A 71,386-nucleotide genomic window follows, 5' to 3' on the forward strand; every position below is an offset into this window, starting at 1 on the left:
GGGTTGGCAGGGCAAGGTAAGTGGGAGATGCGAGATCAGGGGTGTCGCTCCTTTCATACAGTAGGCCAAAAAGCATTCTTGGCACCTGCTGAGAGCCAAAAGTGACATCATTAAGCAGGAAGTTGTGCTTGAGCAGATGATGGTCAGAAATAAACACTTTATTGCCACATAGGAACTCATTAGTTGCAAATGATTGAAGAAAAAACATGCAAATCTTGATTATATATTCAAGATGTGGGAGAGCCCAATGATCACTTGGGCTACCCTTTCAGCTGCGCCACATCTGCAGAGGCATCACTTTGCAGCTCAGGTGCTCTGCAAAGTGATGCCTCGGCAGAAGTGGTGCTCCTGAAATGGTGACCCGTGTGACAATTGGGCTCACCCACCACCTCAGTAGCATCTCTCTCACCCCCTTAGTCTGCCCTTTCCCCTGTTGTATTCCTTGCCTTCTGGGGCCTCCTGCCATCCCTCCTGCAAGAACACCACTGAGGGTCAAGAAAGAGAGGCACATCTCTGCACCTGCTGCTTATTAGAAATATTGATAATCTCGTCTGATCTTGGAAGCTAAGCAGGGTCAGGCCTGGTTAGTACTTGGATGGGAGACCGCCTGGGAATACCGGGTGCTGTAGGCTTATACCATAGTCTTTCGAGACTGAAGGTTGCCAACCAACCAGTAGTATTATTGGATAGGATCCAAGCCCTCTCTTGCACAGACTTTGAAAGGTGGCCACGACACCCCAAACTAGGCTTTGCAACTCCATTGGGGTCACGACCCACAAGCTGAAGAACACTGCTCTTATTTCCTCTAGTTTGGTGCTAACTCTTTGATGTCGACTTCCCTCAGCACTGAAACTGGTTGAGGGAGAAGGAGAGCCAGCTGACGGGAAAGCTCCACATCTGCTGTGTGCACACATAACATTTGGGGCCTGGTCATCCATGAGGCCAACTGAAGCAGTTGCCTTAGGCAACAGATTGGGGGGGGGGGCAATGCCAATCTTTGTCTACCTGCCTCTGTTGCAACTCCTTCGCCTTCCACTCCCTGGACTGGAAAATGAAGAGGGGGGACAGATCAAAAGAGCAAATGACGGGAGGGAAGTGCAACAAAATAGCGAATGAAGGTCAATGTAAATAAGTGTAAAAATGAGGCACATTGGGGCATCACTTCTTAACCTCACACATACTGATGAAGTCTGTTGTGTCTGTGATGAACCAAGAAAGAGACCTTGGGATCATGACTGACAACTCAACTCAGAGCACAATCCTGCACCCACATTCTCAGAAGCAAATCCCACTGTAGTCAATGGGGCTTACTCCCAGGTTCATGTGGATAGGATTGCAACCTTAGTGTATGGCAGCTGTGAGGAAGAAAGGGACAAATTCCATGCTAGGGATTATTAGGAAAGGGGCTGAAAATAAAACTGCCAGCCTACATATAAATCTAGTGTGTGGCCATACTTGGAATACTGTCTGCTGCTCTGGTCACCACACAAAAAATGGTATTAGAGAGATGGAAAAGATACCAAAAAGATAACTAAAGTTGATCAAAGCTTGGAGCAAAAAAAAGAGAGGCTAAGATGTTTGGAGCATTTGAGCCTAGGAAGGAAGGGAAATGCTAGAAGACTATAAAATGACATGTGTGCAGAAAGTGGCTAGAGACATGCTTTTCCCTTGTTCACAAGATGAGGAATTTTAATAAAATTGACTGGTTGTGGTAGATTCAGAACAAGGCACCCAATTCTCCCCAGATTGGAAGTGATGGGTGAAAGCTATTGCTTCCTATGTCCCACAGCTGCCTCTGGTTGGTTTGTAAAGTAATTCAGAAGCTGTTCGCTAGGACAAAGTAGGATAAATGTAGTGCAGTGACTTCTAAACATTTTAGGGCCCAATTCAATCCAACTTTCCAGCACCGATGCAGCTGTAATGCAGCCCCAAGGTAACAAAAGTTTCCCTATCTCGAAAAGGCCTCCATGAGTGCTGCCCCACCAGAGGATGTAGTGCATGGCTCATTGGCACAGCTGCACCAGCACTGAAAAGTTGAATAGGATTGGGCTGTTAGAGGCTCTAGAGACTGCTGACTGATTTATAAATGCCAAGGGATGCAACTATAATGATGATTGGACAGCAGTGTTTTTCACCACCACCCCCTCCCAGTAGCTGGTTTAACCCTTGATGCACATAACCTCAGCTGCATTGTCAATTTTGCAACACAACAACAGTTGAGTCAGGACCCTGCGGGGTCCCAGTCCCATGGTCTGGGAACTGCTGATGTCACATGTGCATGCTATACAAGCAGCAATCTCCTCTTTCAAACTGTCTCCAGCAATACTTTGTGGTAAGCCCACCAAATTCACTTTGGAGTAGATTTAAATAAACTCAAGCTACTAACGTACAGTACTTGAGTTCTTTGGATAATTTCTCTCCTCTCCATTAACTATTGAACCCAATGGTGGAGATGGGCTTCACCTGAAGCGCTGTGCTTGGTCATCCTCTTTTCCCTTTTCCTCTACCGTCACTTTAATTCTCAACACAGGACCAGCTGATGTTTCTCACCTGGAATAAACTTCTCACTTAAGAACCCATTTCCTTCCCTCTCTTTGTTTTCCTTCCCCTTCGATGTTAGCTGAAGTTAGCCTTGCTTAGAATGGTAGAAACTTTCCAAGCCTAGGTAAGGTGGTAGTGGAGTTGTTGTGGCTATAGTAGTAGAGGGCAGCATATTTGAAAACTTATTTAAGATTGTCTGTTGCTATGAAAACTTTAGACCCTGACAGTATGGTTATGAGATATTATTTGTTCTCATTTTTTTAAACTTGTATTTTCTCTTCTGGTTTGCTGGGGAAGATGGGTGGGAGAGTGTTCTTATGTTTATTTTCTGTCTTTAATTAGGAAGTAGTTCCATCTGAGAATGAGGGGATGAAACTCTGGTATCAAAGAATTATGGATTCTAGGCAAATCTGAGCTCTAGTGCCTTTCTGTTTTGGAAGCTAGACATCTGCACAAAAGGAACTAAAGCAGAGTAGTATGTGCTGGGTGACTGGGAAAAGAATAAAGGTAAAAGAGGAGGTATAGCAGCATAGCCTTCCTTGTCAGGGACTAGGAACTTGAAATGATTCTAAGAATGATAGTGCAGGGGCTTAAAGAGGCTTAATTTCTATAGGTGCATCTATACTACAAAGGAACTGGTTTGAAATGGAATCAAATCAGTTTCTTCCCCTAAATCCCCCTGGAAAAAGTTGTGTTGTGAGAATGTGGGTAACAGCTTCTTGATACTGTTATGGTTACTTGGTGAGAGCTATGGTAGTTGAACTGGCTAGTAACCAGTTCAAGTCATAGTGTATACCTGGGCCTTATAAGTAGAGGTGTTTGTTTCTGGTAAGATAGGCTTACAGACTAAGACTTGCTGAACATAATCAGCTTACTCCAGAGTAAGGTAAATAACACCATTTTCAGACACCTCTACTTATAAGAGCCACTTGATCTCGTTTAGCTTGTTTCTCCCTAAAACTTTCTGTACCTTAATCCCTTTTGCCCATGTTTTAGGACTTTTGAACTGGTGCTGTGCTTGTGTAATCTTTTTCTTCTTGCTCACCACAGATGAAGCACTATGTCCTTGTGTAATCCTGCAATGGCTTTGGGCTTTGACTCCCAGCTGAAATGCAGCAGTCCTGTTCCAGTCCAGGGTGGCCCTTTTTCAGTGTTCAGTTTCCTTCCTCGCACAAGCCGGTCTTTTCCTCTGCTGAACCAAGAGGAGTTGGTGGATAGCTTGGATGGGTAAGTGGTACTGCAGAACTGTTCTTTGGAGCCCTTTGTGCTGCATAAAAGGCTGCGCATAGCTGGGTGTTGGTGTTGGTTGTCCTTAAGAAAAGAGGTACTGGAACTTAAGTCCACCTGCTCTGAAACACTACTGTATCACAAAATGTGAGACTGGGCTTTGGTTATTCAGTGGTGAAGCACTCTGCATGTGACCAGAAGGGCACTCTCAGCTGGGAGAGGAATGCAACTCTTTCAGCAGGATACTGCAAATGGATTATAAGGAAGGATCTTGGCTGAACTTCTTTCTTTCCTTTGCCACTACCCCCCCAAAAGTGCTCAAAAATCATGGGTAGGCTGCAATCCTACCCATGTTTACCCAGGAGTAAGTCCCATTTACTATCTTTGTTAAAAGCATATTCACAGTAGCTTGTTAAAAGTATAGATGTGTAACATTTCCCTAAATGCAGTCGCATACCATGGTAGCATCAAGCCTAATCTATTAAAAATAAAATATTGAAATGAATGGGGACCCACCTGAAACTGACTCCTGACCCACCTAGTAGGCCCTGACTCACAGTTTTAGAAACTCTGCCTTAGTGCATTGGTAATCCATAATATGAAGGGATGGAAGGAATATGGCAGGCTGTGTCTAATTTAATCTGTGCCTGGGTTGTCTGTAGGCAAGGGGTGACCTATGACAGCCTGGCCCTTTCAAGAATGTTTCAGACCCTTTAATTTCTAGGGGGAGAAGAAAAGATCTAGTTTCTTTAGTTCTTCTATTTGAAAAGGAAAGCAAAAATGTCCAAGCATGTTACTGTTATGAAAAATGCTTTGAACTTTTTTGTTGGAAAGCATAGCTAATAAACAAAATGATTACCTGTCCAAGAGAGCTCACAATCTCTAAAAATTCTGACCACTGAGTGCAAAGGTACAGTGAACCTTCAGTTTAATGGACTAATGGGGGAGGAGTGTCCATTAACGCCCAAAGTCCTTTAAATCCAAATGCATTTACAGTGTAACCATGGACATGCTTGCTTCGTTAAATGCTGGTCACAAATGTTCTGTGCATGCATGTATGCATTATTTCCAAAGTGTTGCATTGAGGGTTCACTGCACAGAGCTGATGTGCTCTGCTTTGCATTAAAACACAATCCTAATGTCGTGCTAGGCCAGTGCAGGCTTCCTGTTCTGGCACAGGAATGTCACAAACTTTCTGCTGCCTTTAAAGCTGACTGGGCCACTGCAGAGGTCTGCACTGGCCCATGGACGCCAGGATCCGTGGTAAAAGGGGGTATGTTTGTGCCTGCCTGGGCAGGCTGGTGCAGAGGGTAGGAGAGGGTGGTGGAAGGGTGTTCTGGGGGTGGGCAGGGGTACTTCTGGTCTAGGAGGCAGGTTGGGCTTAGGAGGGGGTGGTATCGGTTACGGCAGTGCAGTTTGTGTTGTAATGTCTGTCCCTGGCCTAATTGGCCTTACAGGGGCTGCTCAAATTTGCACCATCAGTTTTGTTGGCGCTGATCTAAGTAGCCCCGTGGGCTGCCTGGAGTGCTGCACAGGGTAAGGGGAAAAAATATCTCCTTACCCCAAAGTGCCCTCCAGCCAGCTCCTAATGTATGCTAGATACAGTGCAAGCCACTTGGCCTGCCTGTTCAGTGCAGGTTAGAATTGGGCTGTTAAATACCTTTTTAAAAATGTTGATAGCCTCCTGCTTTCGGCTACTGACTATAACTCTGTATGTACACGAGTGGGGGCGGGGGGAAACTGTCTCTTGTTGCCCTTCTGACAGAAGCCCCTACGACTTGAATGACCTTCTCAGCCCAGGACTGTTTGAGGGTGGTGACTGCTCTGTGCCGGACCCACAGCTGGTCAAAAGGATAGTGTCACAGGTTGAGTTCTATCTCTCGGATGAGAATTTGGCCAAGGATGCTTTCCTCCTGAAGCATGTGCAGAAGAACAAGATGGGGTTTGTGAGCATCAAGCTTCTGACATCTTTCAAAAAGGTGCGTAGGGTTGTTCATGTTTGTACTTTGCTCCTTCACTGAAGAGGGGTGGATTCTGGGATCAGGACTACTTGCTTAGCGTCTGCTGGAGTTACCTCTGCCTTCTGACCATCCTGTGGAAGTGTGTGAGAGAGTAAGAAATAAGCTAACATTACATCCTGAAACCATGGCAGTTCACTCCAAAAAGTTTGGTTACAATCGGTTTTAATTACTGTAACTTGGTTCTAACTGCATCTTGAGATCAGAATCAAGAATGTAATACCGGGCTTAGAAAACTGAGGATACAAGAACTGGAATCTGTTCTCATAATCAATATTCCTACAATGTATCTCCTACTTAGTGCAATTGGGCAATGGGCCCAGTTTATGGAAATTGGAACTTATGGAAGTGAACACTACAAGATGTAGTGATGTCCCCTAGCCAAACTGCCTTCTAAAAAAGATTGGATGGGCCTATCAATTGCTGTTACTCATCATACCTAAATAGAATCCCTGAATCTACCTCTGAATACTATTTAGGGGGCAAAGGTGGAGGAAAGCTCTTGCCTTGCTTGTGAAAGCATCTAACTGCCAACCGAAGGTAGAACGTGGCACTATATGGCCTCTTGGTCTGATCTAGCAGAGCTCTCAGATATGAAGTGCTGCTTGGCTCTATCCCTTAAAATAGCAGTAATTGTTAGCTTTTGATTTCTGCTAAATGCCATATCTTGTCATAAGCTTTCTCTGGTTATGACAGTATTCAGTTTGAGAATTTAGGTAATATAGTTCTGGTTGCTACAAATTCATAAGAAATATCTGTTCTTGGATCTTTGAGGATTAAACCAGCCTGATAACTTTCTTTCTAACACCCCCCATGCCTTTTAAGGGGATCTTCCCTGTGAAATAAAGGCAAGAGTGCAGAGACTCCAGAGCAGTGCCTTCCTTCATGATTATCTTCAGCCCAAGGAGAGGGTGTTAGGGAACCACTTTGCACAACATTAATGGGCATTTACCCCTCAGTGTCTGGACAATAAGAACAGGGCTGGCTCAAGATCTCTGGCACAGGGGATATAACGCCCCCCCCCACCCCACTAGTTGTGCTTCTGCTTCAATTGCTCTGGGATTCCTAAAGAAAGGAATGGAGTAGAAGTGTGGAGGAGGGTTGGTGCTCTAACCCATTCTCCTACACACTTCCTCCTCCCCTCCATTTCCCCCCCCCCCATATCTTTCAGAATTCAGGAAGCAGAAAGAAAAGGAGCAGAGGAGACTTGATGCCGCTCGGATCTGCTGCCTGAAGTGGCTTTTTCAGGCAGCCTTATGGAAAGGCAGGCCCTGAGTAAGGAACTGCAGCTTCCTCTCAATCAGGAGATTTGCACTGTATTTGGTGCTTTTCTTCTTAGATGTAGCTGGTAAATGTAATTTGCAAAGTGGCTCTCGGTCGGAGGGCTTGGCTTCTGGGTAGACTTGAATACCAGCTTCTTTCTTCAAAACTAAGAACTTGTGTCTCTTTAAAAAAAATACTGATGCTAGAGTAGCTTCTTTGGGGTGGTTTGTCTAGAACCCCAGGTCTTCTGCTTATGCTTGCGTCAAGTTTCTAGTTCTCATTTTTAAAGCTCTCAGTTTCATCTTTTCTCCCCTTGTACACGTTCAATCAGATTGCTCTGCCCTACTTTCCAGTGCCATCCTCTCCTTGCTAAACACTGGGCAGGAGCTGTGATGAGTGAGTAGGTGGTAGAGAGAGGAAAAGAACAGGAAATTGTTGAATGTGGGTAACAGAAGAAACCCTAGTTTGCAAGACTGATAGAGAGGCTTTGTTGTTCCATCAATGCACTACTGAGATCAGAAGGTGGCAAAGCTGCCTTTATGGCTGAGAGAATAAGGGTGAACTGAATCTGTTCCCTTGGTTGAAATAAATTCTTCTTACAAGGCCACAGTCATTGTCATTTTCTGCAAACTGCTCTGAGCATAATATGTTGCAGAAAAAGTCTATCTGCGACAGTCTGAGTTGATAGCACATACCTAACCATTGGTTTATATAGTCACCTTGCATCGCAGTATAGGAATGTAGTATTTAAGTGTCAAAACTTTGACTAGGCCTGAAACAATGTCTATTCAACCACCAGGCTAGTTGGCAGTATCCAGTACCACTGCTGCCCACATTGAGCATTCATATTGAAAAGATCCAGCAATAATGTCTATTCCAAATTGAAACAAGCAACGAAGATTTACTAAACCTCCCTTAGCAATAGCCTTCTAACATGGCAGGTCAATGATTCTGAAAAAGAACATAAGAACATATTCAGAGGCTGGCCCAACAAGGTGAACCTCAGTCAGGGCTCAACTCCCAGCATCACCACTGTACAGAATCATTGACCTGCCATGTTGGGAGGTCATGTTGAATCTCCAATACTGGTGGCTGCAGAGGGGTCGGGGAAGTCAGTGAGGACAAGTGCCCCCTGGTGGCATGCTTTGGGGAGCACTGCACCAGCATCCGTTCCTCTTGTGGTGCCTCGAGGGTTGCTGCTTTTTTTCTCAAAAGAATAGAGACTGCTGGCGCTCTATCGATATTGGGCAGCAGTGCCATGGAGGATGTGTATGTGGGCAGTGCTTTTCTGAAAAAAGCAGTGGCTGGATGTGCATTGTGGGGGCGGAGGTGCCACTGTGCTGCTATTCATGCTCTCCCGTAGTGTGTACATGGCACACACTCCGAATTGGGGGGGGGGCGCGCGCAGCACTTTCATTCCTGGCTACCAGGTGGCAGGGGAGACAGGATTGCCAGTGGGTGGCCGCAGAAGCATCCAATGCACCATAGGAGACCTCAGTGCATAATTTTGGCCCAGGGCCCCCAGCAACCTGATGCCATCACTTTTGATTGCATTTCTATGTCCTCAGTGAAGTAGTTCCCTGAAAGTCCCTTTCCTCCCCACTTGGGATCCAAAAACACGATTCCCAGCGTGTACATTCACTAGGGAGTGAATGGTCTATGTTGCAGGTAATGTAATTCTTCATAGAAATTTTTCTATCTGTTTTTCAGTTGCTACAGAAAATTGTTGATAGTTTTGTTTACACTGCATAAGTACATGTTTTCAGCTTAAGTACAGACCTTCCAGACTTAATGTGAATGGCACTTACAAAGGGGACTACTTGTACAGAGCCAGGCAGGTACTAATGTAGAAGTAACTAAGGCTGTTGTAAATGCAGGATAACTTTCTGTGCACACCCCTCCTTTTCCTTCCCTTCCAGCTCTTCCTTAGTACCAATACAGTTCCTGTTTTTCAAGTGAACATGGTCATTTGGGTGGCAACCAATACTATCCTAATAGAGTTTTTTCTCCTCCTCCATCTGCATTTTGAATCTCCCCCTCGGCATAAGAACAGCCCCACTGGATCAGGCCATGGGCCCATCTAGTCCAGCTTCCTGTATCTCACAGCACCCCACCAAATGCCCCAGGGAGCACACCAGGTAACAAGAGACCTGCATCCTGGTGCCCTCCCTTGCATCTGACATAGCCCATTTCTAAAATCAGGAGGTTGCACATACACATCATGGCTTGTAACCCATAATAGATTTTTCCTCCAGAAACTTGTCCAATCGCCTTTTAAAGGCGTCCAGGCCAGAGGCCGTCACCACATCCTGTGGCATGGAGTTCCACAGACCAACCACACACTGAGTAAAGAAATATTTTCTTTTGTCTGTCCTAACTCTTCCAACACTCAATTTTAGTGGATGTCCCCTGGTCGTGGTGTTATGTGAGAGTGTAAAAAGCATCCCTCTATCCACTCTGTCCATCCCATGCATAATTTTGTATGTCTCAGTACATGTCCACCACAACAGCAGCTTTCAAACAGGAACAGCGAGTGAGGACTGTACTCCACTGTAGCCTTTACAATGTTCTGTGGTTGGCATAGACACTTGATCAGGTTCGAAAGCAGCTCATGCTGACAAGACTCCAAGTTCCCAACTCTGCTCAATTCTCAAGGTCACGGCAGTGACCATACATGCTTTCCAATAGATTGGGCTACTCCTGCTAGGTAAGGAGCAGTATTTGGGGGAGTTGCCCACAAAAGCACCTAGGTTCAGGAAGTGTGCCCACAGATCTGTTTCAGAAAGTGGAGTGGCACCTCAAACCTTATAGGGCAGTTTGCTTGGGTGGCAAAACTGTTGTCAAATGCCTAGCTTTCCTTCACTTTGAGCAGCGATTTTCAGCCAGTGGATGATCCACTGGTGTGTCACATGAATTTGTGGGAGGGACATGTATTAGTAGGGCCACTGAGAGAAGTGACTTCCCCACTGGCAGTGTAGTGTGACTTGACAATTTTAGCACCTTGTCAGTGTGCCATGAAATGAAAGGTTGAAAATTGCTGACTTAGAGGCAAGTATGTGGAAGAAGGGGGGTGACTTGCAACATTTTTTATTTTAAAAAATTTTACTTGCTACTAACATTCTCCTTTTTCCTCCCCCTTCTTAAAAAAAAAAAATAGGTGAAATATTTAACCAGAGACTGGCGGGTGACCCTCTATGCTCTGCAGTTTTCAGAGCTGTTGGAAGTTAATGAGGAAGGGACAAAGGTGAAGAGGAGGAATCCCATTCCAGATTATCTTGTGAACATCCCACCAAGCAAGATGCTCCTGGCCTGGAATGTCCTTCCACAGGAACCAACTATTCCCACCTCACTCGTGTTCCAGACTGCCTTCCTTGACAAAATAACAGAGCTGTTCAGCCCCTTTGGTGATATCATCTCCATTCGCATCCTTCGACCAGGCAAAAAGCTCCCTTCGGATGTGAAGAAATATTCATCCAGGTACCCTGAGCTCTTGACCAAGTGCTGTGCCTTAGTAGAATACGAGAGTTTGGAGAGTGCCCGGAAGGCTTTTGAGGAGCTTGGCCATAACCAAGTCTCCTCCTCCCTTGGGAAAGCCATCAAGGTGGTCAGTCTCTCTGGTAGGGGTTCCAGAAAGAAAGAGGCCACCAATCAGGAAGATGGTGAGGAGACTGAGGAGATGGAGAAGCCTCCTAGAAAATGGGCCAACATATTGCCTGAAGGCCTCCAACATGCCCTTGAAGACTCCTCCTCCTTCTACAGCTCATCAGAATCAGATAGCACCCCAGTCTCAACTCCCATTCTGACTAGGAATTTCCTCTCTGCTCCTGTCTGGCCCACTGCCAATCTCTGCAACTCTGCTGGCCTAGCCTTCAAGCCAAACTTCTTCAGCATCCCTTATGCAGGCCCTCTCCCACTGCATAAGCCTTTGGCTCTGCCATTCTGCCCCTCCCCTCTTGCTGCCCCCACGGCAGGCAATGGCAGTTCTGAATTGCAAAGGCCACCTGATTCCTGCTGGGACAGTGGGGTGAGTACTGGGATCCTATGGACACCCAAACGGAGAGGAGCAGGCTGCAATCAACCCCTCCAAGTGAAACCAGATAGCCTGAGCTCAGCGGTTGCTACCAAGAAGACGTCGGAATCGTTTGGTGTCCGGCCAGGAGTACTTCGCCTTCCTCAAGGGCCAGATGGCACCAGAGGCTTCTACAATACCATTGGGAGGGGGAAATTTGTCTTGCGACACTAGGCTCAGTTGCCTTCTGGGGGGCCCAACTTGATATAGGCTAATTGGGGCTGTGAGTGCCATTTTGGGGTGGGTTCAAAGCCAAGGAAATTGGGAGTCTGCCCAGCGTAGGGCTGTAGAGGGTCATATGGTAGAGAGCTGGCTTGCACAGTGAGAGGCTGCTTGTACCAAGTGCCACCTTGGCTTCTTTTTTAACCTCCCTCAGTCTTTTTCCTCCTCCTGACTGGTTTCCAGGCCGTTTTTCCTTTGTTAAGCTTTGCCACCCTAGTTTTTCGGGGGGATTCCAACCGGCACCTCTGCTTTCGAGATGCAGTGGTCTATCACCCAGTAATAGGGTGATGTTGGTCTTCATTGGGGGCCCTACTCTTTCTTTTCTCTCTTTAGCATGGTTTGCATTATGTGACAATATGACTACGGAGTACAAATGATTAAAAAAAAAGCACACAAAGGCAGAGTTGTGAATAAGATTAGAGTTGGACTATTTGCCTTGTATTGTTGTGAGAAATTGATAACAGGTCTACTGTTTAAAAAAAGTCAATAAAGAGTGCGGAGGTATTCCCAAGGCTTTTTTTGGTCTGGCTTGTTTTCTTGGTTTTTAAATCTGCATGTGCACCTTCCCCACCCCAAACGTGAAGGCCCTGGAGCTCTTCTGCTTCTCACTTGGAGCACAGCTAAAATCAAGCAAAGAGCCAAGCTCCATGTTATACTGGCATTCATTTAGATCCCAGATTCGGGACAAAGCACTTTGCGTTTCTTGTGGTTGGCTTTGCTTTTGGTTGGCAGGCCTTCAAACGCTTTTAAATTGCTGCAAGCTCATCAGACATTTGCAAAGTGCTCTACATTTTTGCACTGGTTTGCAAAGGACTCTACTTTGTTCTTGGGATAAACTTTGCATAATGCCTGCTGCTTGATCTCGCCAGAAGAGTTGACAAACTCTCTCTGGTTGGCAACCTTCAGTGTCGAAAGACTATGGTATAAACCTACAGCACCCGGTATTCCCAGGCGGTCTCCCATCCAAGTACTAACCAGGCCCAACCCTGCTTAGCTTCTGAGATCAGACAAGATTGGGCATGTGCAGGGTAACAGTTGCTTTGCAAAAGGCAGAGACGGTTGAGCGCAAGTTTATTTGTGTTTAATAATTTCAGTGGCTTCTCCTATGCAGTCATCGCAAAAGAATAACATTTTGGGTAAGCATAAAGCAATTTGCAGACCAACTAGATTAGAGCTGAGACAGTTTGCCAAGGCTTTTACAGGCTTGGAACTAGGAACTTTGTGACTTGAAGATGAGACCTGGTGAACTAGCAGAGACTTGACATGTGCTGCTGAATTCCACAGAAGGGAACGGGGTGTGCAATTGTAGTCAAGCAACTGGCGGCTCGGATGGAGTCTCTGTTCAGCTAGAGTTGGATTAATATGAAGTGCTTTGCTTCCTACTCTTCACCTTTATGACTGGAATTTGGATGCAACTCTGCCTATAGGACTCTGGAGGGCTGTGTAATGTCCAGACACCTGAGACCCTTTACCTGCTGTCTATGACCCTTGCAGGGACTGTGGTCCTTGATGCTGTTTCCTAGGCAAATCCAGCATGACTGCATGCATGGGGGTGAGTGCCAAGTCAAGGCACTTGACTTGAGTGTTTTACTGAGTCTTCCACGTGTGGAATTGAGTGTAAATGAGTCGGTGAAAAACACACATTTTCGTGAATCCAAGTTGAGTCTCCTCACTTGAGTTCCTATCCCTGCTATTTCCTCCCTGTCCTTTTTACACTCCCCCCCCCCCAGATCATTGAAGGGGAAGGATGCAACCGCTTGAGCTCCAACTCCACAATGGCCGATGACATCCATACAGAGACACAAAAAGAAAAGTGGTAGAAACCTTTGCCAAATTGTTTTGCAGTGTTGGCCCATCTGTGAGGCCAACTGAAGAGGTTGTCTCGGGCAGCAGATTAGTTTGGGGCATCCATCTGTTTGCCTGCCTGCCTCCACTCCTCCCCACACTTTGTGGATTGGAAAAGGAAGAGGAGCCGGAGGACATGGGGACGTGGAGGCGAGTGCTGAGCTAGGACGGCGGAGAGTGGGAGGAACATTGGGCCCGGCCTGTGTGATAAGCATTTGCTCCTCAGGTCAGTTTCTCTCTCTCTCTCTTTAAAATATTTAGCAAAGATGTGGTTGTATGTTGTCTGATCCCTTAGAGATGAGAATTGGGCCATCCTTGTATACTTCCTACCCATTCTATACCTTAGTCTTTGCCTTTCCGTGGTTGAATAGCTTTTGAGTGGCTACTTCTCCACCTGTCTTCATTGATTGTACTCTGGACCTTAAACCCAGTTTGATAATGTGTAGGGCTGGCAGTAGAGCACTGCATGAGGATGCCTGGGCCTAGTAGTGTGTTTATAGGCAGGTGCATCAGAGTTTATATGCATCCACACACACCCCAATTACTAATTTAACTTCTCTATGGGGGGCTGGTGCTTGAATAGCAATTCTAGCGCAAAACGATTTTTACATCCCTAGAACTTTTTTTTCCAAAGACAAAATGGAGGTAATGAAATGAGTGATGGAAAATAAGGGCAGTTGGTGCCTGTTGCCACATTCTTTGTCTGGGGGCACCATTCAGAATTTTGGTGATAACTTGGGCCCAAACCATAGAGAGCTTTGAACATCATCTTCTGGCCCATCTTATGTTTCATTTGAGCCAGCTGCCTATCAGGAAAGACAGCAGAGACTGTGTCTGCCACCCTTTAAGGCCGCCATTTTCAACCACTGTGCCATGGCACACTGGTGTGCGCGAATGGTCTACAGGTGTGCTGCAGGAGTTTGGGGTAGAGTCATTTATTAATAGGGGCATTGGGGGTTGCGAGCCCCCGACCAACAGCATGGTGTGCCTTGTCCACTGTCAAAAAACTAATGGTGCGCCTTGACAATTTCAGTCCCTTGTCAGTGTGCCGTGAGATGAAAAAGGTTGAAAATCACTGCTTTAAGGTGTAGTTGGTGGTAGCACAGGATAGGGCCAAGACTACTGAACTCTGTCCACCCCTCTTCCCCCAAGCTTCTTGTTTTTTGGCAGTTGTTTGCTGGACTCTTATGCCTTTCTTAGCGTACAGTATTTAGTTAAGAGTGTGTTTAATTATAAGCTGTTTTGAAAGTTTCTTGGTGGAAAGTGACCGAGAAATATTAGACACTTTATTAAATTCCCACTGATCTTCAGTTATTTGATGGTGCTCTTTCCCTCTCAGAGGTAAAGGCAAGGGATCCATCTGCCTGTATGCGACGACGGGGAGAAAATGGTTCCAAGATGACAAATTCAAGCCAAGCCTTGCTATTCTTAGAGTACGCTTGAGATGAAATTATAGCAATTAAAATAAAGCTTTCCTGTTTCCAACTAGTCTCATACGATGGCAGGTACGGTGCGTAGAAGAGAGAAAAAGAGGGACATGTACGCCCATCAACTGCTTGCGCAGATTCTATAAATTCATAGCTGGTGATCAACTGGTTCCCAAAACTGGCGATAAAAACAAGTGGAAAAAAATCCTATTTTGTTTGCATAATTTGCCTATGTGCAGTTGAACTGACTTGAAATTGCCAAAAGCTAATATGGACTACTCTGTAGCTAAAGGCTACAGCAGCAGAAGGGTTGGGAATACGGGGGTGGGGGGGTGGGAATAATGGCTGAGACCTAGGTTTGCATGCTGATGGTCCCGACTTGTCCTGCACATCAGGTGGCACTGCTGTGGCAGAGACTGGCTGCTGACAGATCCCTCAGAGTCTTGCTTCTGCTTGGGGTGGGACCATTCTGGGTTACATGGACAATTGATCAGACGCAGTGGGAGACGGCTTCATAAAAGACTGTGCTTCAGGAATGCCTCAGCTTTTTCCTCACATTCAGCACACAAACATATTATACAGTATAAGTCTATAATACAATAGAATAGATCTCATTTGCTTGCTTTATTTTTGGAGATTTACTGTGTCCCAAAACTGAAATAGATGAGCAGAACGTAGGGGGCATCATGGCCGACCTTAAGAGCTGTGGGGCCTAATAGGAAACATTGGGGGGGGGGGTAGGATCACAGCCAAAGTCTGTAGAATCTTGGAACAAAAAAGTCTATAATAAATTTTATTTTTATCTCTATGGTAGAATAGAAAGCAATCAAAATGTATGCTTTAAAAATGCATGTGAGTTAATGGACCAAATGGATCTAAACCATCCAATTTTAATATAAAATTGCATCCACTATGAGTTAGCACAGGGCCCCCTTAGGTGCTGGAAGCAATTGGTCCAACTGGCTTAAAGCCAGCCCTAAGGACAGCGGGGGATTGCTGCAGGGCTAAGCAGAGAGCACAAGATGCTTTGCCCAGGGCTCCCACAAGCCTCAGGCAGGGATTTGCTGCACAGCTTTCCTTTACCCCCTCCCTGACTCAGCTTCTAGACTGAGTTTGGGTTGAATTCTCCCTAGCTTCATTGCCTCTGACTTTTAAATGCTGCCTCCTAGCCATGACATACTTCCTGGCCCCTATGCCTCCCTCGTCTCTGTCCTATCTGGAGAGACTAGGGGTGATGTCATTGCATGGCAACTGAGCCATCGATGTTCTGCAGCCCTCTTGCTTGGTGGGTTGGGCTGTTGTCATGGCAACAAGCTTGTACCTGTCACCTGTCTTCAACTCATAATCTTCTCCCAGCATCTGCTTGGGAGCCGGGCCCCCATACATTCCCCACTGCTGTGAAGAAACCAGGTTGGTCTGCCCTTGTGCACATATCAACAGTTCGGTGTGCAGAGCTCAGTTGATGAAGGTTGTCACCACCCACATACAATCACTGCCACCTCCGTGTTAAAGTCATAATGACTGCGGTTAGCTGAAAAGCTGGCCCCTCTAGCAGAAGCCCTGTGGGACGTACTGTATTTGGTGCTTGCTGTGGAAAAGAGTGACTAGGCCAAGGTCACCCAGGAAGCTTCATGGCTGAGCGGAGATTTGAACTTGGATCTTCCAGGTCTAAGTCCGGCTCCTGAATAACTATCATTATAAAGCTTGAAATTGTTTGTATTTACCTTTAATATGAATTGTGATGCAAAAAAGGAGCTCAGCCAACACATTTCCACTAGCAGTGCTTTAGCCAAACCTGCCCTAATTTGAACTCTAAACCGTGTTTGGTTGGACACATGAGATTTCTTCCACTGTCGCTCGAGATGTTTGCCCTGGTGTTTGATTGCCCATAGCTCCTCAGCAATTCTGAGGGGTAAACCACATTCAGTTTGGTGCAGGTAGTAATAATGTCAGTGAAAAGGCTGGGCTTGAATCTTTACTTGGTGCTGCCATGGCAAGGGGCACCTGAGGTTTTCAGAAAAATGAACATGACTGGAAGTTAGGAGGTAGCCATGCAGGGTGCAAAAGTGGTATCTCCAATTCATCTCAAGTCGGTATCCAAAGGGCTACCTTAGGCACACTGAAAGCCTAGGACAGGGCTGTCAAACTCATTTTATACAGAGGGCCAAATTTAATGTTCATGATATCTGCTGAGGGCCAGAAGTGACATCATAAAGCAGAATGTGACATTAAGCAGATGATGGCCAGAAATAAGTGCTTCGTTCTCAGAAGCTCATTAGCAACAAATGACAGAAGAGAAAATGCGGGAATCCTGTTCATAGTTTTCAAGTTACGAGAGAGCCCAATTGTCAAGCTGGGAGAGCCCAATTTATAATCGGGGCCGGATAAATTGCTTCAAGGGGCTGCATTTGGCCTGCTGGCCTTATGTTTGACACCCCTGACCTAGGATGTACTCAGTGGCATTTTTGTGTGCTTCTTATACAACACACTGGTTAGTCCCATGCACCAGAAGGTTGGAGCAGGTTAATGCTGTCACTCTTTCAGGATTGGCCTGGAGTCTCCAAGGATCAGCAGCAATCTCCAGGAGGCTACTGAAAGAATGCCTGGAGTTTCAGTAGGGCTGCCTCAGGTCAATGATATAATGTTTGGAAAGAATCTCCAGGACTCGGTAGCATCACTAGGCTTTGTGTCACCAGGTGCAAGAGGCCAGCATGTCACCCCTATGATGAACCAACTCCCATGCAGTGGGCGGTAGGCATGTTGATGTATCATTACCCCACTCCGCTGGTTTGGGGCTATAAGTTTTGATAGAATAGAGATATTTCAATGTGGTTTGTTTCATTGCATCCTGCATGAAATCACGCATCGATTGATTTATAACATGATAGTGTTATTTGAAAATACCAAGATTTAAAAATTTTGTCCAATAGTGGTGTCACCCCCCTCATGCGTGTCACCCAGTGCAGCCTACAGCCCCCGCACCCCCTAGCCATGCCAATGCCAAGACTAGCTTCAGAGTGAAGTGGCACCCTGTTTGGGAGTGGGGGGGATGTGTGTTCATTTATTTATCTGGATTCTTGTTCCACCCCAACTTAGTAAACTTGTACATATAACCATTAAGTACTTTAGATTACCTGCTTCTCAATGCTACTTTTGTTTTTCCTCCTTCCTTAAAATAACCCCTGCAACTGAATTTGTTGCACAGATGCCCTTCAAATCAGCTTGCAACCTGCTCTGGTCCTGACGTGTTTGAACCAGCTTTTTTCTGCTGCGAGCCAGGTTTTTCTTTGCCCCACTTCTTCCAAAATCTGCTTGTGGCTCATACTGAGCAAGGTTGGTTGCTTTGCGAATGGCTTTTTCTTTTTGTAAATATCAGAGGTTTTGCCAATAATAGAATGCATGAGGGGGAAAATGCCTGTGCTGTTGTGACTATTGCAGAACATGTTATCTGTGGATTGGCAAAGCAGGCTGTCTGATTCACGATGATACTATCTCCAATTAAACGTACAGTGCCGCCCACCAGCCCTGCGAAGGCAGCATCTGCGCCAGTCTCCTGGTGTGTATTCATGAGGCTGTGGGAAGGAGGTGCAGATGCTCTCCCCATCCCAGATGCTCAGTGTGCAACTAAAGGGGATATTTATTTATTTATTTATAAAGCCTATTAGTTGCTTTTCCAACAAAATGCTTCACAATTCCTCATATGCTCTGCCCCTTTCTTCCTTTCTTAATCCAGGGAGTGGGAGGAGCAGAGGCTGGCATCAGTGGTGACACTAGGGTTTGCGTCACCCAGTATGGGAGGCCAACACATCACCACCATGATGGACCCACTTCCATGCAGTGAGTGGGGCAATGCCCCGGGTGGTCGGCATGGTGATGCCCCATGGCCCTGCGTGTTTTGGCTATAACTTTTAATAGCACAGAGATATTTAAACACGGTTTATTTTGTTGCATTCTGCATGAAATTACACATCAGATGATATATAACATGATGGTGTTATTTGCAAATACCAAGATTAAAAAAATTTTGGCCAGTAGTGGTCTCACCCCCCCTCCTTTTGTGTCACTTGGTGTGGCCCGCACTCCCCTAGCGACGCCGCTGCCTGGCATATCACCAAGTAAGGGAGGACAGCATTTGGCACATGGCCTCAGCAGTCAGGAGGTCTTGGGCTGGCCCTGAACAGTTCTCAGTTGATAGTGTGGTTCCAGTTTTGAGATTTGCAGGATGATAATAGAAGTAATATTTACAGAGAAGTTACTGGGTACATGGTGTGAGCCTACCTTCCTCCCAGGCTTTCCATTTCGCATGGCGGACAATTATTCTGTCAGGTCAACCCCAGTTGGTAAGACAGAAAGCTATGAGCTAGGTGTGCGTAGGCCTCAATTCCTTGGGTTCCAGCAAAAGCATTCATTTGGAAATGAATGCAGAATTCAGCTTCCTGAGAATCTCAGCATTCTGTTTTGTTTTAGGAAGCAAGTTTCTCTCCCCATATTGATAAAAAAATATAACTGAAAACAGAAGCATCAAAGATGTGGTTTAGGGACAGGATTCCAGTGACCTCTCATAATGGGCATGACCAGAATTATGCAGAATAGTAAAGTTACAGAATCCAGCAAACAAAGTAAAGCAAACTAGCATGGTATGGAGAGAGATTTCTTAATGTCTCACACTACTAGAACTAGGATATAGGGGTCATCCAGTGGAACTGATTGGCAGGAAATTAAGGATGGACAAACGGAGGTCCTGTTTCACACTGTGCATAATTAGTCTGAGTTTTTACTGCCACATGATAAGGTTATGGCCGCTAGCTTGAATGGCTTTCAAGGGGATTGGATAAAATCATAATTTTATGGTCTATCAGTGGTTACTGGTCATAATGACTATGTGCTCCATGTTCAGAGGCTGTATGCCTCTGCATACCAGTTATAGAGGAACAATGGTGGGAAAGGGGTGTGACTTTCTCTCGTACTTATGGGCTTCCTAGAAGCAAGCAGACCACTCTGTGAACCAGGATGCTAGACTAGATGGGTCTTTGGTCTGATCCAGCAGGGCTCTTCTTTTGTTCATGTCTTATGAACACTGGGGAGGATCCAAGAGAGGGCTATGAGTGCATCCCCCCCCCCCAAACTGTTGCACCACCAGGGAAGGGCACCTGCCAGGATAGGGAGTGAAGTCAGATGCCAGGGAAATGCCCACTGGGTGTGTGTTGGTGGCGAGATCACACCCAGCCAATGCGGGCCATGTAGCTGGAAGGGGCATAGCTCCTCAACCTAGCAGCCAAGCTCATAAGGAGCCAGGTCACTGAGGCTGCTTCTTTGGGAGCTCTAAGGAGGCAACCAGGAAGCCTGCTGCCCTTCCTCAGCCTGGCCTGGTAATGCTCATGCCCCCTCCCCCAACATAAACCACTGTATGTACATCAATTCAGTTTGTATAATGCAAATAGCTGTTTGTGGCACAGGAGTTGGACTGTGTGGGTGCAGAATATTTTTTTTAATCAAGTACACAGAACATAGTCCTTTTTTAGATTCAAGTATCAGTTCTTCAGCTCTTCTGTCCATGATTACTTGCCATTCTTGTCTTGTCTTCTTGCCATCCTCAATTTTATTATAATTATTATAGTTATTTAGAACATTCATATGCCACTTTTCAGCATTTTCCCAAGTGCTTTCCATGTCACGCGCACAGTCTAAAAAAGAAGACCGAAGGGAGATATTAACAACAGCCACTGGGGAGACTAGTAGGGCTGCAACCTCTGACTGAGGACCCAATCCTATCCAACTTTCCAGCACCGGTGCAGCCACAATGCAGCCTCGAGCTAGAGGAGCCCTCTGTGACTGCCTCCCCACCACAGGATGCAGTGCATGCCTCACTGGAATGGTTGCACCAGCATCCAAAAATTGGATAGGATTGGGCCTTGACTCCAATTCTGGACATTCCCCCCCCCCCCCAACATATTGTACTGCTGGAAATTACTGAAGGCCCCGTGAACATCTCCTGGATTGCTCTCAGTGGTCATTTGGAGGTCGATGCTGATTCCTGGATGCTCCAAATCAGTGATTTTCAACTGGTATGCCTCAGCATATTGGTGCGTCATGAAAGGTCTGCAGATGTACTGCAGGAATTTGGAGCACAGTGGTTGAAAATCACTGAAAAACACTTCCAGGTTCTGCAGCTCTGTTTCTGGGACGATGGAAGAAGAGGGACAGACAATTTGTTACTACAGGCAGTTGCCCTACAAACAGCCACAGAACCTGGAAAAGCCTTTCGGAAGCACAAGAGGTGAAGACCACAGAGAAGACCAGAGAGGTCAGTGTTCTGTGAGAAGAAAACTGTTGAAAATCACTGCTCCCGGCTGATTCTGGGAGTCAGTGAATATTGATAGTTGCTTTCTTTCACTAGGTATCAGTCACCACTTTAAACAGCAGCTCTTTTTCCGGTTAGCAGGAATGCCACATCTCTTAAATAGAGAAATCCCTCCGCTCCAGAGAGACGTGGTCACCTCTGCCACCTTCAGCAGTTTGCTTATCCCTTCTAAGGGAAAGGCCAGTGAACTCTAGGCTGTGGGGACCCTAAGGCAATGCTCTGTAATGAGTTTCCTGCCACCCTTGGCCCATTGCATGCTACCACTACCACTGGTGCTGAGGAGACAGCCCAGCCTGATAGGCCCTCTGATGGCATGATCCCTCAGCTCAGCTCCAATCTGACTGCCCCCCATGGAGAGGCTTCTGGGTCATGCACCATGGAGATAACAATGTTTTTCCAGACAACATGAGAGAGGGAGGAAGACTTGAGTGAAGGGATAAGCAGCTTTGACTTTGTATTCCACCTGAGATGGTTGCAAGAAGGGCTATGGCAGTGGTTCCCAAACAGTGTGCCACAGTACCAAAGGGCGCCATGGCAAACTCACGGGGTGTCGTGGGATGTCCCAGGCAGTCTTTTCTTCCTGGTTCTCCCAGGTGCCACCATCTTGAATCGAGCGAGATCCCACAATATTGTGCATGATTCAAGATGGTGGAACCCAGGAGAGCTGAGAGATGGCACCGCTGTGACAGGGCACCATGACCGCAGGGTACCATGACTGCGATAAGTTTTGGAACTGCTAGGCTGTGGGTATACACTGAGCAAAGTCATATGGTGGAAGGCTTTTTTCTTGTTGCTCCCCACCAGCCACCTCTAGTTCGCTAGAAACAAAACAGGAGCAGAGGTAGTAATGGTGTTTTTTAAATAAAACAAAAAAAAACACCCAAATTAAATTTAAAGTTAAAATTTAAAACAGGTACATTCCTGTTAGTAAACTTTGGAATAGATAATTCTAGAGCTAACCCCTTTGCATGGGTGTGTGAGAGCTCATGGCACGGTTGATCCCTTGTGGTTGGCAGAGCTCACGGAAGGCACTCCTGTGTATTTTGAGGTCAGGAGACAGAGAGAGTGAGAGGAAGGAAGGAAGGGTAGAGACACACCTCCACAGATCATAGAGAACACAAGTAAAGTCCTGAGTCACCTGCCCCCAGGGCAATACACTACTCCCCAGTGTCCTGCAGATGGCACTGTATCCATTTTCCAGCAGAGATGATTGACAGCAGGACCTCCCGGAAGAGTTGCTGAAATCAAGAGGCAAAGTTTCAGGATGAAATGCAATGTTCGGAGCGCACAGTTCCACAGTGCTGGTGTCTCTGATGATTCCACAGCCAGCCGTGCCAAGATGGCATATGCTTCCTGAGACAGTCGCCCACAGTGCAGCAGGCAGCTGAGGCAGACATCAACCATGTTTTCATTTTTTTTCCTCCCAACCATCTGTTGAGCCGGCACTGCTGCTTCCACAAATAGATCTCTCCTGGGGTGGGAATATTTTAACTCTTAGAGGGACACTGAAGTTATTTCAGGCTGCCTTCCGTTCTGCTCCTTACCATCCCATTATATAGCTCTTTGAATTTGGGAAGTGCCTTGCCATTTTGGCTGTGATGATTTCATCTGGACAGCAGCAGTCCAACGGGCAGAGGCATTGTTCCTCCCTGTTACGTAAGTCCGGCAGGCGAGGTCGAGCAAGTTGCTTAATGCAATGACCTCCAAATATGCAGAAACTAAGCCCTGCCTGGCATTGTGTCATCACTGTCCAGGATAGTTTGAGATCATCCACTATGCTAATGGAATGAACGAGTATGGCAGCGATTTTCAACCCTTTTCATCTTGCAGCACATGTGATAAGGCTCTAAAATTGTTGAGGCACACCATTTTTTTTTTTTACAATTGACAAGGCCCACCGCACAAACAGCAGGGGCCTGCATCCCCCAGTGGCCCTACTAACAAACGATCTTCCCCCAAATTCCCACAGCACACCTGCAGACCATCCATGGCGCACAAGCAGTTGAAAATGGCTGGAGTAGGGGATGGTGTCATCTCAACTTTACCGAACTAAACAAACGCATCGGTAAAGCAGCTACCACGTTTTCCAGACTCACAAAGAGAGTCTGGTCCAACAAGAGGCTGACGGAACATACCAAGATCCAGGTCTACAGAGCTTGCGTCCTGAGTACACTTCTGTACTGCAGCGAGTCATGGACTCTTTGCTCACAACAGGAGAGGAAACTGAACGCTTTCCACATGCGCTGCCTCCAACGCATTCTCGGCATCACCTGGCAGGACAAAGTTCCAAACAACACAGTCCTGGAACAAGTTGGAATCCCTAGCATGTATGCACTGCTGAAACAGAGACGCCTGCATTGGCTTGGTCATGTTGTGAGAATGGATGATGGGTGGATCCCAAAGGATCTCCTCTATGGAGAACTCGTGCAAGGAAAGCGCCCTACAGGTAGACCACAGCTGCGATACAAGGACATCTGCAAGAGGGATCTGAAGGCCTTAGGAGTGGACCTCAACAAGTGGGAAACCCTGGCCTCTGAGTGGCCCGCTTGGAGGCAGGCTGTGCAGCATGGCCTTTCCCAGTTTGAAGAGACACTTGGCCAACAGTCTGAGGCTAAGAGGCAAAGAAGGAAGGCCCATAGCCAGGGAGACAGGCCAGGGACAGACTGCACTTGCTCCCAGTGTGGAAGGAATTGTCACTCCCGAATTGGCCTTTTCAGCCACACTAGACGATGTTCCAAAACCACCTTTCAGAGCGCGATACCATAGTCTCTCGAGACTGAAGGTTGCCAACAACTCATCTCAACTGAGCCTTTTGGTTAGAGCCACAGAACTACTGTGTAGGACTGGCTCCAGAGCAGTGTGACTTCACATGTGGTCGACGCTGTGTTCCCTTATAGATGATTGTGTATGTGTGTGAAGCACTGGCCTGCGTGGCCCAGCCCCACCAATGATTCTCAACCTCACTGCCCCTGGTGTGGACACAGTTGTGCCTGGTTCTGAGAAGTGTCATCAAAATAGACTACAGAGGCTGTTTGGGGGCAACCTAAGTAACTTGGCAGTAACAACCCCATTGTTGTAGTGAAAATGCGTTGCTTTACCGCCATATCCTAATCCCTCCTCCTGGCCCAGGAGACCTGACAGGTCTCCTTGATTCTGCAGCTGCTTAGTAGTGGCCGCAGATCCAAGGAGACCCATTGGGGCCTCCTAGCCACTACAAGGGGTAAGGAAGAGTAAGCTCCCTTACCCTGAGTAGATCTGGCGCAGCTTCCCAGCCCCATGGGATACAGTGGTTGCCATTTTGGTGCCGCTGCAGCTGTGGGTGCTGGGAAGCATAGAACTGAACTATTAATCTACCCATCTAATTATTCTGGTTTAGGGATGCTACTTGCTTGCTCCTGTGCCTTTAACAGCAGCATGACACAAATTGAGCTTGTAAAGCTTGTCCTAGCATGCTGATAAAGCAATGTGGATTAAGCTTCATTGCCATCATTTCTGCATGCCAGGCTATTGATAAAAGCATAAGAACAGAGCCAGTAACAAAACTGGCAACTCTATTCATGCTTCTTTCCCACTCCTGTGTCTTATGGGGTAATGAATTTGATTACCACACAATCTCTCTCTCACCACCCATGTGCCTGGCATGATGTTTATGCAGTTGGATATAGTGTATCCAACTGAGGTGCCCCCCCCCCGGCAGGGGCAGGGCTGGCTGGAGCAGGGAATTTAGCGTGGGTGTTTGATCTTTTTCAATTATCTGGAAGAAGGAGCATGGCTAATTGAGGCCTAATTACATTCCTCCTGCTACATCAACTGTCTCCTCCCATTAGGCCTGCAATTTGGGACTTGGGGAGGTGGGAGTACAATTCAAAGAACCTATCCAAAAAGAGAGTCATTGCCATGTCAATATTGGCCAGAGTTATAAGGAACATAAGAAAGCCCTGCTGAGTCAAGCCAAAGGGGCTCATATGGTCCAGTTTCTTACAGTGGCCCATCAGCTACTTCCGGCAAGTCCACAGGCAGAAGGTGTGCCTCTCTCCCATCATAGCTTGCTTGCAACTGGTATTCAAAGGCATACCTGAACCTGGAGGTAGCACATAAATAGCAGCTATTGATAGACTGGTTCACTATCGATTAGTCAAACTCCTTTTAAAGCCATTAAAGCAATGACTGTGTAAAGCAATGAATTCCACAGAGTTAAATGTGTGAAGGAGTAACTCCTTTTGCCCACCCTAAACCTCCTGCCAAGTAGTCAGTTTAATGGAATAACTCTTGGTTCTAGTATTGTGAGAAAGGGAGCAAAACCTCTCCCTCTCTCTCTCTCCCCCACGCATAATTTTGTAAGTCTCAATCATGTCTCTCCCTAATTGCCTTTTTTCCAAGCTAAAAAACCCCAGGTCTACCCAGGTTCACTGCACCCAGAAGTGTAACACCTGAAGAGGACTTCTGTTGTGCATTCATCCCACATTAAATTCACTGACCTCAAATATGCAAATATAGTCAAATATGCGGCTTTTAAAATACTTACATAAAAGCACTTTCAAAGCATGTTTTGATATGTTTTGATATGATTTGAGCCAGGATTAAGGCTCAACTCCTAACCAACTCTCCAGCAGTGACACAGCTGTGCCAATGGGGAGTGTGTAGCATCCTGTAGTTGGGGAACAGTCACAGAGGCCTCCTCAAGGTACAGGAATGTTTGTTCCCTTACTCAGAGCTGCACTGCCCTTTCCTTGTTGCTGGAAAGTGGGTTAGGCTTGTGCCCTAAGAATCTTAAACTGTTGAAAGATTTCTTCTTGTCCCATTTCAGGTTAAAGTTGCAGCTGGGTTTCAGTCTCTCTGCCTTCAACAAAATTCTGTGAATTATAATTGCCATGGTAATGATGGACCAAGTTGGGTTGCTATGGTAACTGTTTTTTAAATGTTTGTACTTGAGTATATACATTTAGATTTAAAAAATACTTTTCTTCTTCTAATTCAGTTTGTTGTGTCTCCTCCACTTCCCCTCTCTCCTCTCTCCTAATTTCTTTAAAGCATTAGATGGTGTGAGATTGTACAGCAGAGATGCTTCATTTCCAAATAATTAAGATCAAAATACCCATGGGGTGTGTGTGTGTGTGTCTAATAAGGTCTGGTGTCCACAATGATCCCTTGCTCTGTCAGGCAAGCATGGGGTTAATACCAGGGCCTTAGATTGCAGTGAGTGTGCTGCACAGCTGCAGCTACTAGAGGCAACCAGGTCATTAAGGGATGAAAACAGCATCTGATGAAGGTTTGGTGGGTAGGGAAGTCTGAACTGATGGATTAATGGACTGAGGAACTAATGGACCTGCTGATTGAGAATGGGCTAACTAACAGATAGATGGGCAAATGGACTTCAGAGGATCGGTGGAACGTGGACTACTGGAACAGAGACTGCTGGAGACACTAGAGATTGATGTGTGGCTGCCATGCCCGAGACCTGCTGAGGACCAAGGTGTTGCTGTGGTGGCTGGAAAAGCTGCTGGCAGGAGAGGGAAGGACCTCTGCAGGTTGAACAGGCGAGCTACACTGGTGATGGGGTCCTGCAGTGCAGAGCTAGGGCTATTGTTGAGGAACAAAGGGAAGCTAATTAGCTTAAAGTGGGCATAAGTTCTCTAAGTGAATCTTGGACTGGGAATCTGGCAAAACACCCACATGCACAGGTAAACCTCAAGGGCTTTTGTTCTCCCAGCATGCTTCAGGACAGGGACAGTTATTACCTTGTCTCAGCAGTTGCACCTTTAGCACACATGTCATTAAAAACATGCATTTCACAGGATTGCCAACCCTCTGGAATTGGCCTGCAGTCCTCAGGAACCAGCATCAATTCCCTGGAGATTTTCATGGGGCCTCCAGAAATGTTCAACATTCCCTCATACTGGGGAAAAAAAATCTGGGATAACTCCAGTCAGAGTTGGCAAAACTCTGAGTGGTTTTTTTTTTTCCTGGTTTGGTTTTTTGTTTGTTTTTCTATGGGGTATTAAGCCTGAGGCAGTTAGATGGGGGGGGGGGGGTTGTATCTCTTTAATCAAAACAGCAGCAACAACAAAAAAGACCCCTTTTCCTTTAGAATGGGCTGTTGCCTAGTAAATCAATATAAGATAAATGCAATTGGTAGGGTTGTATGGTTGTCATCTAAGAAAAGTGTGTGTGTGTGTGTGGTTTCATACTTGTAGCCATCTTGCTAGACAGCACTACACTCTGTTCTGTTCTTTTTTAAAAATTATAGTTGGGGTGTCCTTCCCTCCCCCCCATGCCAGTCACCCTTCTCCGAGCAACCTGCTTCAAATCTGCTTTACTCAAAATAACTTATCTGAAGGAGATAATTAATCTTTCATTAAATCTCAGCCAGGCTTTGTCTGCATCTGTGCCTTAAATCTGCCACAGGACACACAATAGACTCTGCAGCCTTTGAGAATGCGCTGGCAGGAGAAGAAGGGGTGGCTTCTGTCTGTGACCTGTGCCTCTTAGGGCTTCTTCTCCTCTGCTATGCAATTCAAGGAAGGAAGTATTACCACTATTAAAAGAAAATGAGCTTGGCAACAGGGGTGCACAAACCTCTGCATGGCATGCTGGGTGTTTTTTACGCAATGAGAGCCAGTGTGGTGCCATAGCTATAATATTGAACATGGATCTGGAAAGCCCAGAGTAAACTAGGGCCATTCATTCTCCCTCAAAGGTTGTCGTGAGGCTGAAAGTAGGTGGAAAGGCATATGCACCACCCGGAACTCCTTGGAGAATGGGCATTGTATAAATGCAAGGAATAACACTGTGACACTAGCAGCCCAGTCCTAACCTGCCCTGAAATAGCATCCTGAGCAGGGTTCAGGCCAGTTGTGGCTCAGCCAGGGGCAAGAGGAATTGCTTCCCTTTACCCAGGGTAAAGCCACAGCAGCCCCAATGGAGCTACTCAGATCTGTGAGACTTCAGGATCTGGCACAGATCCAAGCTGCCCAGGATCAGGGATAGGATCAGCCTTAAGTGCCAGATCCTGGTCCTGCCCCCACTTACCTGCCACATGCCCACCACCCTCCCTACCCTGTTAACCAGGCAAAAAGACACCTTTAAAGTGGCATCATATTTAGCAGGGGGAGAGCAACTGTCCCTCTTCATCCCAGCATGGTATCTTTTCAGTGGCTATTGCTCTTCTACATCTCTTTTTAGACTGTGAGCCCTTTAGGAACTGGGAGTCATTTGCTGATTTATTTTGCTATATAATCCACTTTGTGAACTACTTTGTGTTGAAAAGCAGTGTGTACTACTACAGGCGGTCCCCTGCATCTGCAGATCTGATATAAACTGCTTCAATTATCCATGGATCAGTGAACCTGCCCCGTGCCCACTTCCACACATCTGTTAATGTTTAGAACCTTATCAGGGCAAAAATAACCTTCCTTATACAGGTTGCTATAAGTTTTCAAGCTTATGGCCGATGTTAAGGCAGGCTGATGGCAGTCTGATTGCTTGAAAAGGCTGATCAAGGTTAACAGGAGTTAACTGCTTCCTGTTAACCTTGAGCCAGACAAAAATGGATATCGCACCACTGGGTACTAGTAAAAATATATACTTATCTGTAACTTTGGGGCATGAATTCTGTCTCTGCTCTGGAGCTACTGTTCCCAACACTAGGTTTCAGTCTTAGATTCAATGATGTCAGCACCCAGGAGCACAGAACAGAAAAACACTTGTGAAGAAATGCCTTGGTCATTGTCTTTCTAAAGCACTAGCTGTCCAATAACGCATAGGTCAGGGCAACCTCCAGCTAGAACTCTCCTGTTCAGAACTTGCCAGAAGCCAGAGAATATGATGTGGAGTAGACAAAGTACATAGGGACGTATGCATGATTTCTTTGTTTGAAATTTTCTTTGATGTCTTTCTTTGCACCAGAGGACGTGCACCCTCCAGGGCATGAACTCCATGATGACACATTCTTGAATTTCCCCCCAAAATGAGCAAATTCAAGTTAAACTGAGGCTGACCAAGCCTCAGATATGGAGGATGATTTCAGATTGTTGCTCCTATTCAGTCAGGCTCTGCTCCATTGTCAGGCTCTGCACTGACAAGAGCCTTAGGGTCCGATCCAAATAGGCCCATGCCAGCCTAATGCTGGCACGCAGTATTGCAAATGTGCCATAAAGCTCACCTGCAACATGGCAGGGCCAACACAGGCACTGGCTAAGTTCAATCCTGCTCTGAGCCAGTGCTGGGTGGAGGAGCAATGACTGCTGCCTGAAGCTCCTGGTGGGTGATTGGTAAGTTGGGGTGGGGAGAGGCATTCCAGGGTGAGTAGAGGGCGGGGGAAGGCAAGGCAGAGGAGGGTGTAGATGGTGGCAGGCTCTGTCACCATATCCTAACCCCCTCCCAGCCTGGGAGACCCAACACAGGTCTCCTTGAATCTGCACCTACTCAATAGTGGGTGCAGATCTGAGGAGACCTTTTGGAGCTGACCTATTGGGGCAGCTTACCCCAAATATGGTAAGCGCTGCTTCCCAGCCCCTTGGGATGCAGATGTAATCATTTCAGCACCATTGCAGCCATGGGCACTAGGAAGCACAAGATTGGGCAGTTAGTTCTCATGCTCTGCCTGTCTCCTGCATCTCAAGTCTGAACCTCAGAAGACCTGGCTGTGCAACAACATGCTGTGATATTTCCCTTCTTGTGTGGCATTCTAGCACACACACAACCTGCTCTATATGTCTGGCTTTGTATCTATGGTGAAGTAACAAACTAACAACCATCAATCCCAATTTCTAATGTGAACAGGACCATCATTTGCACATGACACTGTCCTGATGCCCTTTCAGTTTTGCTTGGCTGTAGAAATTTTTTTTTTTTTTATCTGCAGCTTGAAGCCTGCCTGCCTTGGCCTGTTATTCCACAGAAACTGAAATCCACTCTGAACAATTTGTCTTCATTAAGGCCTCTTTGTTATCAATCCATGCCTGCTTCGCTGTGCCACTGCTGACCTCTGTCTTGCTGTCAGGAGGCGGACTTGATGGGGGAGAGGATTCAATTATAATAATGCGCCTCCGTGCTTATAGGTGCAAGAAACTTGTCCTTTTCCCTTTCTGGTTTTGTTTTGCTGGCAGCCAGGCATTTTGGCACCAGATGTCTAAAATCAGCTACCTACTCTTGCTTATCTACCTCTTCAGTTCAGGAACTTTGAAGTTACCCCCCCCTTCTCGCTCTCTCATACCAGCATTGTGTTTTGACAGTGTTTTACTGCATTCAAAGATTCCTGCTTCTGGACTTCTGTCAGGTCCAACCTAGATCTTCTTCAGAAGATGTGTGAACAGCCTCCTTATGGTCCAGTTTTTTGTTTTTGTTTGTTTTAACTGAAAAGCAGCTGCAGGAATCTACTGGTTTTAGGAGAGGATTGGCAGGTGTGTGTTTGTGCCAGATACTTTTCCCTGTGGGTGAGAAAGGTGGGTAGACATGGAAGGGGAAAGGCCACATTGTGCCAGACCACATTGCTGGGGACCAGGGCCCATGAGAGGTGGGTGCAAGAGGTAAATTATATCATGGTCCAGATTCAAAAAGGGGGCCAGAAAATTTCCTGGGATCTTACATTTTCTGATCTTACCAGGGCCCATGAAATGAGGGTATAGGTGGTACATTGTACCTGGGCCTGGGGTCACAAAGGGGGCCTAGGAGCCAAAGGAGGGGAGCCAGAAATTTCCTGGGATCTCAGAAAATTTGCATGTATTCACATAATATATTCACATTTTGTGTAGGCCTACACAGTTTTATGTATCACAATTTGTAGAATTATGTTCCACTGATTGTATGAAATTATGATCCACTGGAGAAGGGAAGGGGCCCAAAAGAAACATTGTACCCCCAGAGAGAAATGTTGTGCTCCCTAATAAAATTCCTCTCAGTGGTCCTACTGGGGACCCTGAACTGGGCGCCCTAGCTTACAGTGGCGGTGGTAAGTTCAGTTGTGGTAGGCAGTGGCACCCTCCCATTCATCCCACTGGAATAAGGGAGTGAATCTTGACAGTGGCGGCTCCTCTCTCCCCTCCAATCAGACAGCATCCTTTCGCTGCCTTGAGGGCCGTTAAGTGGGGTGGAAAGGCTGGGTACAAATCTCTTAAATAAATGTATAAACCTCATAATAATTTATATTATATATACTGTATATAGTTCCTATTTATAGATTGGCGTGCTGGAATTGACGGGGGGAGGGGGAGGAAGAGTTCAGGGGTTGGCCTGACTCTTATGGGCATGGGCCTTTGGCCACTTCCTAACCTAGGAAACCCTGACACCACCCCGAGCACACCTTCCCATTGCCATTTCTCTACTCTTGATAGCCACTCCAAGCTTATAAGGTGACTGATTTAAAATCTGTTTTTTTCCAAATTGTTCCTATAGCTAAGGTGCATTTTATTCATAAATTTGGCTTCTAGCTATACACTAGTTTCCTGATCTGCAGCTTCCCTGTATCCTTCTGTCTGTCAACAGAAATATACTGCAAAAACTGCAAAAACTGCAGTACATAAGTTTTACAATAAAAGACAAGTTACGGAAAGGTGCTAGATTTGCATCATTTATACTAATTGCAGAATTGAGCTTTTGCTGGCACAGAATTTGAATTGCTTGGTTATCGTAACCATTGAGTTCATCTGGACACAATAACACAGTGGTTCTCACACTTTTAGCACCGGGACCCACTTTTTAGAATGAGAATCTGTCAGGACCCACCGGAAGTGATGTCATGATCAGAAGTGACATCATCAAGCAGGAAAATTTTTTAACAATCCTAGGTTGTAATCTACCCACACTTACCCAGGAGTAAGTTCCATTTACTATCATTGTTAAAAGAATATACATAGTAGCTTGTTCAAAGTACAGGTCTGTAAACTTTCCCCAAATGCAGTCACATACCATGGTAGCATCATATTAAAAATAAAATATTGAAATGAATGGGGACCTACCTGAAATTGACTCGCAACCCACTTGGTGGGTCCCAAACCACAGTTTGAGAAACATTGCAATAACACATCTTATTTGTCTGACCAGGGCCCAGGAGAGGTGGGTAAAGGGAGTCATTTTTACCTGGGCCCAGGATCAGAAAGGGGGCCCAAGGAGCCAAAGGATGAAACCCAGAAATTTGCTGGAATCTTACATTTTTCAATCTCACCAAGACTCGCTGCCCACATGGGATGCTGGGAGCATTTCTGTGGGCATGCACATGGCAGCGACTACTGCCACAAGCCATGCACCTCAGGTTCAGGAATGCATACGTTCCTTAACAGTGTCACATCTGAGAGAAAACTGACCTGCTATAGTAGCTTTTTGGCTTGTGGATCCCCTTACCATGAAAGAGTGTAAAGGAGCTTAGCGACACAGCTGCAAGACTACAGCTGCTGCAGAAGTCGGTACTGGTGTACTCAGGACACTTCCCATTCTAGTGTGAGCATAAATACACTGATACTGATTTTCTGCAATGATTTACTATATTTGAAAGGTTTTAGAGAGACTTAGGAGTGTGTTTGGTTTTCCGTATTACTGTATCTAGTTTCCAGTGCCGGGCAGGCAGGTAGACCTGAGCTCTGCATTGGGAAGACTGGTAGACCTGGGCTCCACAGTCTATTTCAGCTGTTGCCACTTTCTCCCTGCCTATTTTGCTCCCATTCTGCCCACCCCCAACTTTGTTTCACCCCCTACCTCTTTGGGAAGGGGCCCCAAAGAAACTTTGTATCCCCTGATGAAATTCCTCTCAGAGGCCCTGTGTCTGGCCATAACAAAATCAAAATATTAGAACAAGATAAAAATCTAAAAACAGTACCTACAAAACCACAGGTCATGACCAGAATCAGGATCAGATAAGCAAGATATACTGGATCAAAACATACAAAGTTAATCATTGAAACAGATTATATACACAGAAAATGTCTTTGTTGGACATGTTTTGCTGCAAAGACAAATTAAAATCACCTTTTTGGGTTACTGTTGACTGAGAAATTCAGTTTAGTGTTGAAACAGCTAAAAGCAGTGTTGGCAAAAAGATGTTCATGCCTTATCCATCACATCCATGCCTTATTTCCTTATAAATAGGGTAATGAAATGAAAGGGGCAGTTTCAGAGTCTGACAGCCCAATCAATCCACACTTACCTGAGAGTAAGCCCCATTGACTCCAATGGGACTTACTTCTGAGTAGACATGCTTAGGATTGGGCTCTTATACAGCCAAAACCTTCATCTCAGTACATGAGAGAACGCTCATAGTTTAGGCAGGTTTCTGTGCCTGTATTGAAAGGAACCTAATAACTGGAGAGGCTAGATTGAATTCCCATATCCGGCGCAGGCATGTTCAGTTTCATACTGAAGGAGAAATGAAGGGGTCCTCTTAAAGACACCCATAATGCTTCTAAAGGATTCTTATCAAAGCTCTTTTGCTTTCTGTAGAAGCATTTTTCCCCCTTTAAAATGCCAGTCATGGACATGGAGAAGAATCAGGAGCAGAACTATAGGGAAGAAGGAAATTAATTCTACAGTCCCAAAACCATTGGCTATATTTTCCCTTCTTTGCTCCGCCACTATTTTAAAAAAGAGTAAGCACACCAGGGTAATTTATGCATTTAGGGTAATTGCCCTGACCCCAAGCACCTGCCCTATACAAGATTGGAGGATGTAGTTTGGCCTTAATCAGGAAGGAAGTTTGGAGACAGGTGACTAGAATAAACTGATGTGCAAACCTCACAGGTTTCAGGCAAGCCTCCAATAAAAGGGGTGTGGATTTCCTGTTGTGTCTCTATGATGTGTATTCTCTCTCTCTGTCTCACTCTCACTTTTTTCAAGCTGAAAATGCAACATGACAAGCCTGAATTTGCAATCAGCGCTGTTGACTAGTTAAGAATTACAGATGTCCTTTCACATTTATTACCCTGTCATCCAATATCCCCAGTCCAGTGGTGAGGTCTTCTTTAGCAAAAGGGCTTTAAGTGAAAAGGGCTTCCAGGATTGGTTTCCAACTCCTCTTGTTTCTAAAATTAAGTACTTAATGAAGATTCCTAAATTTATTTTTCTCTCACCTTCTTTTCCTTCCTTTAAGGCCCAATCCTATCCAACCTTCCAGTGCCAAAGCTGCATCATGTGGTAATAGTGGGTAGTCACAGAAGCCTCCACAAGGTAAGGCTCTGCTTCCCAAGGGCAGATCCAAGGTGGGCCATGAGTGTGTGACTCCCACCAAACTGTTGTGCCAGCAGGGAAAAGCACCCACTGGGATTCAGAGCAGCCCAAGCACAGCTGCAAGCCCAGGTCTACCTGCCTGGAAGAGACGGAATAGGAACCTAGGTCTACCTGGAAAGTATATCTTGGCTTCAAGTCCAGGCAAGAGCCCAGGTCTACTTGCCTAGTAAACCTTGGCCTCAGAGGCCAGTTCAACCGGGAACCCAGGTCTACCTGCCTGGAAGAGGTGGCTCCAGAGAGCAGAGTCGGAATGGGAGCCCAGGTCTACCCAACAGATAGTTCTGGTCTCCAAGTCTTGGTGGGAGCTCAGGTCTACCTGTCCAGCAGACTTCAGCCATGGAGGCCAAAGTTCAACCAGGAGTCCAGGTCTACCTGCCTGGTTGACCTGGGCTCTGGAGTTAAGGTAGTGCTCATGACCCCCCCCCCCCCAATGCAAATGCTGGATCTGCCCCTGCTTCTTCCTCTATGGGTCTCTTCAGATCTATGCTAGCTATTTTGCTGGCATAAATCCAAGGAGAGAAAGGGAAAGGAAAGGGTAGAAAAATGGGGATAAGATCCTGTTGCACACTGGTGCTGCTGGGAACCACTCCTCCTCCCTCTGTTCTGCCTCCCCACCCAGAAACTTCTCAGTTCCTCCCACCACCCACCTTCATGCTGATTTACCTGTGCTCCCACAGGTAGCCAGTAGAAGCAGTGGACCACCATGCTGTGTATACTGCCCTATGGCCACTTATGACAGCAGAACTGCTGTCTGTAACCCGGTGGCTGAATCATGCTGTATGTCATTCAAAAATTCATCTCAATATAAGATTGTCTATTTTCAAAGTTTGAAAGGAAACGCATGGTCTAAACCAGGGATGTCAAATTTGTTCCATACAAAGGGACAAAGTTAACAAGAATGGTGCCTGCTGAGAGCTGGAAGTGACATCATTAAGTTAAAAGTGATATCATTAAGCAGATGATGGCCAGAAATAAGCACTTCATTCTTGCAGGGAAACTCAATAGCTGCAAATGACAGAAGAGGAAAAAGTGCAAATCTTTTTCATATTTTCACGATATGAGAGAGCCCAATTATCTAGCTGGTCCAATTATAATGGAGGCTGGCTAAATTCCTTCCGGGGATCACATTCAGCCCTCAGGCCTTATGTTTGAGCACCCCTGGTATAAACGATTGCTCTAACTGGGGCTAGGAATTAAGTTTCTTTTAGGTCAAAGTGACTGCTAATCCTTGAAAGTTTTGAATTGTGTAGCATATCATTTGGCTGGCTGACTTAAACAATCTGCTTTGCAAGGACCTCCAGAAATCAAGTTTCTTTGTTTGCTCCATGGAACTGATTGGTTGGAGGTGTAGGGCGGACTAAAGGAGGTGCTTAATTAATGGAATTGCAACCATAAAGAAGAGGTGCAGAGTTAAAAATGGGTAATGGCGCTTCCTTTTCCATGAATGGTTGCAATTCATTTTACAAATGTAATTCTTAGGGTTATGCCCAGGTTGTATTCCAGATGTTGTGCAGAAGTTGGAACAACACTATCACGCAAGTGCGAAAGCACAAAGCTGAACCAATTGAGCTTGTGCAAAAGTGTTGAAGGTACAGGTCCAGCGTATTTATACACTGATTTTTTATACACGGATTTGACTCAACACACATATCCCCTGCAAATGAGAAGGAATGTGCTGATCCCTGGAGAAGGGGAAAAATGCACCCCTTTAAAATCAGTTTAAAAAACTAAACAGTCCTTTAACAATAGCCTCCTTAATGAGAGAGAGAGAGGGCAGCTAGCTGACAGTCCATCAATCCTTCTCTCTCCATTGGCCCCTCCCTTCCCTCTGAGCACAGGTGATCACTTTGCATTGGTGAAGGGAAGGGCTTTGTAAGTGCTTGGAGGAGGACTAATTGATGGATTGTCTTCTTAATGACTCTTATCACAAAGGTCAGGGAGGCTGTTTTTAAATCACTGGAGCAAAGAAACTTTGCTTTTTAAATTGATTTGCTATCCTGTGCTTTTTGCCATCCATGTGAGTGCTTGGAATGGAACCCAACGAGGATCAACCTGTACTGATCCTCATGGATCATCATCCCTTTTATATAGATTTACTCAAATCCTCCATAATGACATGTGTTTTGGCAGTGCCAGGAAGTTCTGGATTTTGGATTTGTATGGTGCCATCCATGGATGTGATTTGTTACGTGGTGGCAGATTTGGAGGGTTTTCTTTAAAGAATTCATGTGGATCCATGGGGATCCATTTGTATTCAACTAGATTCAACTTTTTTCCTGGACTTGAGGAATGACATAGGTATCTACTCACCTGTTCAGGCTGAGCTGTTTTTATTTTGGGGTTGGTGTATTTTCTCCACCCTCCTCATCTTCATTTGAGAAAAGAGAGTTTAAAGACACACTCAGATGTTTATTAAAAAGTTTTTATTGAATTTTTACGGTATCCCTGCTTTCTGTTTCTTTGTGGGTTGACTCCAGTTTTATCAAGTGATCAACTCTGGTGGTGAGCTTACTTATTCATTGTATTCATTGGGAGGGGGGGAAGGACCCCCTAATTTCCCTGAATGTTGGCTTTTAAAAAACATTCCCTTACCTTTCTAGTTTGCAGGGGTGGAGCGGGATTGAGATTCCTAAAACAATTGAGTATCCAATCCTAGCCATTCCTCACCTCTTACCTGTGCAGCAGTGCCAAAAAGACTATCGCTGCATCCTGGGGGGGGGGGGGAGTTACCCGTCCAGGATAAGCCTGCACAGTGCAGAGGGGTCTATTTGGACCCACACCACGGGATCGCATCTGGGAAGGGGGCTAGATTTCAGTTTCTGCCCCTGCCCCCAACCTGCCTCTTTTACAGACCTGATCTGCCCTCCCCCCACCTCTGCCATTGCCCTGTTCTGCCTTCCCCCATCTTCCCACTGTCTTACCTGCATCAGTGGGTCTGGGTGGCTGCTCCAGCGTGCATGGGAAGGCTCCGGTCCTCCTGCCGGTGCTCCAGTGTGTTTACATAGAAATAAACCCAATAAAACCAATTGGATTACTTAAGCCCTTTCCTATGTAGGGGCAGGGGGGATTTTTGTTGGCACCTAGAATGAGAAGTGTCAAAGTGATGGAGGGCTAAATACAATATAACCTGAGACTGTTACTGTCTGAGCAGGATGCCAAGTGCTTTAGCACCAATTGGAGTGGCCAGTGCATGTCCTATTCATCCCCCTCAGCTCATGCATACAAATGGCCTTTGTCAACACAGGCTTCTAAAAGTGCTCAACAGAAAGGCAAATTGCTAGTACAAGCAGAGGAAGAGGGTTAGTGGAAAATGCAGGGGGAGAGGGCTATAAGCATCCACAGAGAGTGAGCAGTGAGACACCCAGCACTCTAATTTTACTAAGGGTAAAAGTTCCTCCATTCTCCAACACATGAAGAACCTCCGCTGAATCAGACCCACAGGGGAGATGGTCATGAGTTTCTCAACTTGGCAAATAATCTTGGCTGCATTGGTGCTGGAAGGTTAGTTAGGACTGGGCTGTTAATTTGATGATCATTTCACTCTTATACCGTCCCTATCCAATCATGTATCGATGCATTGTGCGAACTGGTCCAGACTCAGTCATTGTGGAAAAGCCTTGGAGATGGATAAGTCAGGCAGGATGGGCTCAGCCACAAGCTATTCCCACTCGCATAGGTAATTATGTCAGAGACAACCATGCTTTAATCCAGGTGGCTGAATGAAGACAACTTGACCCATAACCCCCTCCCAAGAATGGGAGACTATATGTGTTGCACATGCAGGGCTTGCATTACCTAGATGTGAGGTTGGGGTGCTGATCTTGTGTCAAAAGGAGGCAGCCCAGTTCGGGATGCCAGGTCCCTCTGAGGGCGGAGCCTGGGGCATCAGGGAAGTAATTCATAGCTATGCAGTCATCTGGTAAGATGGGTTTAGGGAGAGCCCAGCTGTGACTATGGGTGGAGTCTAATGAACATGGAGAGTGTCGACAGACATGTGGACAGAGGCAATCCAGTTGACAGTGCCTGCTTGGACTTTCGAAAGCTTTTGACATAGTCCCTCACCAAGGGCTCATGAGTGAAATTAGCAGTCATGAAATTAGAGGACCGCAGGGCCTCTGGGAGGAATTTTATCTGAGGGTACCTTTTGGGGTACAAAGTTCTTTTTCCCCCCCTTCTGTCTCCATTAGGTCATAATGTGATATGTTCATTGGATCATAATTTCTATGTATCGCCATATACAGGCATACCTTGCGCTTTCATCTGGTTAAGGACCAGCCCATTAGTCACTATGGCTATGCTCTATCTCCAGATTCAGTGGCAGAATGTTGCAGGGAAGCAGTGGCAGGAGAGAGGTATGCCTTTATCTTCTGATTGCAAGCTTCCTGGAGGCAGTGTTGGTGGGCCCCTGTAGGAAAGAGGATGCTGGGCTAGGTGGAGCTTTGGCCTCATTCAGCAGGGCATTTCTTATGTTCAGAAGCAGTTCCTTCATTAGATGAGCTGATGCAGGTTGCAGAAGAGGCAGATTGAATGGGGGCAAGAGGCATTTGGGGTAACTTTCACCCAGAGTCTGCTGCTGCCCCTTCCACCCTCCAACCTGGCATGGATGCAATCCACACTGATCCACTTTCTGCCCACTGAAAGCAAGTGGAAAGTGGATCACCTGCCTGCTGATGTTGCTCCTTACACAGTTCCTTCAAACATGGAAGTTCAGGACCCACAAACTAAGGAGCTCTTTCATGGCTCCCTTTATGTGGTCCTTTTAAATCAAACGTGGAAGTCCTGCAGTTGAGCAACCACCTGAGAAGCACAGTAAGTGGCTGCTGCTTCTTCTTTTTAATTGTGCAGAGGCAGCAGACCGGAGGTGACATCAGGTGGCACTCTGGGTTCGACTGCTGCTGCTCCTGATAGCAAAGGCTCTTCAGGCAAGTACGAGAAAACCAGTTGCCTCCTTGATTCTGCTCCTTATCCCTGGAGATGTTGAGTAGGAAGTTAGCCCTCTGACGGCCTGTTCCTGTGCTTTTCCCTGCCATAGCATGCAGTTGCACCCAAACAGATGTGCTGTATGCTATGGGGGGGGGGAGATCAGGGTGCTTGGAAGGGGAAAAAAGGAATTATTTTTCCTTACCACTCGGTAAACCCCACAACTGTCAATGGGTTTCCTCAGATCTGCACCAGCTCTTTAGCCAGCACAAAGATATAAAGAGGACATGTTAGCTTGCTCCAGAAGGGATAGCAGCTGGCGCAAGTCACTCATGCCAAGTGCCACCCTCTCCTGCCTCTGACACAACCCTGCCCCTCTCCCATTATACCCACCTCTCTGTCCTGTTCCACCCACCCCACCAACATATTGGTGCTGTCAGGTCATTCTGTCTGCCACCGTGTGCAGGATCTCTGTGGCGTATTTTGTGGCAGTCAGGAAGCACAATGCTACATGCATGTCCAGATTGCTGCTTGCAACAGCGGTAAAGCACATACCACTGCTGGAACACCGGTTCTGGTAGTGACAGCTCTGTATAAGATTGGGCCTGAAACTCCGGTCAGACCCTAAATTTGGCAATCCTAACGGAATAATGTAGAATAAGCAGGGCAGAACCAGGCATCCCTAATAGTCCTCATGGAACCTGAAAAATGGGTTATTTTCAGCAGGGGGAAATCTCCTATCACACTAATATTTACCTGTTGAGTAGACTTTTTCACCAAGATCCAGAGATTTACCCAGGCCAATTTCATAGCTGGGTGAGGATTTGTGCCTGAGTTTCCCATTCCCACCTGCGCAAATTATAACCCACCTAGCTGACAGAATCCCAGCCAATTATGGAGGCTTCCTTGGTTTTATTATCTGAGGCTTAAAAAGCAGGTGACGTTGTTAAGCAACCTGGGAAGCTGCAATATGTGATGGGGGAGTGCATCTGTCAGGCATTTGATGACTAGCTAGGGTGAAGAGGGGAGTGCTGAAAAATCAGCGTGGTTTGGTGCCTGGTCTAATTAAAAACATTGTGATTTTTTAGTAGATAGTCTGTAGGTTTTGATGATTTACTAGGGCTACTATCTTATATGCACTTTCATGGGAGTAAAGTCCCATTGAATTCAGTGCAACTTATTGAGTAGATCAGGGGTCTCCAAACCCCAGCCTGGGGGCCAGATGTGGCCCGTGGCAAGCCTCTATCCGGCCTGTGGCCAACCTCTTGTCCCCTGAAAGCCTCTGGCCCACTCAACTGAACATGACAAGAACTGTGCTCTGATTGTGTCTGGAGGGTGTTTTGAGGGCCACAGAGGTTGAATGAATGAGCCCATTTATTTATTCACTCATCTACGTTTGATATTTAATTTATTTATTTAAATTTTATATTTAAATTTTTCCCCGGCCCTCAGCACCATGCCAGATATTGATGCGGCCCTCTGGCCAAAACGTTTGGAGACCCCTGGAGTAGATAATGCCTAGGTGTGTGTCACTTTGGGAAGCTCAGTGTCTCCAAGCCTACCTTTTACAGGGTTCTTGGGGTGATTAAATGGACACTACTCTGAACTCCTAGAATGAAGAGCAGGATGCAAGTAAAATAAAAGTATGATAAAATATAAATATCTAAGAGTTCAAAGCAAGATACAAGATCGAAGAAATACCATATTTTTTGCATAATTTTGGTGTAATCAGTAGTGCGGTCTACTCAATGTCCCTCAAATTTAATGGGATGTGCATTTCTTCTTTATATCCTATGGACCATACTTCACTTTCTGTAGCATTGGCCCTGGTGTGCTTCTTATGAGAATAGCATCTGTAAGGCCCTGATCTGGGATGAGAGCATGGTGTGGATATGGGAGCTTTAACCCTACTCCTACCACCACCCTGATCAATCTCCCCCCCCCCCCCCCACCATGTACTATTTGTCTTGGGATAAAATAGCTCTCATTGAATGTACCCTGGACAAATCCAAGACCCTTATTTTAGTTCTGCCTGTATTCATGTAGTTACCCTGCACATGCCTGATCTCGTCTGATCTCGGAAGTTAAGCAGGGTCAGGCCTGGTTAGTACTTGGATGGGAGACCGCCTGGGAATACCGGGTGCTGTATGCTTATACCATAGTCTTTTGAGACTGAAGGTTGCCAATGAACCAACCAATCATTCATGTAGTGGCCTGGAGATGCAACAGGAATGTAGCCATTTGGTTTCCATCCTACACCCACGTGTGTGGAGATAATCCCTCTGAAAAAGAGGGGCCATGCCCTTTCTTCCTTTAATTAGTGTGCCTTGGCTCACAGTCTTGGATTCTGACAATCATACAAGATGTAGTTTGCATTAAGAAAAGGAGGGAATGTGAGCTCATTTCGCCTGAGATATCTTTGCAAAATATTTGGCTGTCAGCAATTTAACCAGAGGAAGCCTCCATGCATACATTGTTGCGTTGCTTTGGTTTTAGTAGAGCTTTTTAATTATTGGAAGAATTTCCAAGATCATTGTTTCATCATCCTCTTAACTGAAGCACCAAATAATCTGTATTCTCAGGGGAATGAGAGAAAAATTTTTGAAACCTAACTTTTTAATTTGATCCTGTCTGAATGTTCTCCCAGGTTTTCAAAATAACGTCTCCAAGGAATTAACACCATATTGCAACTGAAGAGAATTGTGGTGTACAATTAACATTAAAAACACACACACACACTTTGATTCAGGCTTTTATATATACAGTATATGTATCTAGTCACACACAGGATAAACCCAAGCTCCCTCATTCACAGCACAAAATGTCATCTAGACGATGACCGAGTACAAACACACTCTGCAATTCACAAAAACTTTCCCCACCCCACAAACAGAAAAGACTCCTGATGTTCGACAACATAACAAAGCATTGCATCAGTTAACATGCAGTGACTCTGAGAGAATGAATGAGCATATTTCTCTCGCCCGCCCCCCCCCCCCCCGAGATGCAAGAGTTCAGCTTGGATCGGACGTTTGGCCCGTGTAATGAAAGCATTGTAGCCGGTTATTGGTATCCAAGGGAAACAGCATAAAAAGACCTGAACGACTTCACTTTTCCCCCCCTTTCTGTGCACATGGACAGTTCATGCAAAACATACAACATTTCGACATGCAGCATCAGGCAGAAATTTAACTTTGCACAGAGCTGGCTACATGGATTTTTCTTCCTCACTTTTGCTTTCTTGGACACTTTATTTGTAGCACTCAGAAGGAATCGTTCCTCTTCTCTCTCTCTCTTTTTTAGTTACTCTGTCAAACGGCATGATGCCACAGGATTTCCATTCTTCCAGCCTCAAAATGGAATTCTGAACTCTCAGCACAATTCTGGACATATCCGTTGCCCACAGAGACGCAATCCGGGTTCTCTTCTCAATACAGCCCCATGATTGCAATGCCAACGTCTTTGGATGGCCGCCGATCTTTGACCAAAAAGTTGATCATGCTCTCCGACTTGATGAGCAAATTGCAGCCCAAAAAGAAGACTCCAAAGATCACAGTCAACGAGAGGACACAGAGAACTGCAATCTGGACCACCCGAGTGATGAAGAGGTTCCTTTCATCTGGGAGCAGGACTGATGCCCCCCCATCGCTGGCCACCACTGTCCCTGTCCCATTGCAACAGCCAATCAAAGTGCCGAGATCTTGGGATCGGTTGGAATACACCCCTTCTTCCACTAGTGTCTGATTAAATAAGGTCCCATTCATTTTCTATTTGAATCCACCAGAATTCCCAGGGGGAAAAAGAATGATAGTAATTAAAAAATAACAACCTGAGCCTCTTTTGTGGATAACCCCAAAGATATGAGGGCTGCTCAGCAAACAGCTGATTGGTCTCACTCCTTGATTCCTTTTTGCAAAGGCATTGCAAGCACAAGGTTGTGCAGAGATGGAAAGGAAGCACCAGTACAAGCAAGGAGCTGTTTCTCAGTACTGTTCCACTGAATCATTTAAGGAAAACAAGACAATTCCAGAAGTCAGATTTCCAGGCACAAAGGAGTCCGGGAGGCTGAAAACTCAGGAGATGCGTGTTGCATTGTAAAGTCTCTAAGCAGTGTGACAAAAACAACTCACACAAAAACTCCACCCCAGCTATCATAAGCACCACCTTCATCCCTCCCACCAATATAAGCAGTGAGCAGTCTGCTCATACATATTTACCAACCCCCCCCCCCCCCAGGGGAGAACTATTCAATTCAAAGCGAATGTGCTGATGTGCCCAGAAGATGCACAGACACTGCCAAAGCATAAGTGGTCAACTGAAGAGTGAGGACTCTCTGGAAGGTATTCCACAAGACCAGGACTACCCAGCTTCTGTGCCTGGGGGTGTGAATTTATTCATTCATTGTTGTCCAGATCTGATTTGGTGGCTAAATACCTACAATGCATATATCCCCTTCTTGTTAAATTTTGGGGATTGTAAGCCATTTCCCCTTATTGCAGTGCATAACTGCATGGATGACGTTTGATCCAGTGAAGAACTTTCCTTTCTCACAGTTTGAGTTGAGAGGGACCAAAGATCATCTAGACAAGCCCATAATGGCATTTAGAAAATCTTAAGTCGGGGTGCTCACACTTTTTTGGCTCGAGAGCTACTTTGAAACCCAGCAAGGCCCAGAGATCTACCAGAGTTTTTTTTACAATGTTTGCGCCATCATAACATATAACATTTATGTGTACAATGTATGTTGGTGTACCTTGAGCCCCACTGAGTATAACAGGACTTACTCCTGAGTAAACATGCCTAGGATTAGGCTGTGAGGCTGCAATCCTAGCCACTCTTACCTGGGAGTAAGCCCCATTGAGTACAATGGGCCTTACTCCCGGCGTTTCCTCCCAGAGGCACCTGAAGGGGGGGGTCGGCACTCCGCGATCTACTCATTTTGCCTCGCGATCTACCGGTAGATTGCGATCCACCTATTGAGCACCCCTGTCTTAAGTAGAATGCTTCAGTCTCAGAGTCATAGCATCTCAATGGTATTTGCAAGCGTTACAGCTCTTTGGAAGCAAAAAAAAAAAAAAATCAAAGTCATCTGAGAGCTCTTACACTAAAGGGCCTTTCCAGCTGACTGATTTATTTCACAAGGAATGTACGAGTCTCTTGTTGCAAAGGGGAATGTGAATATCATTTCCACAACCAGTGCTTCTGTTGTGAGGGGATCTGAACATTGGCGCCAGCACCATTTTGCTGGGGGCTTTGGGGCGAAGCTCTGCAGTGGGCACACCATAGCTTCCGCTTCCTGTTTTCTGATGGAAACTTGGGCACTGTCAGTGGTACTGAGGGTTCAGGGGTTGGCCTGATAGGCATGGGCTGTCACCCAGTGCCCACCCTTGAATCAACTAGCACTTCCATTACCGCAACTGATCTGTGCGTGGTAGCCATTTTGGCTTTGACGGATTGAGTACATTGAATAAACGATGCTTCTAGAAGGCAGGTTTGAAAGACTTGCTAGGTAATGACAGCAAATCTGGCCCATCCATATGGCCAATCCTAACATGCCCTGGAGCAGGCAGGTCAGCTGGCCTGTGTTGCATCCAGAGCAGGGCTGGGCTGTGTTGCAGCACAACTTGGAGTCATTCCCCTTATCGCATGTCGTGCGGCATATCCATGCGCCAGCTTCCTGACTCCTAAGGTGGCACGAAAGTACCTTACAGCACTTTTGCAACACCTGAAGACTGATGCAAGGGACAGACTGGCAAGGAGTCACCTGCTGCCTATCTCTTTCATTTTTCCTTTTACTCCTGCTGAGGAGTAAAAAGAAGGATAACAGAGCAAAAAATAAAGAATGGAAGAGAGTGCTTGAGTGTCAGAGATTAGTTCAGGGAGCAGGAAGAGGAGAAGTGGTGGAGATGGCAGTTAGTGCACTATCAGTTAAGTGGGCAGGGAGCAGCAGGGCTGGCCCAAGTCTTCCTGGCTCCCAAAGCCACATATCAAAAGTTCCCACTTTTATCTAGTGATGTACCAGTCGTTGCTCCGCCCACTCCCTGGATCCGAAAAGGAAGTGAGGGGTAGAGCAGAAGAGAAAGTGTGGAGGAAAGGAAAATGGTAAGCCAGGCCCTCTTCCTTTTCCAATCCAGGGAATGGGAGGAGGTAAGCAGGTGTTCTGAGATGGGTCGTCTCCCGCCAATCTGCTGCTTCATGCAACTGCCTCAGCTGGCCTCAAAAATGGGGTGGTCTTAGAGGGTGACATTTGGTATAGCAAGGTGCAATGCTGGGTGGGGGGGAGAGAAACTGAGATGTTTAGGACTGGTACTAGCGGGATTAGCGGTGAAAGCACCAGCAGCCTTCCATCCAGCTATGTTTGCATAATGATTCCTCTGATTTTGTCAATTGCTTGCTTCTTTTAAAGGATTGGGATATTCTTGTGCTTGCATGCTTAGCCTCAGGTCACTGCATCATGGGTTTTGTAATCTGCAGCTGGGTTTATGCATGTTCTCAGGCAGGTGTGTTCTGCTCATGAGAGTAGAATGATTTGTTGCACAAGGTTATATTTAATAACTATTTGGTTATTGTGAAAGAAAGAATGCTTGTTTATATAAGTGTGACAGACAGTGGCGTAGCTAAGGGGGTGCAGGGGGTAGCTGGACATCAAGCTTTAGGGAGACTACAAGCTGAGCTTGACACTAGTGACCAAAATTGTGAAAATCGTGGTATGTATGAATCATACCAGCATGTTATATATCATTGGAAAGGTAATTTAATGCTGAATGCAATGAAACAAACTGCATTAATATATCTGTATTCTATCAAAAGTTATGGCCAATTAACCAGAAAATGAAAACACAACTGCCTTATGGAACAAAAAGTGGATTTCTTTAACTCAAAACTGACCTATGAGATTGCTTGTTAGAGAGCCAATGATGTGTTGTTATTGACATGTTGCAATGACATGTTATCATGATACAGCATGAAACCAATAAGGTAATAATGAGTCAGCTCTCATTTCCATGTATCATTTATCCCTGCTACCCCTACTAACTGGGTAAAATGGCACTTTTTCAAGTGGTGCCCCTCTTATATTTAGCAGGGGGAGATTAACCATCTTTCTTCATCCCAGCAGTGTCTCAAACCAATCAGGGGCACACTTTTTATTTATTTGATTTTGTCTGGGGGGGATACAAATTTTCTTTGACCCCCAGGTAGCAGATAGATGCTTTAGCTGTGTCACTGACTGGGGGGAGGCAGCAGGGCAAGTGGGTGGTGAGCTGCTAGGGGGAGGAGGTGGGTTCCTCCCAATTTTCACTTTTTTAAAAGCCCAGGTGTGACGTCACTTCCGGTTGTGATATCACTTCTGAGGCAACATTTTGAGCTTGGCACCAGGCTACACGATCCTTAGCTACACCACTGGTGACGAATGAAAATTCTCCCAAAATATAGTGGATTTTGGATGGCCTGCCAACAGTGGCGTACATATGGGGGGACCAGGGGGGACCCCTGGGTGCCAAGCTGCAAGGGGGGTGACAGTGGCCACCTCCCAATTTTTTAAATCTTAGTATTTTTAAATAATACCATCATGTTATATATCATTTGATGTGTAACTTCATGCAGAATGCAATGAAACAAACCGTGATAAAATATCTCTAATCTATCAAACGTTACAGCCCAAAAAATCAGAAAAGGAAAACACAACTGCCTTATGTAACAAAAAGTGGATTACACTAGGACTCCTGTAACAAAAGGTGTACACTGTAACAAAAAGTGGATTACACTGGGAATAAATAACCTGTTGCAAGCATTTCAGCAATCCAGATGTATTCTTCACAAATGTACATATGCTTTGCCTTTCTTCTATATTACAACAACACTGCTTATGTATGTATGTATGTATGTATGTATGATCACAAGCCATTATCTTGATGGGCATTCCTTCCCTGTTTTGATTTGGGTTATGATCTCTAATGTTCACTACATTTGTGAAACCTATTATGTATAAATCCAATAAAAGAAAATGTTCACTGTCTCTACTTCTTCTCTGGCCGTTATTATTGTTCATTTCATATTATGACTATTACTGAAAATAATTTTGTCATGGGGAGGATGCCAAAAATTTTTGGGTCCCGGGTGCCAAATGACCTTTGTATGTATGTGACTGACTGCCAGAATATTCAGATTATGATTTGGAAGTGATAGTGCAGCCAGATGTATCTCCAGTTCTGTTTTCCTTTTAATTTTAGTGGAATATGTCTTTGTCTCAATGGGTGGATCTACACAAGGCCCTTCTCCTGGCTCTGGTAGTGGTGGGCCATTTGTTCTGAGTATTGGGCTTTGCAAGTCTCTCCTTTGCAGCCACAGTCTTGGGATTAGGCTGGCCCAACTCTAGCTTTAGCCAAATACAGGTTGAGTCTCAATATTCATGTGGGTTCTGTTCCCAGAACTCACAAGGATGGCAAAAATCACATTAAAGCAAATCCATTTAAAAAACAATGTCCCTTTGGTAGGCAATTTAAAAACAGCCTTGCTGACCTTTGTGATGTAAGACAGAGTTATTAGGCAGACAATTCATCAATCAGTCTCTCTCCAGCCACTTATAAAGGCTTCACTCCAAGGCAGCGACCCCTCCCTTCACCCAGAGCAAAGTGATTATCTTTCTTTCACATGCTCAGAGGGAAGGGAGGAGTCGCTTATCTTGGAGTGAAGCTGTTCTAAGTGCCTGGAGAGAGAATGATTGATGGATTGTCAGCCAGCTGCCCTCTCTCGCATTAATGGGGCTATTGTTAAACAACTTAAATATGCAACTTGTCCCTCAAAATGGCCACTGTGCCAGAAAATTGGAGGATAGCAAATGTCATACCAATCTTTAAAAAGGGAAAGAGGGGGAACCCAGGAAACTATAGGCCGGTCAGCCTAACATCTATACCTGGTAAGATGGTGGAATGCCTCATCAAAGATAGAATCTCAAAATACATAGATGAACAGGCCTTGCTGAGGGAGAATCAGCATGGCTTCTGTAAGGGTAAGTCTTGCCTCACAAACCTTTTAGAATTCTTTGAAAAGGTCAACAGGCATGTGGATGCGGGAGAACCCGTGGACATTATATATCTGGACTTTCAGAAGGTGTTTGACATCAACGCCTTCTCATCAAAGGCTACTGAAGAAACTCCACAGTCAGGGAATTAGAGGGCAGGTCCTCTCCTGGATTGAGAACTGGTTGAAGACCAGGAAACAGAGAGTGGGTGTCAATGGGCAATTTTCACAATGGAGAGAGGTGAAAAGTGGTGTGCCCCAAGGATCTGTCCTGGGACCGGTGCTTTTCAACCTCTTCATAAATGACCTGGAGACAGGGTTGAGCAGTGAAGTGGCTAAGTTTGCAGATGACACCAAACTTTTCCAAATGTGAAGACCAGAAGTGATTGTGAGGAGCTCCAGAAGGATCTCTCCAAACTGGCAGAATGGGCAGCAAAATGGCAGATGCATTTTAATGTAAGTAAGTGTAAAGTCATGCATATTGGGGCAAAAAATAAAAACTTCACATATAGGCTAATGGGTTCTGAGCTGTCTGTGACAGATCAGGAGAGAGATCTTGGGGTGGTGGTGGACAGGTCGATGAAAGTGTCGACCCAGTGTGCGGTGGCAGTGAAGAAGGCCAATTCTATGCTTGGGATCATTAGGAAAGGTATTGAGAACAAAACGGCTAATACTATAATGCCGTAGTACAAATCGATGGTAAGGCCACACAACTGGAGTATTGTGTCCAGTTCTGGTCGCCACATCTCAAAAAGGACATAGTGGAAATGGAAAAGGTGCAAAAGAGAGCGACTAAGATGATTACTGGGCTGGGGCACCTTCCTTATGAGGAAAGGCTACGGCGTTTGGGCCACTTCAGTCCAGAAAAGAGACGCCTGAGGGGGGACATGATTGAGACATACAAAATTAGGTATGGAAAGGATAAAGGGAATAGAGAGATGCTCTTTACACTGTCACACAACACCAGAAACAGGGGACATCCACTAAAATTGAGTGTTGGGAGGGTTAGGACAGACAAAAGAAAATATTTCTTTACTCAGTGTGCGGTTGGTCTGTGGAACTCCTTGCCGCAGGATATGGTGACGGCATCTGGCCTGGATGCCTATAAAAGGGGATTGGACAAGTTTCTGGAGGAAAAATCCCTTACGGGTTACAAGCCATGATGTGGATGTGCAACCTCCATGTGCAACCTATGTGATTTTAGAAATGGGCTAGGTCAGAATGCCAGTGCAAGGGAGGGCACCAGGATGCAGGTCTCTTGTTATCTGGTGTGGTCCCTGGGGCATTTGGTGGGGCGCTGTGAGATACAGGAAGCTGGACTAGATGGACCTATGGCCTGATCCAGTGGGGCTGTTCTTATGTTCTTATGACTTTTTCCCTTTAATTGAAAGGGTCCTTCTCATCATGCTGAGATAAAATCGCTGGTGAAAAATCTGTAGATAATTAGGTTATCCCTTTAGTACCAAAATGAAAACAAAAAGTTGTTTCTTATTACTGTTCTTATGCTTCAGCACAACAAAGACATGAGAGGAAAAAAACCCAAAGTCTGACTGTAATGGAGGAAGGGTCCATATATACTGTAGATCATTGTCCAGTCCTTCCCCCCCCAATATGGGCAGACTTAGAGGGAAAAGAAGGAATGTATGCCTTACATTACATGTTTTTTAAAACATTTGTGCTCTAGAACACAAGTACATTCATAAACTGAAACAAAAATAATTTTTTCCAGAAGGGCACAGAAAAAGCCGCAGACTGTTATAGCACCCTAACAATGAGTCAGTTTATTTCAGCATAGATTACAGTTTATTTCGGTTCCTGGTTGTAATTGGTTACAAAACTCTTCGTCAGACGCATTAATTCATCAGCCATTGAACTGGCAAGTGGTTCTTGCCCCATGATTTTTTTTAACAGCAGGTATTTGGACTGGTTTTTTAGTCTTCATGGCTGGGGTGGGCATTTTGGAGTCTTAGTAGCAGTATGGTGCCGTTTTAAGAGCTGTGTGGAATCACAGCAATGATCCCGCTTCCAAATGATGTTAAATAGCAGCGCCTGAGCCATGCTAAAACTCCCTACTTTTGGAAAAGAAACACATCTCCTGTGAATCATGAATTTCCAGGCACAAGGGGGCAGTAAAAGAACAGCAAGAAAGGACCAAAACAACCTAGGAGAAACAAGGGGTTTAAAAACATGATTACAGGCAGCAGTACCTTGGGCTGTGGGCTGGGGGGGGGGGGGAAGATGTCATCTTCCAGTAAACTGATTGATTGCCTGGAGATTTAGGATGGACAAAAGGAGGTACTTCTTCACACAGTGTAAAATCAGTTCATGGAAATCTTTGCCACAAGGTGTGGTGATGGCCACTAACTTGGATGGATTTAAAAAGGGCTTGGACAAATGCTTGGAGGCCAGATCTATCAACTGTTAGTAGTCATGACTACATGCTACCTCCAGGTTCACACCTGTTGCAGGAGAGCCAAGATGGAAGATCAGTATGCCTTCTCTCCAACTTGTGGATTTTGAGCTGGTGGGCCATGTAGTGAATAGGTTACTGGACCAAAGAGGTGTTACCAGGTCTTTGGCCTGATTTGCCAGAGCTTTTCTCATGTTCTTAATTTTCTCATGTTCTTATCTTGTTTTTAATTCATGTTTTTAATTGTGTTTTTAATTACAAAATTACAGGCCTACAAAATTGAGAGAAAAGTTTTTTCCCAAACTTTATGGTGGTTTGATATGAATTTGGTGTGCCAATAACAAAAATGGCATCCGTTTTGCCCTACCACGTCTAGTTTTGGAGATATTAGTGAATGGTTCAAGCAGCTTCCTCATGAAGAAGCCATGGTGTAGGCTACCTCATGAGGAAGCTGCTTGAACCATTCACTAAAGAGGCTATGCCGTGTCTCCAAAGTGCCTTAGTGCGTCGGAAAGGGCAGGCTGAGAGGATTCCAACGACACCAGAATGGTCCCTATCCAATGAATGCAGCCCCCCAAAAACAACCAAGAAGGAGGTCCCTCCCTCCCAACTGCAAGTGTATTGACCGCTATGGAAAGTGAAACAGCTTCATGGTCGCATTTACTCGCGAGTAGGCAGGTGTGCCTTGGCTTGTGATCATGCCAGGCAAAGGGGAATGTGATGACACCAGAATGGTCCCGATCTGATGGAACTTGAGCACAACAAATGCTCCAGAAGGCAGCCTCTCCCCCCCTCCTAAAAAGGACAAAAAAAAAGAGGCTTCAACTGGTAAGGGGAAAGTTTTCTATTTTGCACTTGTAAAGACAGGTGGGTCTTTGTCTTGATATGCTTGAAATAGAAGAACTTTAAACTGGGCACTGGGGAGGGCTGGAAATCCCACTGATTCTTTTTTTGGGGGGGGGGGTGTTATTGCAGGCAGGCTACAGAGGAAATTCACTTGGTGGAAAAGGACTGGCTCCTCCTTATTTAATTATTTCTTTTATTTTAATTTAATGATTTATAATTATTTATTTTAATTTGCTTGATGATGTCACTTCTGGCCATGACATCACTTCCAATGGGTCCTGGACAGATTGTCATTCTAAAAAGTGGGTCCCAGTGCTAAAAGTTTGAGAACTGCTGCAATAAGGTGTCAGTAAGTTGACAAGGGGTGAGTGTGTGTGTGTGTGTGTGTGTGTGTGTGTGTGTGTGTGCGCGCACCATTGTCTGGACAATGTGTGTGTGTGTGTGTGCACCATTCAGATTGTGTGTGTGTGTGTGTGACTCTACAAGTTTTCAAAATCACTAAAATCAGAGTTTGGAGGAATAATACCATAATGTTATATATCAATCAATGTGTAATTTCATGCAGAATCCAATGAAATAAACCACATTGAAATATCTGTGTTCTTTCAAAAGGTACAGCCAGAAAAACCAGTGGGGGTGGTGCGATGGTACATCACCATGCTCACCACCTGGGGTGTTGCCCCGCCCACTACATGGGGTGATGCACAGGCCTCCTGCACCGGGTGACGCAAATCCTAGTGATGCCACTGTATCAGCTCCAGGGCCTCTGGAAGAGGGGGTGCAGGGGCAGTGGTATATCTAGGGTATGGCAAGTGAAGACATCTGCCCTAGGTGCCTCTTGAAGTGGGGTGCCAGATGCGGATTTAACCAATTCTACTGATGGTTCATTTTGAAACTGATGGTCCAGTTTCAGGTGACCTCCACAAAGCTAAATGGCTGCAGAAAAAAATCAAGGTGTTTCCATATACCTGAAACAGGTGTTGGAATGTTGAATAAACTCACTTGGAGGGATGGACTGGGCTGGCTTCCCACCCCATGATCTCCCCTTCTCTGTTTGGTCAGGGCCCAGGTACAATTTCAGTACTTGCCGTGGGCGCCATTTTCCCTAGATATGCAACTATGCAGTGGTATCTTGTATCTGGGCCCAGAGTCAAAAAGGGGGATGGGGAGCCAAAGGAGATAGGTGGGTCCCCATTCATTTCAATATTTTATTTTTAATATATCTGACTTGATGCTACCATGGGATGTGACTGCATTTGGGGAAATGTTACGGGTCTGTACTTTGAACAGGCTACTATGTACATGCTTTTAACAATGATGGTCAATGGGACTTACTCCTGGGTAAGTGTGGGTTGGATTGCAGCCTAGGATTGTTAAACATTTTCCTGCTTGAGGATGTTACTTTCAGTCATGCCATAGCTTCTGGTGGGTCCTGACAGATTGTCATTCTCAAAAGTGGGTGGGTCCCGGCGCTAAAAGTTTGAGAACCACTGCTCTATCGTGACCCACCTATGTTTATCAGACTTTTTAAAAAGGAAATCTAGAAAGCAATGATATTTAATTTTATTTTTTAATAACCAGAAAAAAAGATTCTCAAACATTTATCTATCTATATTTACACAAGCTTGCAAACTGCAGAAGCTGAACTCTTTGAAGGATGATGAGCAGCTACAGCATCTGAGTTTTGAATAGCCTCAGGGCTTGAGGCAGTTAGTTACCTGATCCTTTCATTACCTTTTGGCAACCCACCCAAAATCAGGCCATGCCCCACGAGTGGGTTCTGACCCACAGTTTGGGAACCACTGTGTTTGAAGATTACTTGTGTGCCTTTCACTATTCTGCCACTAAACCAAGAACAAAGCGAAATAGATTGAAATGGGGTGTGTGTAAATATTTTTATTTGATTGTATTTAAGAATAAGCCAAAGTCTTTGGGAGTTTTCTTGTTCAGAGGGTCTGATTTCCTGCTTGGCATTCAGAAAGAGGGAGTGGGTTGGAAATAAATGCCCAGGGAAGAAAGAAACAAACTCCCCAAACACCCAAGTGGAAGGAAGCTGAGCAAACAGAAACGAGAATGGATGGAGAGCTCACTGGGAAACAAGCCACAGAGGTCCTGGAGGAGCATTCCCTCCCCAATGTGTTGGGCCCTCCCTGGGAGGGGAGGGGACGACCGCCTCTGCTCCAAGCCAGTACCGGCAGGCGAGAGCTCTCCATGACTCTGCCCTGTGGCAGCTGCTTCCTCTGGCCAGCCCTCCTCTGGAGCTAATAAACCTCTGTCTGTCACAGATAGGACTTGTCCCCCCCTCTTTGACTGGCCTCTGCATAGTAGATCCAGGACAAACTGCGAGAACATGAGCACACTTTCCTTCCCAATCCATATCTTCAGCCTGATCCTGTTCACCACTGGAGTTTGCGGTGAGTTTTGCAAACAAGCTTCCCCGATTTCAACCATTGAGCTGCTTGGACAATTATTCCCCCCGGGTTTGTTCATTTGTACCTTGGTTTTAGCACATTCTTAGCAGCCTGGTGGTTTGAGCTCTGGTGGTTGGATCATTGCTTTTTTGCTCCGTCTTGCTGAGAACTCACTTTCAGAAGTTGGAAAGACAGCAAACTAGACACCAGGTTGACCCAAGGAGCACTTTTGATCCTTTGCAGCAGAGCCAGACTTTTGAAACTCATGTCCCTAAGGGATGGGCAGTGCAGGAAAATCTGGATGTCGATAATATCGGGTAGCAGCTTCTACTAGCCTGGGTTCCCAAGATTCCTGCTCTGACAGGGCTTGCAAAATCCATTCTTAAAGTGTTAAGTGCCTTTGGGGCTCAGTGAGTTCATAAATGAGACTCAGATGTTGAAGGGGGCACAAAGGAAGTTTGCCAGCCGTTTAGCAATGTAATACATTTGTGAAGATTGTATCTCACCCCAGTGTGGTTTTCCCTCTTGTGAAACATGAGTATACACACTCATGCTTCCCCCCCCCCCATTCTTCTGTCTCATTTTACTCCCATGTAAATTTCTGAAGTTGCGTGTTTCGTGACTCTGTAATTACTTTGCATTTGTTCTGGTTTCTTCAAAGTTTTTTCTCCTCTTAAGAAACACTTCAAAGAAGCCGGGTCCCCTCCCTGCCCCCTGTAACTATGGCAGTCGACAAAATACTAGGTTTTCAGAGAATCAGAGATACTGTAGCGTTGTCATCATCCACGAGACGCAAGTTCATTTCTTCCAGTGTTGAAACTAGTTTTGTACTTTTTGGTAAACTTCTCATGGTATTCCGGGAAAGCCAAAACTTTCTTGTAGAAATGTGGCTACCAGGGATATATGTACTCTTTTGCATGACTGTCACAGTAACTTACCCAATAGTGTAGGATGAGAAACTGAAGTCTGTGTCCTAAACAGCTTTGGAACATTTTTCAAATTCAGTTTTTGAAGGTGCGCTGGTATGCTCACTTACCTGGGGGTAAAGTCCATTAACTAACAGCGCAATCTGCACTGGAACAGTCAGACTGACTGGCCTGCACGGTATCCAGGGTAAGGGGATATTTTTTCCCCCAAGTAATGCCCCGGTACTCAGACCTGCACCAGCTATTTAACTGGCACACATCTGAGAAGCCTGTGTGGGGCTCCCTGCCTGGGAGCAGGGGTTAGGATATGGCGTGCACTGCCACCAGCGATCCCACCCCCATCCCGAGCCTGATCCTCCCATTCCGCCCTCCCCCTACCTGGAAACACCCTCTCCCTGCATCCACACCTCCCTCATGCTACTCTCTTCCACACCACTTGGCACATATTACCTGTACTTGCTGGAATGGGAACTGGATCCGGTGGCCAGTGCACATCTTTAGGCTGCTGCTGTAGGCTCTCAGGTATCTGCAAAGGTGCTGTACAGCACATTTACGACACTATGAGCTGGTACAGGGAGGCCTGCACTGGCTCAACTGCATGTTAGGATTGGGCTGTAAGGCTGCAATCCTATACACACTCCTTGGAGTAAGCCCCATTAAACGCAGTAGGACTTGCTTCTGGGTTGACTTGCATATATGATTATGCTGCTAGTGAGACTGAGTGGCCAAGCTACACTGCGTGTCTGTGGAAGGATGAATTCTTACTCCAGTTACACACACACACACACACACAGCCTTAAACAAATAACCTTTTCTTTTAAAAGTGCAAGGCTTCATCTTCCTTTTAGCAATGCAAATTTAAAAACATTTGTCATTTTGTTTCACCTTTCCTAGAGAACTGACATTTATTAGACAGGAATTTGATCAGGGCAGTGGCCTGGGAGTAGAGTGTGCTGAATCCTTCCCCTGTGGGCATGGCTGTTTTTCTGATAAAAATTGCCCCCCAAGCTCTTTTCGCAACCATGGGATGGGGGGAGGGGGGAAGAGATGCCAAACCCCTGATTTTTCCCCTGTGAAGAAAAGTGTAGTTTCAAGAGAGCCATTTTTAGTGGACAGGGTGCCCACTAGAGATGAGCTGAGCATCATCACCGTTCCACCAGAAATTTGTGGCTCTGCCTTTTGGAAGGAAGGAAGGAAGGAAGGAAGGAAGGAAGGAGCAATATGTGATGCCCTGCTTTGGATAACACCTGAACTATTATTTATTTATTTGATTTGTAATCCACCTTTCTCCCCAGAGGGTACACAAGGCCACTAACAACATTTAAAAGTAATAAAATACATTAAAACAACAGCAATAAAATAGATAAAAAACAACCAGCAGCAATAAAATCAGCAGTAAAAACAATTAAAAGCAGCCATCAGACATCAAAGGCTTGCTGGAATAAAAAATGTCTTCAGGCCTAGCCTGAAGGTTAACAATGAAGGAGCTGTTCTCAATTCAAAGGAGAGGGAATTCCACAATACAGGAGCCACCACCAAGAAGGCCCTATTTCTGGCTGCCATCCCCCTAACCTCTCTTGATGACGGCACAACCAACAGGGCCCTCTCTGATGACCAAAGAGTGGGCCAGAATATACAGTAGGAGGTGGTCTCTCAAGTACGCTGGTCCCAAGCCGTTTAGGGCTTTAAAGGTCAAAACCAGCACCTTGAATTGGGCCCAGAAACAAATGGGGCAGCCAGTGCAGCCACTGCAGTGGTGTGACAGAGTCAAATTGCCAACCTCCAGCAACCACACGAGCCGCCACATTCTGCACTAGCTGCAACTTCCAAACCGTCTTCAAGGGCAGCCCCAGGTAGAGCACATTGCAATATTCTAATCTTGACGTCACAATGGCATGAACCACCATGACCAGCTCCAACTAAGGCAGGTACAGCCGCAGCTGGCGCACCAACCAAAGCTGGGCCAAGGCGCTCCTGGCCACAGCTGACACTTGGGCATCCAGGATCAGCTGTGAGTCCAGGATAACCCCCAAGCTGCAAACCTGCTCTTTCAGGGGGAGTGCAACCCCATTCAAACCAGGGCAATAGTCCAGCACCCGCATCATGGATTTCATTTAGGATCATGTGGTTCCCCCAGGGGCCCCACCCTACTTCTAGGGGCCACGTGGAAAAACAATGGAACATTAGGGAGCCATAGTAAATTTCTGAGGGGGCCACTCAAATTTAACTGCCAGATATATGATGAAATAAAGCTCAGAACAGGGCCATGAGTGGGAAAAGGTTGAGAAACTGGGTCTAGAGCATCATCACTTTTCTCTCCTCCATCTGTTGTTCTACTTTTTGAATCCAGGGAGCAGGAGGAGAGAGTAGTGATGGCTACCACACTCCTAGAAGGTCTTTGGCCAGCTTTCAGGGAGAGGCAAAGCCACAGTAGTTCAGAAATACTTTATTAAAAACTTGATAAGTTGGTCTTGAGGAGTAGGAGGTTGCAAAGGGGAGAAAAAAATGGAAGCCTGGTGTGGAGTGCCACATGGTATGGCAGATGGTACAAAGGTGGGGAAAAGACAGTGAAACTGACAAGTTTTTGTAAAGTTGAAAAGAAGTGGCTTAGAAATCCAGTGGAGAGAGGAGATAGCTCCACTCCATGACCCAGCCTGAAGAATGATTCAACCCATCATGGGTCACTTGTTCAGAGAATCCTTGGTTTGTGATGGTTTCCACATGTGGATGGGCCTGTAGTACGAGCTGCTTAGAAGACAAGGATTCCTGAGAAAATGTCATTTTAGCTAGTAGCAGGGGGGAAACCCAGCATCTGGATCTAGTTGAATCTCTGCTTGTTGCTAAAGTGTGGAGACCTTAGATTTAAGCTTGAGAAGCATACATGCCCTTTCTTGTGAAATATTTCCACTTCTCTGCCCCATAAGTCAAACTATAGCCATAAACAAAGCTTTCTAATAGGGGAACTCCAGGCAGAATCTGCTCCCTGAGGCCGAAGTTGACTTTTGGCTCAGCTTTCCCTGACACATCAGTATGAGGGTGATAATGCTTTGGAAGTTGCAGGTAGTAGCTTTCTGGAGGGGTGGGATGTTGTCAGGTCCCCAAGTTCATAGTCCTCATGGTTTTGGATATTTGAAACTATGAAGACAGGGCCCTAAAATTCTCCCAGAGAGAAAGAGGGTTTTGGGGCTCTGCATGCCTGGTTGTGTCCCATTCCTCGTTGTCCTTGTTGTTCCTCGTTGTCTCCAGTTTTTGTTCCCCTGTCTGTCTGTCCCCATTGCTCCTCACTTACCTGGGAATCAGTAGTTCTCACACATTTAGCACCGGGACCCACGTTTTAGAATGAGAATCTGTCAGGACCCACCGGAAGTGATGTCATGACCGGAAGTGACATCTTCAAGAGGGAACATTTTTAACAATCCTAGGCTGCAATCATACCCACACTTACAAAGGAGTAAGTCCCGTTTACTGTCATTGTTAAAAGAATATACATAGTAGCTTGTTAAAAGTACAGGTCTGTAAACTTTCCCCAAATGCAGTCACATACCATGGTAGCGTCAAGTCTAATATATTCAAAATAAAATATTGAAATGAATGGGGACCCACCTGAAATTGGCTTGCGACCCATCTAGTGGGTCCTGACCCACAGTTTGAGAAACACTGCATGAATCATTTCCTGCCATCATACCTGTCAATTCAACAACAACAATAACAACCACAGTCTTTGTTATTCCCTTATCAGGAAAGATATGAACCTGCATACGCCTGTCTGTTTATCACCACACAAGTTGTAGGCAGAGGGCCAGAGAGGGACTCATGTATTTGCTAAAGCTGATGACCAACCACCCAGCATATCCACACAAACACAGAAAAGGAAGCATTCCTTAGTAAGCCAGCATAGGGTTAATAATAACCCAGGGCTGTAAATCAACAGTTTCTCAGAGCTGTGTAATCCTCAGCATGTAGGAGCTGCAGAAACCGCAGCCTGTGAGTCAGCAGACCGAGGGACATGGTTATTAGGGGGGTGCAGTCGCAAGGGAAAGGCAAGAAATTATAGAGATGGACAAGGGCCTACCTGGGTACTGTCATCGTGTTCCCCCCTCCCTCCAGCAGGACAGAGTGGGCTGAAGCCTGCTGTGCCAATCATTGGAGGTAGTGTGGTCCAGTGGTTGCAACAATCCAGAATGTGGGAGCTTTTGACTCCAATCTCTACTTAAGCCCTCATATTCTCACCAAGCAGTCTCGGTGTGGCATTAATGCTGATTTTGTTCCATCTGGAAATGGTTGGATTCACTCTGCAGCACACTTATGTGGTGGGCCAGGCTCCCCTTATATGAAAAATAAAAATTATATGCTTAAAAAAAAGTCTTCTAAAAAAAAAATAGTCTCCTTGGAAAAAAAAATATCTCCATTACCAGTCTCTTTTGTAACAATTGAAGGAAACATATTGGGAACATATTCCAACGATCTCTGGATAAAGCTTTGCATGTAAGCAGAGTGGATTCATCCATTTGGCTCCATATCTTTGTTCCCTCCTGCTCATTAACTCTGTCCTGCTTTCTAGATTGTAAACTCCTTGGGGCAGGGGCTCATTTCCTTTGTAAGTCACCTAGTATGGTGAAAATGGCTGATAATTCCCCATAAACAATATTAGTTGTGTACCTGCAAGAGCAGGGGAGTGGGCGGTCACTCGGCCCATTGTAACATTGTGTGATTGTTCTTACAGTGTTTCCCCAGACCCACCTTTTCTCATGCTGATTGCTTCGGGCATGTCTCTGCTCTCCTTTAATGCAAAATGGGAAGAGGAGAACAAAGGGAAGTACTGTGCTTGGCAAGGTATTGCAATCATTTCCCTGCTGTGGACAGTGGCCAAGCACAGTGACCCCACTGGTTCCTTGATTTGAGATGCAATCAGAAGTGGAACAAATCATTTCTAATTTCTTCTTATACTAGTGTTTCTCAGACTTGTGATGGCTGAGGCACACTTTTTTTGCTCAATATTTGTTGGCAACCTTCAGTCTCGAAAGACTATGGTATCGCGCTCTGAAAGGTGGTTCTGGAACAGCGTCTAGTGTGGCTGAAAAGGCCGATTCGGGAGTGACAATCCCTTCCACACTGGGAGCAAGTGCAGTCTGACCCTGGTCTGTCTCCCTGGCTATGGGCCTTCCTTCTTTGCCTCTTAGCCTCAGACTGTTGGCCAAGTGTCTCTTCAAACTGGGAAAGGCCATGCTGCACAGCCTGCCTCCAAGCGGGCCGCTCAGAGGCCAGGGTTTCCCACTTGTTGAGGTCCACTCCTAAGGCCTTCAGATCCCTCTTGCAGATGTCAGGGGGGAGGGGGAAGAGAGGGGTTTGTGGGTATTTCTCAATAACACAACAGCAAACATACATTTTAAATGCATGGCTTATACAAGTATGCACTGTAGAGATATGGGAGTGACTGCATCTCCCCAACATCTTGGTGGTAAACATGGGTTTCCTGCTATGCAGTGTGTCAAGCAGTTCAAAATGACCTATCTTCTTTTTAGCTGAAGGGCATACTTAAGATAAGGAAGAATTGGCTGTGACTCAGGGGTGTCAAACTCATTTCATATAGTGGGCTGAATAGCATTCATAGTGCCAGCTGAGGGCTGGAACTGACATCATTCAGCAGGAAGTGACATTATTAAGCAGATGAAGACCAGAAATAAGCTTTTTTTTTCCCACATAGAAACTCATTAGCTGCAAATGACAGAAATGTGCAAACCTTGATCATATAGGTGTGTGTCACTTAAGATGGGGATATGTTCACTGATCTCCATTGTTATATGATTAGGTCATTATGCAAACATTCAGCTCAATCTAGTGCCTTTGTTGTGTAAACAGACATTTCCTACCAGACAGTAGCTGGCTACACAGGCTACTGGAGATAGATGGCCTCTTCTTTGCATTAAGAGCCTCTTTGTTGTATAAACAGTCACTCTACTGCAGGCTATGGGGGACCTGACTGCCTCATTAAGAGCCTCTTTGTTGTTCTTTGACCACCATCTTATATGCAGTCCGTTGTTAAGTGGACGGTTGTTAAGCAATGCACGCCTGTATTTTCAAGATATGGGAGAGCCCAGTTATCATGTAGGCTGCCCTTTCAGCAGCGCTGCTTCTGCGGCAGTGTCACTTCATAGCTCAGCCGCTGAGAGGGGCTCTGCCAAGTGATGCCTCAGCAGCAGCGGTGCTGCTGAAAGGGTGGTCCGCATGATAATTAGGCTCTTCCAGAACCTTGGTAGAATCTCCCTTTCTCATCTGTCTTGGTCTGCCCCATTCACCAATCCTTCCTTGCCTTCTGAGGTCTCCTTCCGTCTCTCCTTCCCAGAGCCTTTGCAGAAGCAGTGCTGCTGAAAGGATGGCTCTGGGAGAGCCCAGTTATAATAGGGGCTTGAGCTTCTGGGGGCCACATCTGGCCCACAGGCCTTATGTTTTAAACCCTTGGGCTATGTTAAGACATACTACTTTTTTCTTGCATTGCTGGTCAGATACTGCTGATAATTCTCTGAAGAATGCATAGCTCCAGCTACTCTGGAATTCTTCTGTATAAACTTTAGCAAGCCACATTTAGTACAGTCTGTGAAAGATTTAACTCTTTGATATACTTTAAATTGGTCTGTATGTATTGCAAGGCACATAGGAGAGGATGTAGTGCAGGGAGGGAGAGAAATGACTAGAATTAAGAATTTTGCACAAATTCAGGTTTTGGTGATTTTTTTTTCCTGAATCAGGAATTCAGATTTGAAATGCAGATTTCCACTAACAAGGTGGAGATCTGAGTGTGACACCCCTTTTACCTTTAACCCATTTAGTACCTGGGAACCCTCTCCGATGGAAATGATTCCTAGATCTGTCATTTGTGATCTGGAAGAAGGGTGCAAGCATACTTCTTGGAAAATATTTAAGGATAGAGAAATGTTACATTTAACATTAAATGCTGAGTTCCAAAAAAGGTTTAATCAGAGGTTTGAGTTTAACATCAGAACTTGAAGATAACACACGCAGAAGTAGATTTTAGAGGTAAAATACACTCCCCAGGTTAGTCCATTTCACACATATATCACCTGAAATTTGAGTTGCAGGTTAGCATAAACTAAAATGCGTTCTGGGTTATCAGGAAGTGGCATTGTTCTGACTGACAAAACCAGCACTCAGCTGCCACCAAATTTCAAAGACCCCAGATTTGGGTGTTTCTGTGTCAGCTGCTTTACTGCCATTAGTCATCCCTGATAAATGTTGTTGGGAGTGTGTCTGAATTCCCACTTATTTTGTGTCTTCCTGTTTTAGGTGGGGATATCTGTGCCACACGAGGAGTGAATTCATGTCAACAGTGCTTAGCTGTGAATCCACAATGTGCATGGTGTTCCCAGGAGGTGAGGCAGAATCAAGACTATGTTATCACATGTACCTTTTCTATTTGGGTGTCAGTTAAGATTAGCAGCGGACCTCCCCAGCCCCTTGCCCGGGGCAAAAATCCGCGATGGTGCCCCCTGCGGTCTACTGCTGCCTCCCCACGCAGAAATCCCCCCCCCCACTCACCTGAGGCTCATGGAGCCTTGCGCGACCCAGGAACACGTCAGAGAAACCTCCGATGCTTTAAACTGGAAGCACATTTTCTGCCCCCATTGGGAGCCTCAGAGAGGCTTCCTCAGGTTCCTGGTGCCTTGCGCCTGGGGATTTTGCCCCATCTGACTTTATGGTAGGTCCGCAACTGGCTAAGATTTTGTTCCATGTTAACCACAAACAGGACCAACTGAGTGAGCGCTCTCTCTCTCTCTGTCTCATTTTTGTAAATAGTCATTCCTTGACCATGAATTTCCCACCTATTGATTAATTGCTGTGACATCACAGAATATTCACATTCTATATGCAGTTAGGACAATGCTGAAAATCTGTTCAGCTGCCATGAGGTGAAGGATATTTTATCTGGGAGATGAACAACCTACAAGGGAAGGAACAAGAGAGGCTGTCTACTGTTGTCATGAAGGGAGAACAGTATTCATGGGGAGGTAGGAAGGTTGAGGGCTGGGAAGCTCCACATTAGGAATTCTATGTTAAAGGACCCCAGAAACAAGCACTACTCTTCGAGAAAATGCGGAGTATCTGAGGAGGCCTGAGCTGAGTTCCTAGAGATTCTTGGAGATGTCAAATAAGATGGGAGTGCCTATGAGCATGTACAGAGAGCATTTTGTTCCTCTCTGAGTAGAGTAACCACACGTCATCACATCTGGGATTTTGGAAAGAAAGCTGCCAGGCAGACCAAAGACCTAGCACTTAGCTTCTTAGAAATTAACCATATTTATAAATCTAAATTGACAGAAACATTTCTATCTCCTGTCAGAATATTTTAAATTCATGAAAAGGAGGGGGAGGGCAACAAAAATGTATATATTGAGAAATCCCAAACATACATAAACAGCATTCCCTTCCCAAGTAGAAGGGAATTACTGTAATATCCTTACTGTAATAGAAAAAGAGGGAGCTCCCTCTCCACAGGATGGTGTGGTAAAGAGTGTGTTGTGTATGTAGCCAAATACTGTTTCTATGTGGTTTTAAACTCTTAAAGATTTTAGATAAATAGGTGTATGGCTTATGTGCTGATCAACCTAATAAATTTGACTTGACCTCTCTTTTTCTTTAACACAGCTATTTTCAACCAGTGTGTGGTGTGACACGATTTGTCCACAAGTGTGCCAAGAGAATTTGGGGGAGGGTCATTTGTTAGTAGGGCCACTGGGGGATATGAGCCAGTGCCTTGTCAATTGTTAAAGAACTGATGATGTGCCTTGGCAATTTTAGTGCCTTGTCAGTAGGTCTTGGAAGTGAAAAAAGTTTGGCTATTCTTTCCTTCTGCATCATCAATATTGCTGCCATTGTCTTAGAAAGGCATTGGGGGAGGAGAGGGATCTGAGGAATGGTTTTTTTCCCCTTTTAATTGGCTTCTCATTATTCAAAAATGGAATCCTCTCAAAGTATTTAAAGAATGCTTTTGCTGGCAGTTAAATCCAAAGCAGCCAGACCTGCCAGCTTCAGCGGGGCTTAGAAGAGAAAGCAGAAAGCCCCCTTTACTCCTGTCTTTGTGGAACGTTTTGAATGTACTCCCACAACATTTTAAATTAATTGATGGTACAACAGAGTAACTTGCTGTCTGCAAGAAGGGAACTCTCCCTCATCCAATGAACCAAAGATGATGGGTTGGAACGCTCTAGATGTTGTCAGTATTGGGGATAAACTGAACTAGAAATTTAAAGACTGCCATTATTTGTTTCAAAAAAAGAGCAATACAGGGGCTGAAGCTCATCTTAGCTTTCATCCCTCTAATTAGGAAATCAGATTTCTAATCATGGGTGTAGTGGTGGGAGCTTTGATTACCTAGTGTGATGGGAAATGCACTCTGCACATGCTTCGGTTTGTTGTTCTCATCATTTTCGTGTGTACTAAAAGTGAACTCAGCTGCAGGTTTGTCATGAAACAGAATTCTGCCCAGATAGGTTGAGTGCATATCAGACTACAAGGAAAATGGGGCCACCCCAAGATACAAGACTTTTTTTATATTTTGGGAACTTCCTACATATACATAAGTAGATATTTTTTGTAAATTAAAAGAAAATGTGAGGGGAGGGGAAAGCAAAACAACCTGATGCTGACGAAGAGTGCTCAGGGGCTGTAAGTTGGAGAGCAGCAGAATTCAGGTGGAAAGGCAGGGGAGGCAATTGGCCTGCTCAAGCCAATTAAGCACAGTAGTGTAGCTGAGGGCAGGGTCACAGGGTTCCCAGGACCCTGGGCGGCACTCTTCTGGGGGGCGGCATTGCTGCCCTGCCATGGCCACCAGGGTCCTGTGCCCCCTCACTCACCCCTGTCCTCTCCAAACATGACTGGCCTTAGAAGGCCTTAGGAGCTCCTAGGCTCTTATGAAATGTTGCACCTCACACTCTGGTCAGGTTCTTGCCATGGCAGTAAACCTCTGTCTGCCTAGCACCACTTTGGACTGTAGGACTCACAAAACTGAATGCTTCCCCGTTAAGTTTAAAAAAACAAAATCCCTGCCCATAGAAAACTAGCATGTCAGGGATAAGGCTAGGTTAGAATATTTCCCCCTGATGCTTAGTTTTCGCAATGCCCGGAACTTTTCATTAGCATAGAAAAGCATTTGATTGTGTGAGCCCCTGCTTGCAGTCCAAAGTGACGGCATCCAGACGGAGGTTTGCTCTCAGTGAAAAGCAGACCTGTGAGATCCCTGGATATAACAAACGCATTTTTCACACGAGCTTAGCAATACCTTGTATAGCTAGGGATTGGTGGTGGGGTTATATTTCTCAATATAAGGAGCTAAAAAAACTGAAAACCCCAAATCCCGCATGGGTTGTTTTGGGGTGTGTTTTTTTGTTTGTTTTTTGCTTTTTTGTGGATTCTATCTGAGGCATTTGTTTCAATTTTCTTTCTCCAGGCTTCAGCTTAATACAGCGTGTCAGACATCCTGCCTCTTGATTACATGAGGAGATATTTGTGGGTGTGTGACGGCTGGACCACAAGGCCCAGTGCCAGAAATGTGTGCCAGTTTTATGTGTAATATGGTGAAGGAATTAAAAAAAAAAAATCTAACTAGTTGAGGGCAATACGTCATCACTTCTCGTCTTCCCTCCACCCACCAGATTTTCATCTTCAGTGTTCCTAGACAGCAGCTATGGGCACAGAGCTGTTATTCCCTAGCACTGAAAAGAGTTTCCAAAAATGGCAATATTTTCCCTGCTGGGCCTCGGGGCTGTTTACTGAAGGGATGTAGCAATTAGCGAAGGAGCCGTCTCCTTTCTCTTGCCAAAAACTAGGCCCCCTCGGGTGCAAAAATTGCTTAACAGAGCAACTTCCTCACATGCTGTCTCAATTTAGAAAATGAGATTTTTCCTTCCCTGGGGTCCTTGATCCTCTGCCCTGCCTTCTTGTTAAAATGCAGAAACCTCCTTTTGTGTTTTCCTGTGTTCAGCAGATCACAGAATGATTTGCAGACATTCTTTGGAACTCAGTATTTAATTGTGTGTGAAGCTGCACCCCCTTTTCCCATTTAAGCCAAGAATGAGATGACCCAGCCACTCTTCTTTAACCCTCCCTTTCTGTCTATGGCAAGACCAGTTTTCTCCAGCTGCAGAACAGGAGCCAAGCAGAGCTGACTGTCGATTTTGGAGATAGCACTGAAGTCCTGTGGCTTCCAAGTCTGCACAATCTCAGCCAAGGGTGTCAAACTCATATCATACAGCAGGCCAAATAGCATTCATCATGCCTACTGAGGGCCAGAAGTGAGGTCATTAAGCAGGAAGTGATGTCATTAAGCAGGTCTTGACCAGAAATGAACACTTTTTTTATCACTTAGGAACTCGTTAGCTGCAAATGTCAGTAGAGAAAATATGCAAATCTTGATCATATTTGCAAGATATGGGAGAGCCCAGTTATCATGCAGGTAGCCCTTTCAGCAATGACACTGCAGCACAGCTTAGCAACTGAGAGGTGCTAATGGTGGTGCTGGGAGAGCCCAAGAGCCAGATAAAGACCTTCTGTGGTCCACATCCAGCCCGCAGCCTTATGTTTGACACCCCTGTTCTAGCCTTTGAAAATTTGTTTCCTGGGGTGGACTAAAAACATTGGCCCATCATGGAGGTAGTTATGAATAATGCCATCAGGATGCCAACTTTTGCCTCCTGTTTTGTATCAAACCTTCTGGGTCTGTACTAAGGAGAGAAGAGATGTGTTTTCTATCTAGGGAACTTTCACTCTGTAAAAAAGAGGCCAGACAAGGTGAGAGCAAGGGCCAATAATGAGTGTTGGGGTAGGGTGAGAGCAAGGGTGAGAGCAAGGGCCAATAATGAGTGTTGGGGTAGATTAGGACAGTGGTTTTCAAATAGTGTTCCTGATATATCAGCCTGTTTTCCTCCAATAGTTTAGCTCTGCGCTCCGCTCCACATTTCCTCTTCCTTTTCCAATCCAGGAAGTTGAAGGAGAAACAGTGGAGGCAAGTAGATGGACAGAGATGGGCACACCCCACCAATCTGCTGTCTGAGGCAACTGCTTCATTTGGCCTTGTGGGTGGGCCTGCCCTGGGTAAAAGGCATCTGTGCATGAGGGGGTTGCATTCGGCACAGCATATGATAGGAGGTCTTGGGTCAGCTCCGCAGATGCTTATCAGGAGTTCCTCAACAAAAGGATCTGTGATGGCAAACAAGCTTTTCTGGAAGACAGGAAACAAGAGAGCATTAGTAGTTACGGACAAACTACTAATGCTCTCTTGTTGCAACATGCAGCTGCAGGGATGTTCCGGATGTTTGTATTAGGCTGAACTCTTCGTTCATACAGGCCAGTGGTGACACCTAACAGACCCACCCAGTAGACTGTGCTTGAACTGAATGAACTCCCTCGAACATATGGTTACAGAACTGGGAAATGAGTATTGGAAGTTATTTCAGTATTGCATTGGTTTCTCTTACATGATAGAAGTCTACCTGGCCAACTCTCTGTGTTAAGCTAAGAATCCAATAGTTGGGGGTAGGAGAATGAGAGGAAGAAGCAGGGGTGCCTCATATAATTATAAAACCACAGGGCTCAGTGGGCTTGTCAAAATGTGTTGGTGGGCCAGATGTGGTCCACAGGCCATAGTTTGGGGACCTTTGCCTTAAATGAGCAGTTGGGGAAGAATTATATTAACCAGCAGGATATGAGCAGGTTTGCGTGTGTGTGCGTGTGCGTGTGTGTGTGTGTGAGAGAGAGAGAGGGGGGGGAAATTTTTTTATTTTTCACATTTTTATACCACCCTTCCTCCAAGGAGCTCAGGGTGGTGTACATAGTTCCTCCCCTCCTTTTGTCTTCACAACAACCCTGTGAGGCCGAGAGATAGTGACTTGCCCAAGATCACCCAGGAAATTTTATGACTGAGTGGGAACTTGAGCCTGGATCTTTTGAGTCTAATTCCTGAACCACTACACCATCCTGGCTTTCAATATCCCATTGGTGAAAACTGGCACTGAAGCATAGTGCTTGTGGCCTTGCTCGACATCAAGCAACATGATTTGAGGACCTTGTAGAATTGTTCTATGCTGCCAAATGCACCAATAGTAATGACATAATGAGAAGAATGAACACCACTGTAGTCCAAACAGTTGTAGGTAAATTTGAGAAAACTGACCATCAATATATTCTAGACCAGGGGTGTTCAAAGTTTTTGACAGGAGGGCCACATCATCTCTCTGACACTGTGTCGGGGGCCGGGGGGAAAAAAGAATTAATTTACATTTAAAATTTGAATAAATTTACATAAGTTTACTTAAATGACTATGTTAAAGATTAACTTATATGAATGAATGAAGGTCTTGCAATAGCTCAAGGCCTATAAAAGGCCTTGCACAAAGCAAGGCTGGCCTTTTCTTTGCTGCTGCTACTGCATCACAGACTTGAAACAGCAAGCAGTGGAGGGAACCCTCATCCCACAGCTCACATGAGAGGTCAAACATTTGTTCTCACACTGAAAGTCGTGTTGGGCCAGTGTGGGCCCCAGCAAGTCTCTGGAGGGCCAGAGGCTCATTGGAGACTGGGAGCTCCCTGAGGGCCACATTGGCAGTCCTCAAGGGCCGCAAGTGGCCCCAGGGCCAGGGTTTGGGCACCCCTGTTCTAGACCAGTGATTTTCAAACTTTTTAGCACCAGGATGCACTTTTTAGAATAGCAATGTCAGGACCCACCGGAAGGGATGGGAACTCGAGTCAGGTGAGTGAGTGTGGCAAAAACACGTGTTTTTTGCTGACTCATTTACACCGAGCCACCGAATCGATGACTCGGGCATTGACTCAAGTCTGAGGTCACTGATTCAGCACTCAGTCCCCATGCATGCAGGCTCAAGTCTATCTGTATCTGGGTGTGGTTGCTTACTTTTTTGCAGCATGAAAGACGTCATAGGGCCATTATTCAGACCAGGTGAGCAGCAGGGAAGAGTTAATGTTTTGCTTTTGCATCTAGCAAAGTTCAGGAGGCAGGGAAGTTCAGGAGGCAGGGAAGGGTTAATGTTTTGCTTTTGCATCTAGCAGGAGGGGGGAGGCAGGAGTGGGCTCTAATGTTTATCTCTGAAGGAACACATTTTGCTTCCTTAAACGTTACACCAATTCCTGGGTATATTTGGGGTGCCGATTCCAAAAATCATCAGGATAGGGCATCCGTTTTGCCCTATCACGTCTAGTTTTGGAGACACGGCATAGCCTCTTTACTGAATGGTTCAAGCAGCTTCCTCATGAGGAAACCTACACCTTGGCTTCCTCATGAGGAAGCTGCTTGAACCATTCACTAGTGAGGCTGTATTATATCTCCAAAACTAGACGTGATAGGGCAAAACGGATGCCATTTTTGGAATCGGCACCCCAAATTCATCTCAAACCACCATAAAGTTTGGGAAAAACTTTTCTCTCAATCTTGTAGGCCTGTCATTGGATCTTGATGGTCATTATTGGATGATGGATAGGAGATCTGATTTTTTTCTTTGAATGAGATAGGGGAGAAGGAGGAGCCCAAGGGGGTTCTTAGAATTGGCTGGAGAAGCTCAGGGAGGGGGAGGCGGTTCGTAGCAATCATGTTTTCCAACCTCATGGCTCCTCATGGCTGTGTTGTTATTTGGGGGGGAGGAAACCTCATTGAATGACCTGTGCAAATGGGACTTCTTCTGAGTAGAACTGCAAAGGTTTAGGTTGTACTGGTAAGCCTCCTGGCTGCTACATGTGACTTTCCTCTCTCTTGCCACTTCTGTCCCTGCTCTCATGCAGTCCATCCCACCCGTTCCCATTTTGTTTACAGATGGGATGGGGACAGCAGGACAGTGTTTAAAGAGAAGTCTCTCTCTCTCTTTCTCTCACGCGCACACACACACACACCAGCAGCAGCAGCAACCCTGTTTTTTTCCATAGAGCCATGACTGACTTTTTAAAGGGAAAGACTTGTGACTCAAGTCCTTTCAAGTTGTGAGAACACTCTGGGTGACTTGGAAAGTCCCCCCCATTAGTACTTATTTTTTAGTCAAGTCATCACAGGGGGCAGAGACTCATGACTCGACTTGTCCATCCCTGGAATTGTGCATCCCTACCTGGAAGTGATGTCTTGGCCAGAAGTGACACCATCAATTTAGGCTTCAAACCTAAATTTGAAGCCTAAAAACCTAAACCTAAATTTAGGCTTCAAACCTAACACAATCAGCCAAAGGTCCTATTACGCAGAGGGCTTGTGCTGTTATTTTACCTAGCCCGGAATTCCAAACATTCCAGCTTGGAAGTCAAAGCAGACTTGGATCCTTGTCCAACCACACAGCCCTCCCCCCTTTCTAGCATACCATCTTCCCACCTATTCGGGGCAAAGCACCAGGCCTCTCTCCCACTAGGAGCCCGCCCTGCCCAGTTGCTCTGCACCCTGTATTTTCAGCAGTGTATTTTCAGTGGCGGCTACGCAAGGTGCTATGTGACCCACTTGAAATGGGCTCACAACTCACCTAGTGGGTCTCGACCCCACAGTTTGAGAAATGCTGTTCTGGACAGTATTGTAGGAAACTGAATAATCCACTGCTCATTTGTTGAGATACTGAGTCTACAGTAGATAGAAATAATACTTTCCACTGTATTCAGATGATGGTTTGACAGAGAGGCTGAAAGGACATAGTAAATTTAAAGATAAAGGCAACCAGCTTATGTTAAGAGCAAAGGCTTTTAACAGGTCCGTTCTATCTGGGCTGCTGCTCCATAGTACAGCAGCACCGCTGTATCCTGTGGGATATGGAAGCAGCCAGAGGCCTCCTCAGGGTACTTTGGTTCCCTTATTTACCCTGTGTTGGGCACTGGCAGCCCCTATGGGTCTACTCTGATCAGCACCAGCTAGAGACCTGTGTCAAGCTCTGTGGCCTTGGAGGGGAATAAGATTCGGTGGCAGCCAAGACTGCCATCCCTGCCCCCCTCCTGGGCCTAAATTATCCCTGGCCTGCCTTTCCCCCTGTTCAGAACCACAGATGTATCTTGCTGCCTCATATTTTTCTTCTTCTTCTTCTTCTTTTTTTTTTTGCTTTCCATTTCCTCTTCCTTCAGTCTTCCTCCCATTGCAGCTCCATCTCCCTCTCATTCCTTTTTTGGTTCTTTTTATTCTTTTTTTCCATTGCAGTGCTTCTGTCCCTTGCATTCTGGGGGAAATGATAACACTTGGTGGCCTGATGGTCATTTTATTTTCCTGCTGCCATTGATAATGGGTGACAAATCATTACACAGTGTCAACCTGGGAGCTGGTTCCAAGAAAGCCGGATTTCCTGGCTGTTTTTCAGTCCTCAGTGGGTGTAGCAAGAATGTTCAGTTAAAAAAAGAAAAAAAAAGCCACTGCATGCTCATAATTTTAATGAATTGCTCCTATTTTGGGAGCTCTGCCCATAATAGCCAGACCTCTTATAATGGATGGAGTTTGTTTGTTTTGGCACAGATGAGAATTGTATATAGGAACAAATTTCTGTGAGTCTTACATTCGGTTTTGAAAAATAAAAAGTTTCCAGAAGCAACTAAGTTTTTAAACCCAAAGTTTTTGGAAACAAACAAACAAACACCAGCTAATAAGGATAAGGTATTTCCTAGGATACAATTCTTTGTTGTATCCCCTGGGAGAT

The 71,386-nt window shown here is 45.6% G+C and overlaps 3 protein-coding genes and 1 pseudogene across 3 annotated transcripts in view; 3 read left to right on the plus strand and 1 right to left on the minus strand.

The window, feature by feature from the left end:
- Positions 1–3,601: 3,601 nt before the first annotated feature.
- On the plus strand, positions 3,602–11,292 carry LOC136654414 (la-related protein 6-like). Its single transcript, XM_066631430.1, has 3 exons — positions 3,602–3,768; positions 5,534–5,747; positions 10,207–11,292. The coding sequence occupies exons 1-3, from the start codon at positions 3,602–3,604 to the stop codon at positions 11,290–11,292; spliced, it is 1,467 nt and encodes a 488-aa protein (XP_066487527.1).
- Positions 11,293–41,143: 29,851 nt separating this feature from the next.
- Positions 41,144–41,257, plus strand: LOC136654700 (5S ribosomal RNA; annotated as a pseudogene).
- A 1,276-nt stretch (positions 41,258–42,533) lies between these two features.
- RPRML (reprimo like) lies at positions 42,534–42,869 on the minus strand. Its single transcript, XM_066629247.1, has one exon. It carries the CDS (start codon positions 42,867–42,869, stop codon positions 42,534–42,536), a length of 336 nt encoding a protein of 111 aa, XP_066485344.1.
- Positions 42,870–53,677: 10,808 nt separating this feature from the next.
- Positions 53,678–71,386, plus strand: part of ITGB3 (integrin subunit beta 3) — a 47,023-nt gene continuing 29,314 nt past the window's right edge. The window contains exons 1-2 of the mRNA XM_066627363.1: positions 53,678–53,796; positions 62,022–62,107. Coding sequence (XP_066483460.1) covers positions 53,733–53,796; positions 62,022–62,107 — 150 coding nt within the window. The 5' untranslated portion in view covers positions 53,678–53,732. The remainder of the gene's footprint in view (positions 53,797–62,021; positions 62,108–71,386) is intronic.

Source organism: Tiliqua scincoides, chromosome 5 (genome assembly GCF_035046505.1).
Source record: "Tiliqua scincoides isolate rTilSci1 chromosome 5, rTilSci1.hap2, whole genome shotgun sequence".
Lineage (NCBI taxonomy): Eukaryota > Metazoa > Chordata > Lepidosauria > Squamata > Scincidae > Tiliqua > Tiliqua scincoides.

What these genes read in the sequence shown, in the direction of transcription:
- LOC136654414 (XM_066631430.1), top strand. Translation starts at nt 3,602, where the DNA reads ATGTCCTTGTGTAATCCTGCAATGGCTTTGGGCTTTGACTCCCAGCTG. An exon ending in TTGGTGGATAGCTTGGATGG is followed by an intron (nt 3,769 to 5,533) that starts GTAAGTGGTACT and finishes CCCTTCTGACAG; the next exon opens with AAGCCCCTACGACTTGAATG. An exon ending in TTCTGACATCTTTCAAAAAG is followed by an intron (nt 5,748 to 10,206) that starts GTGCGTAGGGTT and finishes AAAAAAAAATAG; the next exon opens with GTGAAATATTTAACCAGAGA.
- RPRML (XM_066629247.1), bottom strand. Translation starts at nt 42,869, where the DNA reads ATGAATGGGACCTTATTTAATCAGACACTAGTGGAAGAAGGGGTGTAT.